The sequence below is a fragment of the Phoenix dactylifera genome, chromosome 4 (assembly GCF_009389715.1).
Source record: "Phoenix dactylifera cultivar Barhee BC4 chromosome 4, palm_55x_up_171113_PBpolish2nd_filt_p, whole genome shotgun sequence".
NCBI classification, from domain to species: Eukaryota; Viridiplantae; Streptophyta; class Magnoliopsida; order Arecales; family Arecaceae; genus Phoenix; species Phoenix dactylifera.
The window spans coordinates 12342753-12414841 of NC_052395.1; the positions used below are offsets into that span (position 1 = coordinate 12342753).

Consider the following 72089-nt stretch of genomic DNA (forward strand, 5'->3'; position numbering starts at 1 on the left):
CCATCGAAGCCATGCTCACTTGGGTTCAAATGCGGTCCACGAAACGCCCCATAGACCGCTTCATCTTCTTCCTCATTGGATGACTCTGAAAGAACTCGTTGTCGATGCCGGTGGGGTGGATCCCGTGTTAGTACCGGTGGACTGTGAGGGCGATCCTCATGGGCTTGTAAACGTTCCCGGTTGAGGTCGATCCGCATGCCTTGGAGTGCCTGTTGGATGTCACAGATGGCTCCTTCCAAGCTGCGAACCGGCTGCCCGCAAGGCTGGCATCCCTTGATCGCCATCACCGGGATGAACACTCGCCACACTATCATCTGCCATTGACCCAGGGGAATCCTCGCTCTGATACTAAATGATGCGGGAGCATGGGGAAAGAAACAATCTCCTCTGTTCCGTGGCTGGTTTCAAACAACCAAACAAGGGGAAAACAGGGGAATTCTTTGGGCTCAAAACAGAGCTTCTGCAACCTTTTCATTCATGGGAAAAACAACAATGAAGAAGAAGGAGAACGGCGACTCCTTTACATCTTTTTTATATGGCCACGACTCACCCTAAATCCCTAATCAAATCCTAATCAAAATAGACTCCTAATTAAGTCTGAATTTAGAGCTAAACAAACGTAATTTGGAAACCAATTTGAACTAAAGACCATGTTACTGCCTCTGAGATTCGAGTCGACTCCCAGACAGCTCGAGTCGACTCCAAGACAAGCTTCACGTCAAAAGGCAGAAGACCAACTTTCGGAAACTGAGAGCCGAGTCGACTCCAAGGAAGTTCGAGTCGACTCCAAGACTGGATGAGCCAAAAGACAGAGAATCGGGAGTTCGGGCTCTGAGATTCGAGTCGACTCCCAGGACAGTCGAGTCGACTCGAGTGGACAAAATTCAAATTTGGATCCACGGACTACAGAGGATGAGCCGACTCCAAAATTGCCAGGTCAGCGCCAGAAGTTGGCGAGTCGACTCCGGGTCAAGACGAGTCGACTCCCAGTCAAGACGGCAACTTTAATTCAAACTGGGAACAGTTGCCGAGTCGACTCCGGAAAAGCTCGAGTCGACTCCTGCTACAGCCGAGTCGACTCCTGATCGCGCGAGTCGACTCCAACCCACCAACGGTCACATTGTCAGGCTGCGCAGAGTGTGCAGAACGGCCAGAAAAAGCAGAGTAACGGCTAGTTTCCGAGGGGGTTGGCTTAAATAGCCACAGAAGACTGTAGCAAGGTAGAGAACACACATTCCACTCCTAGCATTCAAGTCTTCAAGCTCTCTAAGTGCTCTTCAACGAGAAAAAGGAGAGATCTGCATTTACTGCTCCACCAACATCTTCCCAGCATTCAAAGCTTCCTCCTCCTGCCTTCAAGTCGATCACTCTTTCAAGAGGAGACCGGAGTTCCAGAAGCCACACCTCTTCCCCATCTTAAAAGCGTTTGAGGGCTTCTAACTCCTTTACGATTATATTGTTTTAAATCTGCTTTTTGAGAAGCCATTTTCTGTTTTCTTCTATCTCATGTATTTACTTGATTCAATCGGGGGATTGAATCAAGGGGATTAAGGTTGGTTGGTGAGCCGGTTTAAAACCAACGAGTGTAAGGGTTTGATTGTGAGCCCGGGAAAACAATCGGGGTTGGTTCTAGTCGGTGAGCCTGGAAAAACCGACCGAGTTCGTTGTGAGCTCGTAAAACAACAAGTTCGGTTGTGAGCTTGCAAAACAACCGGCTGTAATCCAAGGGGGTTATAGTGAAATTCCCAAGTGAGACTTGGGGAGTGGACGTAGGAGCAAGGGTTAGCTCCGAACCACTATAAAACTTTGTGTTTGTAGTGCATTGTCTCTCATCTTCTTCCCCACACATTACTCACAGCACTTAGCTTTAATTAAATAACTGGCTATAGTATTTAGTTAATCATCCACAAAGTTTTAATTAGCTAAGTTAATTTAAAAACCCAATTCATCCCCCCCCCCTCTTGGGTTGTCTATCTGGGCAACAAGTGGTATCAGAGCCAAAAACTCTTCCACTCAAGAGTTAAAAGATCAAAATGACAACCCCATTTGGATCTTCTCACATTGAGGGTCAGTCCACCCAAAGACCTCCTTTCTTCAATGGATCCGACTACTCATACTGGAAGGCTAGGATGAGAATATTCGTCCAAGCCCAAGACTATGAGATGTGGACCATTGTAGTGAATGGCCCATACATCCCATCCACATATGTAGAGGGTGTTAAGGTACCCAAACTAGAAACGGATTGGGATGAACATGACATGAGGAAGGCACAACTAAACTCTAAAGCAATGAATGTGTTTTATTGTGCCTTAGACCGTAATGAATTCAATAGAGTTTCAACTTGTAATTCTGCAAAAGAAATTTGGGACAGACTTGAAGTGACCCATGAGGGCACGAATCAAGTCAAGGAATCCAAAATAAACATCTTGGTTCATAAATATGAACTATTTAAAATGGATTCAAATGAAACAATCACAAGCATGTTCACTAGGTTTACTGATATTGTCAATGGCCTAAAAAGCCTTGGCAAGAACTATACTAACAGTGAACTTGTCAGGAAAATCCTTCGGTGTCTACCAAGGTCGTGGGAAGCCAAGGTGACGGCGATCCAAGAAGCTAAAGACTTGAACAAGCTTCAACTTGAAGAGCTCCTTGGATCCCTGATGACGCATGAGCTTACCATGAAACAACACAACGAGGAAGAGTCCTCCCATAAGAAAAAGGTAATAGCTTTAAAATCTACTTCTTCTAACAAGGACCTGTCTTGCAGCAGCAGCAGTGAAGAGGAAGAAGATGAGGAAGATGGTGGTGAGGCACTTCTTGTGCGCAAGTTCAAGAAGTTTATCAACCACAAGAAGACGTATCATCAAAGGAGAGGTCCCTCAAATTCCTACCGCAGAGACAAAGGTAAGGAAAGGGAAAATGAGGGGATTGGGTGTTACGAGTGCAAGAAGCCGAGACACATAAGAGCAGAGTGCCCCTTACTGAAGAAGGGGAGTAAGTACAAGAAGAAGAAGGCACTTGTCACCACCCTATCGGACTCCGACGCATCATCTTCATCATCGGATGAAGAACAAGAAGAGAAGGCCAATTTCTGTTTCATGGCCAACGAAAATGAGGTAATTTCCGATACGCATTTTGATTTTACATTTGATGAACTTTATGATGCGTTCAATGAATTAATGATTGAGTATAAGAATATAAATGTTAAAAATAGAGAACTAAAAGTAACTAACCAAAGTTATATTCATAAGCATGATTCATTAATTAAGGATAAAGATAATCTCACCAAAGAAAATCTAGAACTTAAGACAAGCAACCAACTCCTAATTAAGAAGACTAACACCTTAACGAAAGATATTGAGAAACTAACAAAGGAATTTTCAGATCTCAAAAACCATAAACAAGTCTTAAACAAGGATCTAACTAAAGAGCTAAATGATATAAAAACCGAAAATCAGACATTAACTAAAGAACTAAACAAATACAAACCCTTAGTTGAAAAATTCACATATAGTTCTGAAAAGTTAAACATGATACTTAATAATCAACGAGCCGTATTTAATAAAGCGGGTTTAGGGTATAAACCAAGGAATAAGCAAAAACTTCTTAGTAACTTCTTTGTTAAAGCTGAGGAAACTAAAATTAAGAAAATAACTTGCTTTTGTTGTAGAATAGTAGGACATAAAGCAAATGCATGTAATTTTAGGAAAAGTAAAACTAAAAGAAAAAATAAAAGGGTATGGGTTCCAAAAGGAACCAACTTGACTAACCATGAAGGACCCAAGAAAACTTGGGTACCTAAGATGACATGATTTGCTTGTGTAGGAGTGTCTTGCAGCCAAGGTCAACAAAAACTGCTGGTATTTGGATAGTGGCTGTTCAAGGCACATGACGGGTGATAAAGATCAATTTTTCACCCTTGAAGCTAAGAAGGGAGGTGCTGTGACTTTTGGAGACAACAACCAAGGTCACATCATTGGTATTGGTAAAGTTCAAATCACCCCTTCTACCTTTATAGATAATGTTAGATATGTTGATGGTCTTAAGCATAACTTGTTAAGCATTAGTCAATTATGTGATAAAGGATATGATGTTATGTTTAAACCATCACTATGTATTATAACAAATCCTAATGATAATAGTTTAGTTTTTAAAGGGATGAGACGTGGAAATGTATATGTGGTAGATCTAGAAGACCTTACAAAACATAACCAATGTTTAGTTGTTAATGAAACTAAAGAAAATGATGCTAGTTGGTTATGGCACCGTAAGTTAGGTCATGCAAGCATGGACACAATAACTAAACTAGTTAAAAGAGACTCCGTGATAGGTTTGCCAAAATTAAAATTTGAAAAGAACAAAATATGTGAAGCATGTCAATTTGGCAAACAATCTAGAAACTCTTTTAAATCCATAAAATGTGTCTCTACTTCTAGGCCTCTAGAATTACTACACATGGACCTATTTGGTCCAACTAGAACAACAAGCCTAGGTGGAAATAAATATGGTCTAGTTATAGTAGATGATTACTCTAGGTACACATGGGTCATGTTTCTAGCGCATAAGGATCAAGCATTTTCTATGTTTAAGAAGTTCCATAAGGAAGTAACAAATGCTAGAGAGTCCTCAGTTATAGCTATTAGAAGTGACCATGGTACCGAATTCGAAAATCAATTATTTGATGAATTTTGTAGTAAAAAGGGGATAACCCATAATTTCTCAGCACCTAGGACACCACAACAAAATGGAGTTGTGGAAAGGAAAAATAGAACCCTAGAGGAAATGGCTAGAACGATGTTATGTGAAAGTAACCTCCCTAAGTACTTTTGGGGAGAAGCCATTAATACTTCTTGCCATGTATTAAATAGAGTTCTATTAAGACCCATCATAAAGAAAACACCATATGAACTGTGGAAAAACAAAAAACCAAAGGTTAACTATTTTCATGTTTTCGGATGTAGGTGTTTTGTACATAATAATGGGAAAGATAATCTAGGGAAATTTGATCCAAAATCTGATGAAGGAATATTCCTAGGTTATTCTACAACTAGTAAAGCCTATAGAATCTTTAATAAAAGAACCCTAGTTATAGAAGAATCTATACATGTTGTTTTTGATGACTCTAGTGACATCTCATCTAGTAAGAAGGTTAATTTTGATGATGATATTGAAATACTTGAAGAAAAGATAGATGAGATGGGATTACAAGATGATAATCAAAAGTTGATTGAAGGAGAATCATCAAACCAAGAGCCTATAGTGGATCATGGGCTAACTAAAGCTTGGAGGTATGCTCATGGGCATCCTAAGGAACTAATTCTAGATGATCCATCCCAACCCGTTAGGACTAGAGCATCCCTTAGAAATTTGAATAACCATCTAGCTTTTGTTTCACACTTTGAGCCCAAACATATAGAAGAAGCCGAAAATGATGTAAATTGGATAAATGCAATGCAAGAAGAACTAAACCAATTTACTAGAAACAAAGTGTGGGATCTAGTAGAGAGACCTTCTGAATATCCAATTATAGGTACAAAATGAATATATAAAAATAAGCTAGATGAAAATGGAATTGTTATAAGGAATAAGGCTAGACTAGTAGCAAAGGGTTATAATCAAGAAGAAGGTATAGACTTTGATGAAACCTTTGCTCCCGTAGCTAGACTTGAGGCTATTAGACTATTATTAGCATATGCATGCTCTAAGGACTTCAAGCTATATCAAATGGATGTAAAAAGTGCTTTTCTAAATGGGTTTATTAATGAGGAGGTATATGTGGAACAACCTCCTGGTTTTGAAAATCATCAATACCCCAATCATGTGTATAAACTGAACAAAGCACTTTATGGACTAAAACAAGCACCTAGAGCATGGTATGAGAGACTTAGTAAATTTCTATTAGAACATGAATTCTCTAGGGGAAATGTAGATACAACATTATTTCTGAAAAAGAAAAATAAGGATATGTTATTAGTACAGATTTATGTTGATGATATCATTTTCGGTGCTACTAACAATCGCCTCTGCGAGGAATTTGCTGATTTGATGCAGAGTGAGTTTGAGATGAGCATGATGGGAGAGCTGAACTACTTCCTCGGGCTTCAAATCAAACAATCTGAAGGAGGCATCTTCATCAATCAAGCCAAATATATCAAGGAGATGCTCAAGAAGTTTGATATGGAGGGAAACAAGTCAATCAGCACCCCCATGAGCTCATCATGTAAGTTAGACCAAGATGAATCAGGTAAATCTGTAGATCAAAAACTTTATAGAGGTATGATAGGTTCTTTACTGTATCTTACTGCAAGTAGGCCTGATATTATGTTTAGTGTGTGCATGTGTGCTAGATATCAGGCTAATCCTAAAGAATCACACCTAGCTGCAGTTAAGAGAATCTTTAAATACTTAATAGGAACTAAGAACATAGGGCTGTGGTACTCTAAAGAATCTAGCCTAAACTTAATAGGGTACACAGATTCAGACTTCGCTGGATGTAAGCTTGATAGAAAAAGTACCAGCGGGTCTTGTCAATTTCTAGAAAAAAACCTAATCTCATGGTTTAGCAAGAAACAAAACTCGGTTGCATTATCCACTGCAGAAGCTGAATATGTTGCAGCCGGGAGTTGTTGTGCTCAAATCTTGTGGATTAAACAACAATTAGAAGATTATGGCATTAAACAAGATAAAATCCCCATTAATTGTGATAATACAAGTGCCATAAACCTAACTAAAAATCCAATTCAACACTCAAGAACTAAACACATTGAGATAAGACATCACTTCATAAGAGATCATGTATTGAATGGTGATGTGACTCTCCAATTTGTTTGTACTGATAATCAATTAGCAGATATTTTCACAAAACTCCTAAGTGAAGAGAGGTTCAGTGTACTTAGGAGGGGATTAGGAGTGATTGACCCATCCTAGTGGGAGTTTCCACTAGATTAATTGATTTTGATGGTTAAAATGAGGTTAAAATAGAGTTTCTATTCAATGATCATCAAATCAGATCCCAACTAGGTGATTTTCCCTCATTTGGCATGGTTATAGCATGATTTTTAAGTGCGTGCCAAGGTTAGAGACGACTCGAGTAAGTTTCAGAGCCGGCTCCTAAGGGGGAGTCGACTCGCGCATTTGGAGGAGTCGACTCGCAAAGTTGGCAGCTGAGGGGGAGTCGACTCGCACATTGTCGGGAGTCGACTCGAAGTCTACAGGCGCATAAGGAGAGTCGACTCGCGCATTTTCTGGAGTCGACTCGAGGTCGAGTCGACTCGCGACTCAGGGGAGTCGACTCGCAGTCGGGATCCGACTTTTTAACCCTAGGTTTGTCGTTTCGCAAACACTTTTTCTCAAGCCGCCACTGTTCACAAAGCCCTAGAGCCGACTCCTAGGTCATCCTCGATCGTCTCCAAGCCCTTTTCCCGTCAATTCTTCGCCGGACATTGAGTTTCCGTCCGTTCCTAGGTCTTTTCAGGTCAGTCCCGAGCTTCCTCTATCGATCCTTCTTCGTTCTCTAGGTTTTCATCTCGTTTAGGTCAAGATGCCTCGCAAGGGAGTTGTTAGAAAGAGGTCCCGTCCCGTGGCCGGTCCCGAGCGGCGCTCCAAGGCGCGGCACGATCCCGCGAGGCAACCTCCTCCGGATCGTTCCCCGCCTAGGGTGGTTCATGTTAGGCCGTTGGCCGGGAAGGCCGTCACCTCCGGGAGGTATGTCACTTTCGACTATCTCTCCCGGGAAGGATTCACCATAGGCGATAGGCTTAGAGCCCAGGGTCTAGAGTACTTCCTCACCTTGGACCTTCCCACCTATCCTGGCCTAGTTCAAGAGTTCTACAGTACCGTCCATCGGGGAGATGGAGGTATTGAGGGCACGGTATTAGGTGTCCCATTGCGTGTCACAAAGGACCTCATTGCCCATATCCTCCACCTTCCATTAGTAGGGGTGGCTCCTGCACATCCTGAGGATAGATTTGAGGCCCTTACGATCGTCTTAGGGCATCCACCTCAGTCTCCCCTAGATGAGGTATCTGCTAGCTCACTTCCTATTGAAGTGAGAATCCTTTTGAGCATTTTGTCCAGATCCATCTTCCCTAAGACAGGGAGATTTGATTTTGTGAATGAGAGGGACCTAGCTATTATGTCTTACATTCTTCAGGACACCCCGGTCAACTTCCCCAAGCTCATTTATAGGTATATGTGTGAGCCCCTGGATAGACCTAGGCTCTCCCTCCCATACGGAATGATATTCACTCTTCTCTTTAGGCAGTACGAAATTTTCATTCCTGAGAAGGAACCCTCTCGTGCCTTGCGATGGACTGATCGCTTGGGTACGGGGACCATGCACAGGATGGGATTTCGGAAGAGAGAAGGGATCTGGGTTAGGAAGTCCACTCTCACCGCTCAGACCACTAGACCATCACCCAGTCCTGAGCCAGATTCTGATTACCCAGAGTCCCCAGACCATCCAGACCTTCCATCCACTCCTCCTGCTCCTACCACCTCTGCCGGACCTTCCTCCTCAGCTCCACCATCTATGGAGGTCCGTATTGATCCAGAGCAGCTCCAGGAGCTGCGGCAGGAGATCGTCCGAGATTTGAGGGACGAGCTGCTCCGGGAGCTCCGAGGTTCCGTGCCAGCTCCCACTCCTGCACCCACTCCATCCTCAGCATTGGTCCCATCCTTGACAGCCGTGACAGACATGACGGCTGAGGTGCGGCAGGAGATCTACAACATTAGGACCCTGGTGCAGGCCCAATTCCACAGCATGAGCGAGGTCACGAGCACCACGAGGAGGATGCGGGATGACATCCGCCGTGACATGCACACCACCACCGAGGGGGCCGAGCGCTTGTCGAATGTGCTCATCGACAAGCTGGACGCACTTCAGACCTCGGTGACTGGGCTTCAGACGTCGGTGACTGAGCTCTCCACTACACATAGCAGAGCCACCACGTCTATTATCACGCAGCTGGGCCATGTTACAGAGGCAGTCGCCCTCCTCATGGAGCAGAGCCGATTGAGAGGAGGAGTCACATCCTCGAGAGGAGGAGCTACATCCTCCAGAGGAGGAGATGTATCCTCGAGAGGGGGAGCCACATCCTCCAGAGGAGGAGATGTATCCTCGAGAGGGGGAGCCACATCCTCGAGGAGGTCTTAGATGATTTTGAGTTGTGTTTTGTCTTCTTTTGTATTGTTCTTGCTTTACCTATTGTATGCTCAAATGTATTCACCTTCATATCAATACAATGAGTAGACATCTTATCTTCATTTCTGTGCCATTTGATGATTGACTGTGCCATTTGTGCCATTGATTGTGTGTGATTACCTCCTTTTTGGTATGATGACAAAAAGGGAGAGAAATGTGTAAGTATAAAATGTAAAAGGGGAGAAATATTAAAAAATATGTAAAAGAAATCAATGGAAATAAATAAAACGATAAACTCTTAAAAACACACATAAATTTGTTCTAAGTGGATTCGGTACCTCGAGGCTCATTATCTCTCTTTTGGGGCTCCTAATGGAGTAATCTCCAGAATCTATTCAAGGGATATTCGGAGATTAGCTGAATCCTACTCAAGAACAAATTGACAGATTTTCCCTCTAAAAACAAAAATTTTAGTTCAAAAATTTCAAAGCATTAAAAGGAAATTCAGAAAATCAAAACATAGTTGAATGCATATGTTGAGGGGGAGAATCTGAATTTTAATCAAGCTAAATCATTAATGTTTCACTCCTTTCAAATAATTGATTGCAGAATATGAAGGCTTATATAATTCCAAATGAAAGGGGGAACTTTAACTCCGAAATTTAATGTTTCACTCCTTTCAAACTTGGATAAATTAAATTATCAGACATTTGAATTCATTTATGGAGTTTATTTCATTATTTACTGAGCAACTCATTTTACATATACTCAAAGTTTTGTCATCATCAAAAAGGGGGAGATTGTGGAGTGATCGATTAAAATCCCGTTTGATTTTGATGAGCTCAAAGCATTGGAGTATATCTTGTGATTACTAATGAATTCAATTGAGTGTTTCAGTGAAAATCCTGTCCAAGTGTCTCTAGACTTGGTTCATAGCATTTTGGATAAGTTAAGAAGTCTGCATGAACCAATGTCTGAGATACGAGTCGACTCCCGAGTTTCACGAGTCGACTCCAAGCGTATCAAGGTCACTGGCACGAGCTCGAGTCGACTCCTGATCAGTACAAGTCAACTCCGACTGAAAACAGACAGAAGGACAGAAGAGCAGTTTTTCAGGTCTGAGATTCGAGTCGACTCCAGTGGAACGCGAGTCGACTCCCAGCGATACACACAGAAAAAGTCAGAGAGCGTTTTATGGACTCTGAGATTCGAGTCGACTCCAGTGGAACGCGAGTCGACTCCCAGCGGTACACAAAGAAAAAATCAGAGAGCGTTTTATGGACTCTGAGATTCGAGTCGACTCTCGCAGTACGCGAGTCGACTCCGAGACTGTGCGACCATCGACAGACAGAAGACCATGTTACTGCCTCTGAGATTCGAGTCGACTCCCAGATAGCTCGAGTCGACTCCAAGACAAGCTTCACGTCAAAAGGCAGAAGACCAACTTTCGGAAACTGAGAGCCGAGTCGACTCCAAGGAAGTTCGAGTCGACTCCAAGACTGGATGAGCCAAAAGACAGAGAATCGGAAGTTCGGGCTCTGAGATTCGAGTCGACTCCCAGGACAGTCGAGTCGACTCGAGTGGACAAAATTCAAATTTGGATCCACGGACTACAGAGGATGAGCCGACTCCAAAATTGCCAGGTCAGCGCCAGAAGTTGGTGAGTCGACTTCGGGTCAAGACGAGTCGACTCCCAGTCAAGATGGCAACTTTAATTCAAACTGGGAACAGTTGCCGAGTCGACTCCGGAAAAGCTCGAGTCGACTCCTGCTACAGCCGAGTCGACTCCTGATCGCGCGAGTCGACTCCAACCCACCAACGGTCACATTGTCAGGCTGCGCAGAGTGTGCAGAACGGCCAGAAAAAGCAGAGTAACGGCTAGTTTCCGAGGGGGTTGGCTTAAATAGCCACAGAAGACTGTAGCAAGGTAGAGAACACACATTCCACTCCTAGCATTCAAGTCTTCAAGCTCTCTAAGTGCTCTTCAATGAGAAAAAGGGGAGATCTGCATTTACTGCTCCACCAACATCTTCCAAGCATTCAAAGCTTCCTCCTCCTGCCTTCAAGTCGATCACTCTTTCAAGAGGAGACCGGAGTTCCAGAAGCCACACCTCTTCCCCATCTTAAAAGCGTTTGAGGGCTTCTAACTCCTTTACGATTATATTGTTTTAAATCTGCTTTTTGAGAAGCCATTTTCTGTTTTCTTCTATCTCATGTATTTACTTGATTCAATCGGGGGATTGAATCAAGGGGATTAAGGTTGGTTGGTGAGCCGGTTTAAAACCAACGAGTGTAAGGGTTTGATTGTGAGCCCGGGAAAACAATCGGGGTTGGTTCTAGTCGGTGAGCCTGGGAAAACCGACCGAGTTCGTTGTGAGCTCGTAAAACAACAAGTTCGGTTGTGAGCTTGCAAAACAACCGGCTGTAATCCAAGGGGGTTATAGTGAAATTCCCAAGTGAGACTTGGGGAGTGGACGTAGGAGCAAGGGTTAGCTCCGAACCACTATAAAACTTTGTGTTTGTAGTGCATTGTCTCTCATCTTCTTCCCCACACATTACTCACAGCACTTAGCTTTAATTAAATAACTGGCTATAGTATTTAGTTAATCATCCACAAAGTTTTAATTAGCTAAGTTAATTTAAAAACCCAATTCACCCCCCCCCCTCTTGGGTTGTCTATCTAGGCAACAATCACCATGTCGCCCTTTCGATATTCCTTGTGCCCGCAATGTTTATCTGCCTTAGTTTTGTGCTAGGCATTTGTGTCCTTTAGGCGCTTCTTCACCTCCAACTATATAGCTTGAACTTCCTTTGCCAAATGTTCTGCTGCCACACTCTTCCCAAAAATTTTTGGTAGGCGCGCCAGATCCAATGCATGCTTTGGTGCCGTTGAATCAACAATAGAGAAAGGAGATCTTCCGATTCCGCTATGGATATTATTATTGTAAGCAAACTCTGCTTGGGCCAAGGCATAATCCCAATGTTTCGGAGTGCTCCCACAAATACAACGAATCAAATTACCAAGTGTCCTGTTAACCACTTTCGATTGTCCATCAGTCTGAGGATGTGCAGTGCTACTGAAATCTAATGAAGTGTCAAACATCCGCCATAAGGTAAGCCAGAAATGACTTAAAAATTTAGAATCTCAATATGATGTTAGAGATTATGGTACTCCATGCAAACGAACAATTTTTCGGAAGAACAACCTTACAATGTGGGATGCATCTGATATCTTCTTGCAAGGGATGAAATGCGTCATCTTAGAGAACCTGTCCACCACCATGAAAACTGAGTTTACACCTCTTTGCGTTCGGAGAAGATCCAACACAAAATCCATCGACAGGTCCTCCCAAATAGCATTCGGCACAGATAGAGGCATATAGAGTCCAGTGTTGTACTTAGTTTTTTTATTCTTGCTTCAATATTGCTCTTCTACCAAATATATATATATATATATATAGGTTGAAGGTGTAGTTATTAAATCAGGATTGATGACCGACACAAAACAATTGGATCATGGATCAATAGCCCGACGCTAGGGCAATTGATCAAAATAATAATATATTTTAAAAAATAAACAATAAAAATAAAAAAAACATAATATGAGAAAAATATGTATTACTATTGAAAACTATTTTTACATTTTACCACTAATTTTTAAATTTGTGGATCTAATATTCTACTCTATTCTTTAGTTGCAGCATAAATTTGTGGACTCACTTGGGAAGGGCAAAAAGGGATAGAAGATTTTTTACATTTTTTTTTGGGAGAAGAAAAGTGGATCAGAATCTGATCTTACTTGTATCCTTCGGTGGCACTCTACTTATGGAGGTGCATACATAATAGGTATGATACAAGCTATAAATTAATATGATAGTGGATAGATAAGAAATAGTATATAAATTATAATCAGCTACAGGAGGCAGCATATCAAGATAGTCACGATAAAAAATCTTCCACAAAAGACAGCTAGTCAAGATAAAGACAAAGAGGAATCAGCCATAAAAGGTGGTGTTCTCGCAAAACTGCTCTTCCAAGTGTAGGGGAATCGCACAAGTAGTATCCTCAAAAATCCGAGGTCGATTTCTCAGGGAACGATCTATATGTTATTAGCATAATTTTAGATGTAATTAAAGAAATTTTAGATTATTCAAAGAGGTATAGAGAAATTAATTAATGGATTTAATTCAATTAATTGTAGATGGCTAGGGATTTGGATTCCCCCTTGACAATGTTATTTTCAACAATTAAATTCTGCGATTCTTGATTAAGGATTAATTAGATAGAATAGTTCTAATCATGAAATATATAATTTGAAAACATGAATTCAACATCTAAGTATTTATCGTGCCGGTTACGTCTACGACAAATCAAACATCGAAACAATCCATGCATCAATATATATAAACCATACAAGATCTATCTAATAAATAAATATGCAAGAATCCAAAACATACCAATGGATATAAATTATCTAGAATAAAAGTTTAAAGTGTACTTGAAGAAAGCAACATGACAAGGGTTCATCCATCACCCTTTGCTAAGGGAGTTAGCAAGCCATTACAAACATCAACTCCTTTGACATCAACTCCTTTATTTTTTTGTTTTTTTTTCTTTTTCTTTTCAGAAACAGGGCATACCCAGTTTCTTTCTTTCTTCCCTTCTCTATTTTCTTTTCTTCTTTTCGGCTTCAACCCCCAAAGATGAGCCCCCTAACGAGAACTCCTTCTCCCTTTATATAGATCGCCCCCAGCCCGGCGATGGATCCCCTGATTCTGCATGGAGAGGAGGAGGAATGGGTGCCTGGGATTGTGCACGGGAGACTGAGAAGGCGGAAGAGGTGGACACGGAGGGGAGCTGAGAATGCATCGCGTGATCTTTTGGATTTGATCTCCAAGAGCTGGCCGTGGGATTGCTGGGCGGATCCCGAAGGAGGGGGTTGGTGGCTCCTTGATGGCGAGAAACGGGAGAGGATGATGCGGTGGGATCACTGGGAGCCTCGGTCTCGAACGGCCGCATGCTGCTGGATGCGGCGTGGGATGCTGGGATTCCGGGAGGAGAATCAAGAGGCAGGGGATGCGGGATGCTGAGAATCTGATCCGGAGGAGCTGGGATGCTGGAACAGAGGAGGCGAATGGTGCCAAGATGTTCTGATCGTTGGAATGAAGGAGAAAGCTGGGCGCTGATCATGGGACCTGCGGGAGGAGCGAACGGCCGAGAATCAAGAAGCTGGGATGCGGATCCGGAGGAGGGGGCTAGTGATCTCGGCTGGGAGGAAGGTTGAGACATGGATTGAGGCTGTGAACGGCTGGGAGGTGATCGCGGGATGATCACGGAAAGAAAGTTGGGAGGCGCAGATGAGTGTTGGGAGATTGCACGCGGGAGTCCCGGGATCGTAGATTTTCCATTGTGCATTCCATATGGATGGTCGCCAGGTGTCGCTCCAATATGGTCAGGCTTGGCTGCTGCCCATAATTATGAGTTTGATAAATGATGGGTTCGACTAGGCCATGGCGAGATTGGGTGCGCACAGCTTGGGCTATGCATCTTCCTGAACCAAACCTGTATCAAATGTGCATTTTATCTCTGATTTGCGATAAACTATGCGAAACAAAAAGTATAATTTAACTCAGCGATATTATCATCATCTGTTAATAATAAGACTAATTTAAGTGGTATGTAGATCGCACTTTTGTGCTCTCATCAAAAGGCACCATACCAAGTGAAAGAGGGGAAAGAGGAAGAGATGGAGCAGGCAACCATGGGGTTTGGAGCAGCAGAGGCGCTGTGGAGAATAGGATGGGGAGCAGTTGGCATGCTGTTACGGCTATGGGCTTGGAGAGGGTTGGAGCGGCTTTGGTGGAGACCAAGGATGCTGGAAAGAACGTATTAGATGTATGCCCTAGAAGCCAATCTGGCTGACACATTGTTAATTCTAGGAACATAATTTTGTACTTGACTATTTATTATTGAATAAATAAAAAACATCTTTTTCATTCATATTGTTTATGTGTCTATGAATCATCCAAGAATTAATAAGATGATGATGCATATTCTTAAGAGTTAAGAATTTGAGCCATGCATCATTGGTGATTAATTTCTGAATGCTCCTGATCAATGGATCATCACGAGGACGGTGATCGATCCGATCAGTGCATACATTGCTTTCCTTATGGATGGACGAGACTCGAGTCCACAGTGTGGCGACACAGAAGTAATAGTGCAGGTGCTTGTTAAGAACAAGGGTACTGAGCGTAATAAGACAAGAAGTCACTTGGATGTCTATCCACTCGTCAGTGACTTACTTGATGTTACAGTAGTGTGACTGGTCCTTTGACCTGCAGTGCTTCGGCTACTCACAGTGAGGTTATTGTAGTTTGACTGCACGTATACATGGTCTCTAGACATACGGGTCCATGCAGTGTAGATTGGCTGCAATAGGTTCACTGTAGGAGTAGGGTATGCACCTATATGGAATCTATCGATCTTGGTAGATAAGGAGAGATCCTATGTGATTTATAAGACTGAGTTCGTAAGACCTCGGCCGAGGCAGTATGCACAGTGGAGAAAGAGTTTTCCACTCTCGAACTTAAGTCGAATAAATCTTGACATATGACAGACGATGGAATTTGACGAGTTGTCCATGACCTCCGTCCTGTAGGGATCTACGGTAGAAGGACTGTATCATACGATAACTGCATCTAGAGGTTCATCATTCCATTCTGCTGGGTAGCCACTACATACTGCTAGGTATCACTGGTGGATGGTGAGACTCACAGGGATTATCTTGATGATCGATAAACCTTAATGAGTAGAATTGGAATCGTTCTAACCCATTGAAAGGAGTTTTCAATAATATTATGATAGAGATCGCAATATATCTCACTACCAGTCAGAATAGAACCTATGGGGTCACACACACTAGAAGTATTGACCGATGGTTGAAAAGTGATTATGAATCACGAGTAATCAATTCGATTGATAATCAATAGAAGAAGGAACAAAGGGGATTAATTAATTGGACTTAAATACAAATCCTACTTAAAGTAGAATTCCTGCAGTCCTAATTAGATTGGGACTGGAAGTCCTATTTGGAGTAGGACTGGGATTCCTACTTGGAGTAGGATTCCTACAATCCTAATTAGATTAGGAGTTTTGAATTAAATTTGGATTCCTACTTGGAGTAGGATTCCCAGAGTCCTAATCGGATTAGGACTTCAGATTCAAATTAGAGTCCTAATTGGATTAGGACTAAAATTAAATAAGTCCTAATTGGATTAGGATTTGTTAAGTTCTAATTAATTATTAATCTAATGAATTAACAAGACTCCTAATTGGATTAGGATTGAAGAGTTCAATTGAGTCAAAATTGATTTAAGTTCTAATTGAATTAGGACTTACCTAGATTAAACCAAAATTGGTTTACCCTTGGACTAAGCCTAATTAGATTAGGGCTTAGCCACATTAGGGCATCCCAATCCTCCTTAGAGGAGGATTAGGGCTAACCAAGAGGAAGGGGCTTGCGCCCCTCCCCTTTTTCCTCCTTGGTGCGGCAACACAAGAGGGGCCGGCGCCCCTCTTGGAAAAAGATCAAGGGCTCCTAATTTGTAAAAGCCCTTCATGCCTTTAAAAGGAGAAGTGGGAGGCACCCTAGGGCATTCATTGAAGCCCTCTTCCTCTCCAAGCCGTGGCCCCCCTTCCTCCCTTTGGTCTTCAGCCGCAAGCAAGGAAGAAAAAGAAGAAGGCCTTGGCGGCCTCCTCCCCTTCCCTTCCTTCTTCCAACGCAGGGAAAAGAAAAGGATGTGTCCAGCCTTTGGTTCTTCTCCAAAGATCCTTTCTTCTTCTTCCTCCTTCCAAGCATAATCAAGAGTTGATTAAAAGGAAAGAAATCAGCCATTAAAAGAAGTCTCTGCAAGGAAGCTAGCACCCCGGGGAGACAAGGAAGCCTTGATCGGTCCTCTACTTCGTATGGATACCCGTAGAGGCCGGATGCTTGTGCAGCTTCAAGCGAACCTTCATCCTAAACCATGAACTTCAGTTTGCGGTGATCATCCACCCGCACAAGGTGAAGATCTGATCTTCCTAATGTAGTTAAAAGTTTTTAATTCTAATCTATCTACGAACGGTTTTTGAACAACGTTCATGGGATGAACGTGTGATCCCGCGCATGCCTCTTCCGCTGCCATCTGAATTTTTTTTGATTTTCTGCAGCATGGGCGGGTTCCCAACAGTGGTATCAGAGCCTAGGCTTCGTAGTTTAAGATTAGAATTAATTGTAAACAGGTATGTTAGATTTAAAATTTAAAAGGATATGTATGTTGAAATTTTCTGCATGCAGAATTTTTAAGGGTTGCTGATTTTTGCATGCTGATTTTTATGTGATAAAATGATGATTCTATTTGCATTGTTAATGAGATTACAAAGTTTAGAATCATAATTAGCATGATCAGCAATCTATGTCATAACATAATCAATTAGGTTTCAGATCTGAAAAGTATAATTGTTGCATATGGTGATGATCATAGGATTCAAACCCTTTTGGTATCAATTATAAAGACCTGCGATGTGATCTGCAATGTCATGTAATTTTTCAGATGCTTGCATGCATCTTATTTAATATTTTGAGAGGCCTGCGTGCCTCCTAAAAGGGAATATAATTTATTATTATTATTATTTTATATCTGGTTGTATTTCTGTGATGTGATGTACGTCAACGATCAAGTCGAAGATAGTGCATGAGATGAACGGCGATCTGAGCGGTTGATGGCGATTGGATCAAGAGTTGATCAAGGATCGAATCAAGGAGGCTTAGAACCAATTCAAGAGTTGAAGACCAGTTGATCGATTGACGTGCATGTGCTTGTAATATGACCTAATTAGAATCCATGATCATCACCTATTTAAAGTTTAGCTTTATTTGATGCTGCGATTATAACTGCCTGCGATGTGCGGTTTGCATGTGATGTGAATGAGAATGGGGTAGATAGGTTTACATGTGATGTAGCAAATCCAATTGAGACCTAAATTAAAACTTCCTCAATCAAGTCGAGAGTGAACCAACATGAGCGAGTCATATTAGATTAATTGATCTAATTGGTGTCTAGGAAAGCATGAAAGGTGGTTACTTAATTAGGACCTTACTCTCTGAGTAAAGGAAGCCTCCCACCTGCTTACCTGGCCAATTGATCGATTACCTCTTATGAAGAGCTCAAGGTTGCAAACACTAAGACCTGATTAACCGATATTAAGTCCATAGGTCTTCCACCGTAGTAGAGTTGCTAAGGTCTTTCTGATGTTGATTTGTCTCGGCTGGACACAGTGGGCAAGTTGCATCGGGGGGCTGGACCTCTCTATAGATATGAGATGTTGTAGGATAAAGGTGGGGTTGGGCACCAATAACTATTAGGTGAGGACCCAATGACGACTTTATTTTTACGGTTATACGGTGGGTCTGACTTAACTAAGGAATGAGACCAATAACTGTTAGGTGAGGTCTTCATGACTTAGAGACTAAGTAGCACTGCAACATGCTTAAGAAGCATTGTACAAGATTTGTACACTCATCTATTTATGTGTCACCAATAACTGTTAGGTGAGGTGGCATGTAAATCGGTGGGATCGCAGTACCCACTAGAAACCCTAGTCGTGTAGGATTTCCGTTTTTCTACCAGGGAGTGTGAGGAATTCGTGAAAATAGTGGGAGGTACAGTTGTTCTAAAAGACCCTAGAACAGATTAGGATCAAGTATAAAAGTCTAACTAGAATTTTTACTCTCTACAGATCATGATGTCAGCCTCAAATCCTTTGACTCGTATTCTTGAGACCAACCGATTGACCGGTACCAATTATAGAGACTAGCTTAGAAATCTCAAAATTATTTTGATTTGCGAAAAAATAGGCTATGTGCTCGACAATGACATCCCCACATTACCAGTACGTCCGACTACTGATCAGCGTGCGACGCATGAAAAGTGGACAGACGATGACATTAGGGTCAAGTGCTATATCATGGCATCCATGTCCAATGAACTCCAATGCCAGCATGAGAATATGAAGACTGCTAGGGACATACTGGCACACCTGCAAGAGTTGTATGGTGAACAGAGTCGCACAGCTCGTTTTGAAGTGTCCAAGAGGCTCTTCAATGCAAAGATACGCGAGGGGCAGTCTGTCCATGATCACGGTCTGACTATGATCAAGGACCTGGAGGAGCTTAAGAAGTTCGGTATGAACATGCACAAGAAATTGCAAGTAGATCTGATCCTTCAATCCCTTCCTGATTCATTTGGACAGTTTATAGTAAACTACCACATGAATAAGATTGAATGCACTAAGACTGAACTGTTAAACATGTTGGTAACTGCTGAGGGAGCCTTGAAAGGTTCAAGGGGCAATGTCCTTGTTGTTGAGCTGACTTCTGGTTCCAAGAGAAAGTCTACTTGGAAGAAAAAGAAGCCTGCAAAGAAGCAGAAGAAAGACAAGAAGCCAAAGAAGGAAGTTCAAAAGAAAAAGGCTAATGACAAAGGAAAATATTTCCACTGCAATGTCAACAGCCACTAGAAGAGGAATTGTCCTTCATACCTCGAGAGCTTGAAGAACAAGAAGGCTGACACACCTTTAGGAGGTATAGACTTGCTCGTAATTGAAACTAATCTAACGGTTTCTTCTACTTCTAGTTGGGTTATAGATTCTGGTTCTAGTGCTCACTTGTGCACTACTATGCAGGGTCTAAAGGAAAGTAGAAGGCTGGCGGAAGGTGCGGTAACTCTTCGGGTTGGCAATAGGGCAAAAGTTGCTGCTGTGGCTGTGGGCACCTACCATCTGCGACTATCGTCTGATTTTAGTTTATTACTTAGAGACTGCTATTATGTACCTGTTGCTAGCAGAAATTTGATTTCTGTTTCATGTCTAGCATAGGAAGGTCATGTCTTTTTATTTGACAAAGACTGCTGTTCTATTTATTTCAGAAATAAAATAGTCGCATGTGGTTTTATGATTGACAGTCTCTATCATTTGCATATGGATGTATCTGTAAATGTGTCTGAGCAAGAAGTGAGTGCCAAAGGATCCAAGAGATCCAGAGATGAGATAAACCAAAAATATTTATGGCACCTCAGACTTGGCCATATTGGAGAAGACAGAATGAACAAAATGGATAAAGATGGGCTTCTCGGCTCATTGACTTCCGAGTCATATCCAGTTTGCGAGTCCTGTCTTCAAGAAAAATGGCTAGATTGCCCTTTGTAGGACATGGGGAGAGGACCACTGAAATACTTACCCTGATACACATAGATGTGTGTGGCCCATTCGATGTGCAAGCCAGGGGATGTTATTCGTACTTCATTACCTTTACCGATGATTATTCACGGTATGGGTATGTGTATCTTATGAGACACAAATCTGAATCTTTTGAAAAGTTCAAAGAGTTCAGAAATGAAGTAGAAAAACAAACTGGAAAACTCCTTAAGGCTCTTCGATCAGATCGAGGAGGAGAATACCTTAGTGGAAAATTCCGGGACTATCTCAAAGAGAATAGCATAGTCTCACAATGGACTTCTCCGGGTACACCTCAACTCAACGGGGTGTCAGAGAGGAGAAATCAGACTCTATTGGATATGGTCCGTTCCATGATGAGCTTCACTGATTTACCTATGTTTCTTTGGGGAGATGCCTTACTTACCATAATTTATCTACTGAATAGAGTTCCCTCTAAATCCGTTCCTACCACACCATATGAGATATGGTATGGTAAGAAACCAAGTCTTGGTCATCTCAAGATTTGGGGATGTCCGGCCCATGTCAAGCGACTACAGGCGGACAAACTAGAGGCTAGGACCATAAGTGCTCGTTTTATAGAATATCCTAAAGAGTCATTAGGATACAATTTTTACGTCTCAGAGGATCACAATGTGTTTGTGAGCCGTCATGCCATCTTCTTGGAAAATTAGTTTATCCTTGATAGAGGCAGTGGGAGGAAAATTGAGCTTGAAAAGAAAGTCTCTGAAAAGCAACGAGTCATGGATCCTATAGAACCCATTAATACAGAGCGAGTATACGATGTCCCTCAACCACCTCGCAGATCTAGTAGGGTCTCCCATCCTCCCGATAGATACTTAGGTATGCTAGAAGAGGATACTAAGAAAATGTTCCTCATGGAAGATAGGGATCACATACAGGATCCCAAAACCTACGACGAGGCAATATCTGATATCGATTCCGAGAAATGGTTGGAAGCTATGAAGTCAGAGTTAGACTCCATGCATTCCAACCAAGTCTGGACCTTAGTGGATCCACCAGAAGGTATTGTACCTATTTGATGCAAATGGATCTACAAAAGGAAGATAGGTTCGGATGGAAAGGTAGAGACATATAAAGCAAGGCTAGTGGCGAAAGGGTATAGTCAGCGCGAAGACATTGACTATCAGGAGACTTTTTCACCTGTAGCCATGCTGAAATCCATCCGAACATTGCTTGCCATTGCAGCATTTCATGATTATGAAATCTGGCAAATGGATGTAAAAACTGCTTTTCTGAATGGATATCTTGATGAAGATATCTATATGGAACAGCCTTTGGGTTTCACTTTCAGTGATGGAGATCACAAGGTCTGCAAGCTGCAAAGGTCCATTTATGGACTAAAGCAAGCATCTCGGAGTTGGAACACTCGTTTCGATGACGCAATCAAAATGTTTGATTTCATCAAGAATGAAGAGGAACCGTGTGTCTATAAGAAGGTTAGTGGGAGTGCTGTCGTGTTTCTCGTACTGTACGTAGACGACATCCTCCTGATAGGGAATGATATTCCCATGCTAACCTCGGTCAATGTCTGGTTGTCAAAAGAGTTCTCCATGAAAGACCTTGGAAAAGCATCCTATATTTTGGGGATAAAGGTCTATAGAGATAGATCTAAAATGATGCTTGGCCTATCACAGAAGATGTACATAGAGGAAGTGCTGAAAAGGTTCAGCATGGAAAACTCTAAAAGGGGTCTCTTACCCCTAAGGCATGGAATTCATCTCTCCAAGAAGATGTGCCCCAACACATCTGAAGAGATTCAATGCATGAGCAAGATCCCTTATGCATCGGCAATAGGGAGCCTCATGTATGCCATGCTATGTACACGAACTGATATAGCCCTAGCTGTGAGTGTCACAAGTAGATATCAGTTGAATCCAGGTGAAGAACACTGGACAACTGTGAAGAATATTCTTAAGTACTTGAGAAGAACTAAAGATTTATTCTTGGTCTTTGGAGGATCATCAGAGTTAAAGGTAGAAGGGTACATAGATTCAGACTTCATGACTGATGTCGATGATAGCAAGTCAACATCTGGATATATGTTCTTGTGCAATGGTGGTACGGTGAATTAGAAAAGTTCTAAACAACCGATCATTGCTGATTCTACTATGGAAGCTGAATACATCGCCGCCTCTGAAGCTGCTAAAGAAGGCTTCTGGTTCAAGAAATTCATTGCAAAGTTGGACGTGATGACATCAGATGCTATAACACTCTACTGCGATAATAATGGCGCCATAGCTCTTGCTAAGGAGCCAAAGGAACGAAATGCTTTCACGAAACTAATCTCCCAAGTATAGGAGAATCGTACAAGTAGTAAATTCTCGGAAGTCCGAGGTCGAATCCTCAGGAAACGAAATAGATATGAGATTATTTAGTATAATTTTAGATTAATTAATTCAATAAATTTGTGGATTAAGATGATGTTTTGCAAATAGAAAATAAATCAGTAAATAGAGAATCGAAGTTTAGATAGATTAAGATGGTGTAGGGATCCAGAATCTCCTATGATAATATCAAATTCATGCGATAAATTCTATGATTCTTTTGTTTTCTTTAAGAATTATAAGCAGATAAAATTTAATTATGAAGTATGTTCTTGATAACACGAATTCTCTTTCTAAGTATTCAACGTGCCTTATAACGTCAACGATGAATCAAATAATCGAGGAAGACATGTATCAATTAGCATAAATCATAAAAGAATTTTCAACATATAAGAATCATGACATAATCAAAAGATAAATCGTATAAAGCAAAGGATTAGAATTTACATCATGAACTCGGTACATCAAAGGATCTTCCTCCACCCATCACCTAGGATTTTAGCCTTCCATTAAAAACATTATCCTCCCTCTCATCATTTCTTTCTTTTCTTTTTCTTTTCAGAAAAACAGGGGATGCCCTGTTTCTTCCTCCCTTTTTATTTTCTTTCAAAATGGCTGAAACTCTCCTCTGTTTTTTCGAATGAAAACGAGATCCCCCGTTCTAGCTGAGAAAACTCCTCTATATGCTGCGATGGATCCCTGATTTCTCGCAGTGGAGATCAACGGATGGATGCTAATCCGGAAGAAAATCAATCAGGATGCTGTGGATCGCATGCAATTAGCTGGGAGTGCGTGAGATGGATGTTCGGGATGAGATGTCTTCACGCGGCATTCTGTTTCCTTTCTTTTGAACTAGAGAATCTCCCACACGCTGATCCTTGGAATTGATGGCCGACTGGGATGAATCTGGATGCATCGTGGACGGCTGGGAATAGGCTAAGACGTGCTGGGATGTGGAGAGAAGTTGGAAAAGCTCCTGAAATTTGGGATGTGAATCATGGGATAAAGCTAGGAATACCAAGAAGCTGAAATGGATGGCTGGATGCGGCTGGAAATTCTGCTGGGAGATTACACGCGAGTGGATCCAACGTGGAAGAGGCAGATGGATTGGAAGGGAGGAGCGTGGATGCTGTGATGAAGTCGGGACTTGCTGGAAAATCGCTGGGAAGCAAGTTGCTCGGGAGATTGTGAACGCTTGGCATGCATCTTGGGCTCCGCAAGCATCGTGGATGGTATCTGAAGAGGCTGGGACTCGGATGGATGAAATCTGGAGATACTTGCAGACGGCTGCAACGCTTCACAGGTCCTGGGATCACGATTGGATGCTTGAAGGAAGCAGGGATGCGGTGTAATCGCGCGGATGAAGCGGACGTGAAGGACTGGGAGGTTGCACGGACACGGGATGAGGGGTCGCACGCTGGGACGCTCGGGAGAAGCAGACGTGGAGGATGCTTCGCGATTCTTCCACGCGGGCGGATGGGCTGGACGCGGCTCAGATGCTTGGGCTCACACAGAAGACTGAAGCTGCGATGAAGTGGACGGCTGAACTTGACCTCCTTCTAGTGTGCAACTAGGGTTGACACATGCGGTTGGCTGGTCACCTGCAGTGATGCATATTTTTGGACCCAATGTGCATTTTAGCTTTGATTTCCGATCACCTGCACCCCACAAAAATATAATATTAATACAGCACTTTTATCATTATTTGTTAGCAATAATACTAATTTAAGTGATGTGTAGATCACACTTTTGTGCTCTCATCACACTCCCCAACTAGCTTATTGCTAGTCTCTAGCAATTAACGAGCAAATAATAAAATGAGAGTGCAAAATGTGTGGTTTAACCTCTGGCTTTTTATTGAAGCTAATGACATAAAACTAAAATATGTACTCACTTTCGTAGGAATCACGATTGCACTTAGCACGTGCAACAAGCCATTAAATCCTTTGGTTACCCTAGTGGACGAGTGTTGTCTCGTGAGGATTTTCAGGGATGTTACCCACAAACATCATGAATTATATGACATGAGATTCTAAAAAAAAATATGAAATAAATCTTAAGCTAATACACATGTAATTAATTGATATATATATTTTCAAGCATGGCAACTGTCAAAGCAAGGAAATATAAAAGTGTAGTGTGCATCAAATCGCATGACTTTCTCAGAGTACTAATACCTCCACCACAACAGGGCACTGCCTGAGTTTTTGGTGCACTACTCAAGTCCACAAGTGTTTTCTATAATTTATTAGAACCTGATCCATCAAATTTTCAGAATATCACATGTTGTCTAAATTTGTCAAGAATGGTTCGTATGTAAAGAAAGAGCTATTAATCCCAACTAAACAACCCGGGTACACAGAGGTCCAATACAATGGAGTCAAACCAGCCATTACCACATGTCACTAGGTTCAGCCTAACCAACTCATTCATGCTTATTTTTATTTCTTTTTTTTTTTAAATACATATGACAACTACAGCTATCCAACCCCATTAGGCTCTTGTAAGGTCCATGTAGCGAGCTTTCAGCCAATGACCCCCGATCTAGTTGGCTCAAGACATTAGGTGAAACACCCCTTGGACTTAATTACTCGAACCAGACTATGCCACGAGGCCAGACTTGTCATCATAAGTTTTTTTTTTAATAATAATTCTGCAAGAAAAGAGAAGGCAGACTGAACCATATAGATAGTTTTATTATATATGTGACTGCATCGTGACTATAGGTCAACCAAGGTTGGATCATAAGGTACCTAAGTAATTTAGCTAGGATATTCAACCTCTATGTTTATGTGAAAACCAAATCATGAACCTAATGGTACGAACAAGGATACTCGTACTTCTTTTACGGATAAGGTTAACAAAAATGCAGTTAACAAATATGAACTCCTGAGGCCTTCCTATTGTCATTAAGTACATGTGTGGGGATCTAATAATAGGTCTCTGATCAGTCATAGTATGCATGTGTTCCTTGCCTTAATAATTACACAAACTCAATATGAAAATAAGTTTTTTTTTTTTTTGCAAAATATTTCCCTCCCCCTAACTTAAACATTACATTGTCCTCAATGTAAAAGATGCAAGAAAACTATATATGAGAGACAATAGAGAAAATAATATTGGAGAGAAGAATAATACCTTGAGCTGTTGATATCCAGAAAAGAAGACCTACAAAATAAGAAGAAAAATAAAAAAAAATAATTTAACAAATATACACATACCTTTATCGTCAAGTCAGTCATAAGAAGGCTCCCTCAAGGGAAAGGAGTCCTCTTCATCTGCAAAATTCTCAGAAAAAAGTTTTAATATGTGTCCATTTACCTTAAAAATTTTGCCATCCTATGGATTCTCAATCTCAACTATCTCATGTGGAAAAATAGTTTTTACAATGAAAGGACCTGTCCATCTTGATCTTAACTTTCCAGAAAATAGATGTAAGCGAGAGTCATAACAAAGAACTTTTTGTGCAGGTTCAAAAGATTTTCTTAGAATTGATTTATCATGCCTAATTTTCATTCGTTCTTTACAAAGTCTAGCATTGTCATACGCATCCCGACGAATTTCATTCAACTCACTAAGTTGTAATTTTCTAGCTAAACTAGCATCTGACAATTCAAAGTTTAATTTTCTAATGGCCCAATAAGATTTATGCTCTATTTCAACAGGTAGATGACATGCTTTTCCATAGACTAGCCGATACGGGGACATACCAAGAATAGTTTTATAAGCAGTACGGTAAGCCCACAATGCGTCAGAAAGTTTTAAAGACCAATCTTTGCGTGATGGATTCACCGTTTTCTCTAAAATTCGTTTAATCTTCCGATTGGCTAACTCTACTTGGCCACTAGTCTGCTGGTGATAAGGGGTTGCAATTCTATGGGTGATACCGTACTTTCATAACAGGATCTCAAAAGGTTTATTACAAAAATGTTTTTCCCCATCACTAATTATAACCTTGGGCATCCCAAACCTAGAAAATATATTTTCTTTAAGAAATTTTAAAATTGGTTTGTGGTCATTTGTTTGACAAGACACAGCTTCTACCCATTTGGACACATACTCAACACCAACTAAAATGTACTCATATCCAAAAGACGGTGGGAATGGGCCCATGAAATCGATGCCCCACATGTCAAAAATTTTAATAGCAGTAATGGGCTGAAGAGGTATCATTTGCCTACGAGTTAGACTCCCAACACGTTGACATTGGTCATATGTCCTACAGAACTCGTGGGCATTTTTAAATAGTGTAGGCCAATAAAAATCACATTGCAACACCTTAGCTGCCATTTTCTTAGATGCAAAGTGTCCTCCGCAAGCACTGACATGATAAAAAGAGAGTATACTTTGCATCTCATGTTCCGGTATGCATCTTCTAAAGATTTGATCATTGCAATACTTGAACAAATAGGGGGCATCATAATAATAACTCCTTACTTCACGCAAAAAATTATTCTTATCATTCGATCCCCAATGCTCCGGCATCCGGTTCGTGACAAAAAAGTTTACAATATCAGCATACCATGGCATAGTAGAAAGTGCCAACAATTGCTCTTCAGGGAATGAGTCCTTGATGGAAAACTGTGGTAGCGAATCATTTAAAACTAGCCATGATAAATGGTCAGCAACTACATTCTCTACTCCCTTTTTATCTTTAATTGTGATGTCAAATTTTTGGAGTAGAAGTATCCATCGTATTAAGCATGGTTTGGCCTCTTTCTTATCCAGCAAATATTTTAGCGCTGCATGGTCCGTAAAAATAACAATAGGAGCACCAAGGATATAAGAGCGAAATTTGTCTAATGCAAATACTACTGCAAGCAATTCCTTCTCGATGGTGGTGTAATTTATTTGGGCATCGTTTAAGATTTTGCTTGCATAGTAAATGACATATGGCTTATTATCCTTGCGTTGTTCCAGAACAGCTCCTATCGCATAGTCACTAGCATCGCACATGATCTCAAAAGGTAATGACCAATCAGGTGGTCGCACGATGGGTGCAATGCTAAGCATAGACTTCAACTTTTCGAATGCCTCTTGACAGGTTTCAGTCCAATTGAACGGTGTATCAAGGGATAGGAGGTTACATAATGGTCGAGCTATGACACTAAAGTCCTTAATGAACCTCCTATAAAATCCTGCATGACCCAAAAATGATCTAACATATCTAACCGTCTTGGGTGCAGGTAGCTTGGCGATTAAGTCAATCTTGGCTCTATCAACTTTCATGCCCTTCGATGAAACTATATGTCCTAGGACAATTTTCTTTGGCACCATAAAGTGGCATTTCTCCCAATTCAGTATTAGATTCTTTTCCATGCATTGAGCTAAGACTGCTTGTAAATGTGACAGGCAATCATCAAATGAGTCACCAAAAATAGAGAAATCATCTATAAATACTTCTAAAAATTTCTCGTTCATATCTTCAAAAATGCTGGGCATGCATCTTTGGAATGTCGCAGGTGCATTACACAACCCGAATGGCATCCGATGGAAAGCAAATGTGCCAAAAGGACAAGTGAAGATAGTCTTCTCTTGATCTTCTGGTGAAATCTCGATTTGGTAGTATCCGGAATAGCCATCGAGAAAACAATAAAAATCGTGTCCTGCAACTCTTTCCAAAACTTGGTCTAGGAAGGGTATGAAAAAGTGATCCTTCCTTGTGACCAAATTCAGCTTTCGGTAGTCGACACACATGCGCCAACTCGTCGGGACACGAGTTGGAACTAGTTCACCTTGTTCATTTTCTACTACCGTCAAATCCGACTTCTTAGGAACGACTTAAGTAGGACTTACCCACTTGCTGTCGGAAATTGGGTAAATAATACCCACGTCAAGCAACTTGAGGACTTCTGCTTTAACCACATCTCTCATCGTAGGATTCAACCTGCGTTGCATTTGCCTTGTGGTTTTGGCATTGTCCTCCAAATATATCCGGTGCGTGCAAATTAAAGGGCTGATCCCTTTCAAGTCGGCAATAGACCACCCTAAAGCTCCTTTATGATTCTTTAGAACACCAAGTAATTTTCTTTCTTGGGCATGATCAAGATCAGATGAGATGATTATAGGGAAAGTGTCCTCGGGTCCAAGAAAGGCATACTTGAGTTCCTTCGGTAAAGGTTTCAACTCGAGCTTAGGTGCTTGTTTATGGGATGGTACTATCTTTGCTTCTCGAGGTGGCAACTATTCAAATTCTTCTATTCTCGGTCTCCACCCATTGACCATCATGACATCCGAATTATCTAAAATAGGTGGGACCACATCATCAGCAGTACCTTCAGAACACCAATCTATTAAACTATTGTCGGCCGATTCAGTAAATGTTTCTTTTAACAGATATTCTTCCGCAATGGTTTCAACCCATTCAACTTCTTTACTTTCTTCATGATCACTGGGTTGTTTGCCTATACTAAAAACGTTCAGTTCTAAGGTCATATTGCCAAAAGAAAGCTTCATGACACCATTCCTACAATTGATCAATGCATTAGAAGTTGCAAGGAATAGACGTCCTAAGATGACCGGAATCTAAGATGGTGAATTGGAAGCCGGATGTGTGTCCAGTACGATAAAATCAATAGAAAAATAGAACTTGTCTACTTGGACCAACACATCTTCGATAATCTCTCTAGGAACCTTCACTGACCTGTCAGCTAATTATAAGGTGATAGTTGTTGGCTTCAACTCACCCAAACCGAGTTGCTCATATATCGTATATGGCAACAAGTTCACACTCGCTCCCAAATCTAGCAATGCTCGCTCAATCCTAAAATTACCAATGATGCACGAGATAGTTGGGCAACCTGGATCCTTATATTTAGGGAGAATGTTATGCTGTAAAATCGCACTCACATTTTCAGCCCGAAATGCCTTCTTCTTGACATTTAATCGACGTTTGACAGTGCACAAATCCTTCAAAAATTTTGCATATGAAGGCACTTGTTTGATTGCATCAAGAAGAGGTACATTGATTTTTACTTGCTTAAAAAGCTCAAGAATTTCAGAGTTTGGTTCAAGCTTTTGCAAGGGCTTTAATCTTTGTGGAAATGGTGCTGGAAAAGGACATTTGATTTTTTCAGTAGATGTTGGTGCTTCAGTTTCTTCGTTATCCTTTTCTTTTGTCTTTAGAGGGTCAGAATCAGGTATGACTTGTGTTTGTTCTGGGACTGGTCGGTCAATAACCTTTCCACTTCGCAAAGTTATTATACTCTTCGCTCGTTCTTTATGCGAAGTTGAAGATGATGCATTGCTACCGCCGTAGACTTGAGGGTTAGGTTGTGGTTGAGCTGGTAGCTTACCCTTCTCTTGAGCACTTAAAGCAGTGGTCAGCGTTGTCAGTTGATTTCTTATTTCATCATTGATTTTGCTTGACCTTGCATGAAAGATTGCAAAGTTTCTTTGAGACTGGGTTTTTGAGGGGGTGCGTGTGCATAATGAGGTTGCAGAGATGGAGGAGTTGGGTTATATACTTGTTGAGGTTGGTCATTCCTCCACTTGAAATTTGGATGGTTCTTCCATCCAGGATTGTAAGTACCCGAAAAAGGATTATTGAAAGATTTTTGATATGTATTCATAACATTGGCCTGATCGTGCAAGACTTCCTTGAATGCGGGTATTGTGGGGTAATCAGTGGTGAGATGGCCGGGCATCTCACAAATCCTACAACACTCGCTGTTATGTTCTATAGTCTTGACGGGTTCAATCCTTCTAAGTTCAATTTCCTCTATCTTCCTAGTAAGGGCTGCCATTTTAGCCTGAATATCATCTTGAGTACTAAGGTTGTAAATGCCCCCGTGTCCAATGCTAGTAGGCTTAGGCAAAGGTTTATTCACTCTATCCCCTATATCCCATAATTGTGCAGTCTCTGTGAGAGAGTCTAAATAGTCCCATGCCTCATCGGGTTGCTTTTCCAAAAATAGACCATTGCACATGGTCTCTATAAATTGTTTTAACTGTAGAGATAACCCTTCGTAAAAGAAACTAATGGTTCTCCATGTTTCAAACCCGTGACGAGGACAAGAAAGAAGCAAATCTTTAAATCTCTCCCAACATTCATAAAATGTTTCATGGTCTTTTTGTTGGAAATTGCTAATGTGCCTTTTCAAAAAGTTAGTCCTTTGTGCGGGAAAGAATTTTTTTCAAGAATTCTCTTTGCATATCATGCCATGTTCCTAGCGATCTAGGTCTCAAGGAGTTCAGCCATGTTTTGGCTTTATCCTTTAAGGAAAAAGGAAACAATGTCAATTTAAGGACGTCTTCCGATACATTTGGCACTCTAAATGTGATGCTAATTTCCTCAAAATCCTTAAGGTGAAGATAAGGGTTCTTGGATTCCATCCCATGATACTTTGGCAGCAATTGAATTACTCCTAGTTTGATTTCAAAGTGTCCTACATTTTCAGGAATAATCATGCATGAAGGTTGACTAGTCCTAGTAGGGTGTAAGTATTGTCGAAGTGTCATAACTGGGGGTCTATCTTCATCACCATTGTGACTTCCTACATCGTCATCAGCCATCTTACCAGATCTGAGATTTTGCGAAAGATTTTCAATAATATGATCTAAGGAATTGTCAAAAGTTTTTCGATTCAAACGCCCAGTGTTGTCCCTATTCCAACCTAGCATACAAAATTTAATTTAATTTTATTTTATTTATTTATTTGTTTTCTTTTAAATGATCACCCTTGATCTTTTCTTAAAGTTTTTTATCAATTTTTAATTAGCAACAAGGGTTAATGAGATATGATAACAATAAAATTCTGAATCTAAAAAAAAAATTTAAACGCAGAAAATTCAAAACAGACAGCAGCAAGGTTTCAGATTAATATAATGGTCTTACAAGTATCAGAATGTCAATCATACCGGTCAGATGAACAAGATCCTCGTCATGCACCAGACGACCAAATTTGAGTCCAATCAGACAGTGAATTACTCAGATATCAGAGTTTGATGCAGACTGTGCAGGGAATAAAAACAGCAGAAAAGATTTTTTTTCAGTTTTAGTTTACTGTAAGGTTCAATCTAACTAATAAGGTACTAATTACATCTAAAATTATACTAATAACTAAGCCGTTCCCCAGTAACGGCACCAAAAACTTGATGCGTCACAGAAATGCTTTCGCGAAACTAATCTCCCAAGTATAGGAGAATCGTACAAGTAGTAAATTTTTGGGAGTCCGAGGTCGAATCCTCAGGAAACGAAATATATATGAGATTATTTAGTATAATTTTAGATTAATTAATTCAATAAATTTATGGATTAAGATGATGTTTTGCAAATAGAAAATAAATCAGTAAATAGAGAATCGAAGTTTGGATAGATTAAGATGGTGTAGGGATCCAGAATCTCCTTTAATAATATCAAATTCATGCGATAAATTCTATGATTCTTTTATTTTCTTTAAGAATTATAAGCAGATAAAATTTAATTATGGAGTATGTTCTTGATAACACGAATTCTCTTTCTAAGTATTCAACGTGCCTTATAACGTCAACGATGAATCAAATAATCGAGGAAGACATGTATCAATTAGCATAAATCATAAAAGAATTTTCAACATATAAGAATCATGATATAATCAAAAGATAAATCGTATAAAGCAAAGGATTAGAATTTACATCATGAACTCGGTACATCAAAGGATCTTCCTTCACCCATCACCTAGGATTTTAGCCTTCCATTAAAAACATTATCCTCCCTCTCATCATTTCTTTCTTTTCTTTTTCTTTTCAGAAAAACAGGGGGTGCCCTGTTTCTTCCTCCCTTTTTATTTTCTTTCAAAACGGCTGAAACTCTCCTCTGTTTTTTCGAATGAAAACGAGAGCCCCCGTTCCAGCTGAGAAAACTCCTCTATATCCTGCGATGGATCCCTGATTTCTCGCAGTGGAGATCAACGGATGGATGCTAATCCGGAAGAAAATCAATCAGGATGCTGTGGATCGCACGCAATTAGCTGGGAGTGCGTGAGATGGATGTTCGGGATGAGATGTCTTCACGCGGCATTCTGTTTCCTTTCTTTTGAACTAGAGAATCTCCCACACGCTGATCCTTGGAATTGATGGCCGACTGGGATGAATCTGGATGCATCGTGGACGGCTGGGAATAGGCTAAGACGTGCTGGGATGTGGAGAGAAGTTGGAAAAGCTCCTGAAATTTGGGATGTGAATCATGGGATAAAGCTAGGAATGCCAAGAAGCTGAAACGGATGGCTGGATGCGGCTGGAAATTCTGCTGGGAGATTACACGCGAGTGGATCCAACGTGGAAGAGGCAGATGGATCGGAAGGGAGGAGCGTGGACGCTGGGATGAAGTCGGGACTTGCTGGAAAATCGCTGGGAAGCGAGTTGCTCGGGAGATTGTGAACGCTTGGCATGCATCGTGGGCTCCGCAAGCATCGTGGATGGTATCTGAAGAGGCTGGGACTCGGATGGATGAAATCTGGAGATACTTGCAGACGGCTGCAACGCTACATGGGTCCTGGGATCATGGTTGGATGCTTGAAGGAAGCTGGGACGCGGTGTAATCTCGCGGATGAAGCAGATGCGAAGGACTGGGAGGTTGCACGCACACGGGATGAGGGGTCGCACGCTGGGACGCTCGGGAGAAGCAGACGTGGAGGATGCTTCGCGATTCTTCCACGCGGGCGGATGGACTGCACGCGGCTCAGATGCTTGGGCTCACACAGAAGACTGAAGCTGCGATGAAGTGGACGGCTGAACTTGACCTCCTTTTAGTGTGCAACTATGGTTGACACATGCGGTTGGCTGGTCACCTGCAGTGATGCATATTTTTGGACCCAATGTGCATTTTAGCTTTGATTTCCGATCACCTGCACCCCACAAAAATATAATATTAATACATCACTTTTATCATTATTTGTTAGCAATAATACTAATTTAAGTGATGTGTAGATCACACTTTTGTGCTCTCATCACACCCCCCAACTAGCTTATTGCTAGTCTCTAGCAATTAACGAGCAAATAATAAAATGAGAGTGCAAAATGTGTTGTTTAACCTCTGGCTTTTTATTGAAGCTAATGACATAAAACTAAGATATGTACTCACTTTCGTAGGAATCACGATTGCACTTAGCACGTGCAACAAGCCATTAAATCCCTTGGTTACCCTAGTGGACGAGTGTTGTCTCGTGAGGATTTTCAGGGATGTTACCCACAAACATCATGAATTATATGACATGAGATTCTAAAAAAAAATATGAAATAAATCTTAAGCTAATACACATGTAATTAATTGATATATATTTTCAAGCATGGCAACTGTCAAAGCAAGGAAATATAAAAGTATAGTGTGCATCAAATCGCATGACTTTCTCAGAGTACTAATACCTCCACCACAATAGGGCACTGCCTGAGTTTTTGGTGCACTACTCAAGTCCACAAGTGTTTTCTATAATTTATTAGAACCTGATCCATCAAATTTTCAGAATATCACATGTTGTCTAAATTTGTCAAGAATGGTTCGTATGTAAAGAAAGAGCTATTAATCCCAACTAAACAACCCGGGTACACAGAGGTCCAATACAATGGAGTCAAACCAGCCATTACCACATGTCACTAGGTTCAGCCTAACCAACTCATTCATGCTTATTTTTATTTCTTTTTTTTTTAAATACATATGACAACTACAGCTATCCAACCCCATTAGGCTCTTGTAAGGTCCATGTAGCGAGCTTTCAGCCAATGAACCCCGATCCAGTTGGCTCAAGACATTAGGTGAAACACCCCTCGGACTTAATTACTCGAACCAGACTATGCCACGAAGCAAGTATTCTATATTAATGACATTGCAGAGAGACGTGGCAATTGGAAAGTTGTCCAAAGATTCAAGCATCGAGGTATATGGGATGTGCCACAGATGAGTGATTTAGAACCCAATGATGTTGAAGAAACCATTGTTCTCAATCATGCGTTCCAACAAGATGAAACCAATGACGTTGAACCAATTTCCATTGAAGAGTCAACCACAATGGATTTGCGCAGATATGATATTGATGCTGAAATTATTCAAGAGGAGGTCATTTTGCAGTGCCGTGGGCGAGATCAAGCCGGGGGGAGTGTCGATGAAGTAATGGAGGAGCCTAGCGATGAAGAAGAAGACATTGATAGTGACAGTGATACATATCTAGATTTAGAGCCATGATATATTTCTCTAATGATCTATCTATAGAAAAGTTGAACATTTTTATCTTACATGCTTCTATTTTTTATGTTAATGAAAATCATCCATTTTTATCTTACATGCTTCTATTTTTTATGGAGAGTGTGATTTACTTTTTACTTCATATTTCTTTATGGTTGAATGTAATGTATCTATCTGGTTTTTATTGTGAAAGATGCACAAAGTAGGTAAAAAATTTGTGAAGCCTAGGTGCTTGTCCCAGAAGCTGACGGGATACGAAAGGCAAAGGCAAAAAAGGATTGAAATGAACTCAATGAGATTAGAGGCTCTTGGCATACCGGGCATGTCCAAGGCATTGTTTGGTTCAAATCAGAATGGTAATGAAGGACCGAACAAGATTAGCAATGGCGATGATGATGAAGAGTATCTGCCATCTGATAATGAAGGATTGAATTCTTCTAGAGATGCTGAACTTGTGCCCGTGATGGCTGCCCAACCTACTCTGCTCCCCACCTTTTCTACCCAACAAACCCACGAGCTTTCAAGTCCACCTATTATTGCCAACAGCGTGGGTGAGAAAACTCATCTTTCTGAATCTTGTTATTGCTAAGATATTTGTGTTTTTTTTTTGCGTTCTCTTTGTCTATCACTAGCAGGTTTGTCTTATGGCCTAAAGTATTTAAGTATTTTAGCAGGTTCATCATCAAAGCGCATACGGGGTAAGACAGTTGGAAAAGGAATTGATAAGCTCATTGCCCAGAATAGTGGAGAAAAGCTCTCTGTTCCAGTACTTGATGAGTGGATGCTTTATGTGGTATTAATGCCCCAAAGGTAGCCAATCTGTTGGGGGTGTATATTAGAAGAATGTATCCAATTAAGGGCATACCGACGTGGCAGCATGTAGACGAGGCTACTCAATCTGCTATCATACAATCTGTCCTTGTAATTATTTATTGCACAATATTTTTTTAGGTACTTGTAATAGTTGCATTGATCATACTACATAATGATTTTACTTATGTTTTTAGGACAAGTTCAAAATCTCGGATGATTATCATGGCAATCTAGTAGCTCAGCAAGCTGTCCACAGAAAATGCTACAATATTCATAGAAATTGGAGGCACAATATGAAATTGCATTACAAGCATCTTAAGAACGTCTTACATGTGGATCCTTATAGTCATCCATACGAACAAGTGACTCAAGAGGATTGGCGCCACTTAATTGACGATGTGTGGAAAAGCAAAGAACACAAGGTAACTTACATATTTAGTGCTTCAGAGTTTATAAGTAAAATATTTGATCATAATGTTTTCTTTAGATTTTTAATTTGTATTTTTTTGAAGGTGAGATCAAAAGCTGGCAAAAAGAATAGGAAAAAGCTTGAGTACAATCATTGTTCAGGATCTCGGTCATTTGTTGCAACAATGACTATACAGGTAATATGTTTTATTCTAGTTTGCTGCAACTATATTTTTGGAATCCTTTTATGCAAGTAGATCTGTCAGTTATTTTAGTTTTCTTATTATGTAGTGGCTATATGCTAATCTAAATTACACTTTGCAGCCGGAGTTTAATGGTTATGAAAATCTTGAATTTTTAGAATTCTATAAGAAAACTGTTGCCCAGATAGACAACCCAAGAGGGGGGGTGAATTGGGTTTTAAATTAATTTAGATATTTAAAACTTTAAGGATGATTAATTAAAAACTATTGCAAGTTATTTAATTAATGCTAAGTGCTGTGAGTGATGTGAGAGGAAGAAGAGAAGAGACAATCCAATGCAAACACAGAGTTTTATAGTGGTTCGGAGCTAGCCCTTGCTCCTACGTCCACTCCCCAAGTCTCTCTTGGGAATTCACTATAACCCCCTTGGATTACAGCTGGTTGTTTTGCAAGCTCACAACCAAACTTGTTGTTTTACGAGCTCACAACGAACTCAGTCGGTTTTCCCAGGCTCACCGACTAGAACCAACCCCGATTGTTTTCCCGGGCTCACAATCAAACCCTTACACACGTTGGTTTTAACTTGGCTCACCAACCAACCTTAATCCCCTTGATTCAATCCCCCGATTGAACCAAGTAAATACAAGTTATAGAAAGAAAGGAGAATAAGCTTCTCAAAAGTAGATGTAAAACAATATAATCAAAAGAGGAGATTAGAAGCCCTCAAACGCTTTTAAGCTGAAGTAGAGGAATGGCTTCTTGAACTCCGGTCTCCTCTCGAATGTGTAGTCGACTTGAATGCTGGAGGAGAAGGCTTTTAATTGCTGGGAAGATGTAGGTGGAGCTGTAAATGCAGATCTTCCCTTTTTCGTTGAAGAGCACGTTGCAGAGCTTGAATCCTTGATTAGTTGGAGTGGAATGAATGTTCTCTGCCTTGCTACAGTCTTCTGTGGCTATTTAAGCCAACCCCCACAGAAACTAGCCGTTACACTGCTTTTTCTGCCCGTTCTGCATACTCTGCGCAGCCTGACAATATGACCGTTGGTGGGTTGGAGTCGACTCGCGCGATCAGGAGTCGACTCGGCTGTAGCGGGAGTCGACTCAAGCTTTTCCGGAGTCGACTCGGCAACTGTTCCAAATTTGAATTAAAGTTGCCGTCATGACTGGGAGTCGACTCGTCTTGACCCGGAGTCGACTCGCCAACTTCTGGAGCTGACCTGGCAATTTTGGAGTCGGCTCATCCACTGAAGTCCGTGGATCCAATTTTGAATTTTGTCCACTCGAGTCGACTCGACTGTCCTTGGAGTCGACTCGAATCTCAGAGCCCGAACTTCCGATTCTGTCTTTTGGCTCATCCAGTCTTGGAGTCGACTCGAACTTCCTTGGAGTCGACTCGGCTCTCAGTTTCCGAAAGTTGGTCTTCTGCCTTTTGACGTGAAGCTTGTCTTGGAGTCGACTCGAGCTGTCTGGGAGTCGACTCGAATCTCAGACTCGAAAACTGCTCTCTGACTTTTCTTTGTGTACCTCTTGGAGTCGACTCTTTCTACCCTGGAGTCGACTCGTTGATCATTGGAGTCGACTCGCGCACTTCAGAAGTCGACTCGTTGACAGGTTCTGAGATGAGGCTTTTTGTTCTTCTTTCTGTTCTCAGTCGGAGTCGACTCGTACTAGTCTGGAGTCGACTCGAGCTCGTGCCAGTGAACTTGATACGCTTGGAGTCGACTCGTGATACTCGGGAGTCGACTCGAGTCTCAGACTTTGGTTCAGCAGACTTCTTAACTTATCCAAAATACTATGAACCAATTCTAGAGACACTTGGACAGGATTTTCACTGAAACACTCAATTGAATTCATTAGTAATCACAAGATATACTCAAATGCTTTGAGCTTATCAAAATCAAATGGGGTTTTAATCAATCACTCCACAATCTCCCCCTTTTTGATGATGACAAAACTTTGAGTATATATAAAATGACTTGCTCAATAAATAATGAAACAAAAACCATAAATGAATTCAAATGTCTGATAATTTAATTTATCCAAGTTTGAAAGGAGTGAAACAACAAATTTCGGAGTTAAAGCTCCCCCTTTCATTTGGAATTATATAAGCCTTCATATTATGCAATCAATTGTTTGGCTTATATGTCATTAATGATTTAGCTTGATTAAAATTCAGATTCTCCCCCTCAACATATGCATTCAACTATGTTTTGATTCTCTGAATTTCCTTTTAATGCTTTGAAGTTTTTGAACTGAATTTTTTGTTTTTAGAGGGAAAATCTGTCAATTTGTTCTTGAGTAGGATTCAGCTAATCTCCGAATATCCCTTGAATAGATTCTGGAGATTACTCCATTAGGAGCCCCAAAAGAGAGATAATGAGCCTCGAGGTACCGAATCCACTTAGAACAAATTTGTGTGTCTTTTTATTGATTTCCATTGATTTCTTTTACATATTTCATCCATATTTCTCCCCTTTTACATATTGTATACATATTTCTCCCCCTTTTTGTCATCATATCAAAAAGGAGGTAATCACACACAATCAATGGCACAACCAATCATCAAATGGCACAGAAATGAAGATAAGATATCTACTCATTGTATTGATATGAATGTGAATAAATTTGAGCATACAATACGTAAAGCAAAGCAATACAAAACAAAGCAAAAAGAACATCTATGGTCTCCTCGAGGATGAAGATCCCCCCCTCGAGGATGTATCTCCCCCTCTCGATGATGCATCTCCTCCTCTGGAGGATGTGGCTCCTCCTCTCGAGGATGTGGCTCCTCCTCTCGAGGATGGTGCTCCTCCTCTCAATCGGCTCTGCTCCATGAGGAGGGTGACTGCATCTGTGACATGGCCAAGCTGTGTGATGATAGACGTGGTGGCTCTGCTATGTGTAGTGGAGAGCTCTGTCACCGACGCCTGAAGCCCAGTCACTGATGTCTGAAGTGCGTCCAGCTTGTCGATGAGTACATTCGCCAAGCGCTCGGCCCCCTCGGTGGTGGTGTGCATGTCACGACCTATCTCCTCTCGCATCTGTCGAGTGGAGCTCGTGACCTCACTCATGCTGTAGAACTGGGCCTGGACCAAACTCCGGACATTGTAGATCTCTTCCCGTACATGAGCCGTCATGTCAGTCACGGCTGTCAAGGAAGGGACCAACTGAGAAGATACGGGTGCAGGAGTGGGAGCAGGCACCGCACCTCGGAGCTCCCGAAGCAGCTCATCCCTCACCTCTCTGACTATCTCCTGTCGCAGCTCCCGGAGCTGCTCAGGATCAATCCGGACCGTCATAGAGGGTGGTGCCGAGGAGGAAGGTCCGGCGGAGGTGGTAGGAGCAGGAGGAGTGGATGGAAGGTCTGGATGGTCTGGAAGGTCTGGGTAGTCTGAATCGGGCTCAGGACTGGGTGAAGGTCTGGTGGTCTGAGCGGTGAGGGTAGACTTCCTAACCCATACCCCCTCTCTCTTCCGAAACCCCATCCTGTGCATGGTCCCCGTACACAAGCGATCTGTCCATCGCAATGCACGAGAGGGTTCCCTCTCAGGAATGGGAATCTCGTACTCCCTAAAGAGAAGAGTAAAAATCATGCCGTATGGGAGGGTGAGCCTAGGTCTATCTAGGGGCTCACACATATACCGATATATGAGTTTGGGGAAGTTGACCGGGGTGTCCTGAAGAATGTAAGACATAATAGCTAGGTCCCTCTCATTTACAAAATCAAATCTTCCTGTCTTAGGGAAGACAGACCTGGACAGAATACTCAAAAGGATTCTCACTTCAACAGGAAGTGAGCTAGCAGATACCTCGTCTAGGGGGGACTGAGGTGGATGCCCTAAGACGACCGTAAGGGCCTCAACTCTATCCTCAGGGTGTGCGGGAGCCACCCCAACTAGTGGAAGGTGGAGGATGTGGCCAATAAGATCCTCCGTGACAAACACAGGGACACCGGCTACTGTGCCCTCGATACCCCCATCTCCCCGATGGACGGTACCGTAAAACTCTCTAACGAGCCCTGGATATGTGGGGAGATCCAATGTAAGGAAGAACTCTAAGCCCTGGACCCTAAGTCTTTCACCTATGGTGAACCCTTCCCGGGAGAGGAAGTCGAAATCGACATACCTCCCGGTGGAGACGACCTTCCCGGCCAATGGCCTCGCGGGAACCGCCCTAGGCGGGGAACGAGCCGGAGGTGGTTGCCTCGCGGGATCGTGCCGCGCCTTGGAGCGCCGCTCGGGACCGGCCTCGGGACGGGACCTCTTCCTAACCACGGTCTTACGAGGCATCTTGACCTAAACAGGAAGAAACACCTAGAGGACGGAGAAAGGTCGACGGAGGAGACTCGGGACGGACCGGAGACGATCTAGGAACGGACGAAAACCCTAAGAACCGGTGAAAAATCGACCGAACAGAGGTTGGAGACGATTGGGGAAGACCTAGGAGTCGGCTCTAGGGCTTTTTGAACAGTGGCGGCTTGAAAGAAAAGTGTTTGCGAAACGACAAACCTAGGGTTAAAAAGTCGGATCCCGACTGCGAGTCGACTTCCCTGAGTCGCGAGTCGACACGACCTCGAGTCGACTCCAGAATATGCGCGAGTCGACTCTCCTTATGCGCCTGTAGACTTCGAGTCGACTCCCGACAATGTGCGAGTCGACTCCCCCTCAGCTGCCATCTTTGCGAGTCGACTCCCGCAAATGCGCGAGTCGACTCCCCCTTAGGAGCCGGCTCTGAAACTTACTCGAGTCGTCTCTAACCTTGGCACGCACCTAAAAGTCATGCTATAACCGTGCCAAATGAGGGAAAATCACCTAATTGGGATCTGATTTGATGATCATTGAATGTAAACTCTATTTTAACCGCATATTAATCATCAAAATCAATTAATCTAGTGGAAACTCCCACTAGGATGGATCAATCACTCCTAATCCCCTCCTAAGCACGCTAAACCTCTCTTCACTTAGGGGTTTTGTAAAAATATCTGCTAATTGATTATTAGTACAAACAAATTGGAGTGTCACATCACCATTCAATACATGATCTCTTATGAAGTGATGTCTTATCTCAATGTGTTTAGTTCTTGAATGTTGAATTGGATTTTTAGTTAGATTTATGGCACTTGTATTATCACAATTAATGGAAATTTTATCTTGTTTAATGCCATAATCTTCTAATTGTTGTTTAATCCACAAGATTTGAGCACAACAACTCCCGGCTGCCACATATTCAGCTTCAGCAGTGGATAATGCAACCGAGTTTTGTTTCTTGCTAAACCATGAGATTAGGTTTTCTCCTAGAAACTGACACGACCCGCTGGTACTTTTTCTATCAAGCTTACATCCAGCAAAGTCTGAATCTGTGTACCCTATTAAGTTTAGGCTAGATTCTTTAGAGTACCATAGCCCAATGTTCTTAGTTCCTATTAAGTATTTAAAAATTCTCTTAACTGTAGCTAGGTGTGATTCTTTAGGATTAGCCTGATATCTAGCACACATGCAAACACTAAACATAATATCAGGTCTACTTGCAGTAAGATATAGTAAAGATCCTATCATACCTCTATAAAGTTTTTGATCTACAGATTTACCTGATTCATCTTGATCTAATTTGCATGATGAGCTCATGGGGGTGCTGATTGATTTGTTTCCTTCCATATCAAACTTCTTGAGCATCTCCTTGACATATTTTGCTTGATTGATGAAGATGCCTCCTTCAGATTATTTGATTTGAAGCCCGAGGAAGTAGTTCAGCTCTCCCATCATGCTCATCTCAAACTCACTCTGCATCAAATCAGCAAACTCTTCGCAGAGGCGATTGTTAGTAACACCGAAAATGATATCATCAACATAAATCTGTACTAATAACATATCTTTGTTTTGCATTTTCAAAAATAATGTTGTGTCTACATTTCCCCTAGAGAATTCATGTTCTAATAGGAATTTACTAAGTCTCTCATACCATGCTCTAGGTGCTTGTTTTAATCCATAAAGTGCTTTGTTCAGTTTATACACATGATTAGGGTATTGATGATTTTCAAAACCAGGAGGTTGTTCTACATACACTTCCTCATTTATATACCCATTTAAAAATGCACTTTTTACATCCATTTGAAATAGTTTGAAATCCTTAGAGCATGCATATGCTAATAATAGTCTAATAGCCTCAAGTCTAGCTACGGGAGCAAAGGTTTCATCAAAATCTATGCCTTCTTCTTGATTATAACCCTTTGCCACTAGTCTAGCCTTATTCCTTATAACAATTTCATTTTCATCTAGCTTATTTTTATATATCCATTTTGTACCTATAATTGGATATTCAGAAGGCCTCTCTACTAGATCCCACACTTTGTTTCTAGTAAATTGGTTTAGTTCTTCTTGCATTGCATTTATCCAATTTACATCATTTTCGGCTTCTTCTATATGTTTGGGCTCAAAGTGTGAAACAAAAGCTAGATGGTTATTTAGATTTCTTAGTGAAGCTCTAGTCCTAACCGGTTGAGATGGATCATCTAGAATGAGTTCCTTAGGATGCCCGTGAGCATACCTCCAAGCTTTTGTTAGCCCATGATCCACAATAGCCTCTTGGCTTGATGATTCTCCTTCAATCAACTTTTGATTATCATCTTGTAATCCCATCTCATCTATCTTTTCCTCAAGTATTTCAACATCATCATCAAAATTAACTTTCTTACTAGAGGAGATGTCACTAGAGTCATCAAATACTACATGTATAGATTCTTCTATGACTAAGGTTCTTTTATTAAATACTCTATAGGCTTTACTAGTTGTAGAATAACCTAAGAATATTCCTTCATCAGATTTAGGGTCAAATTTCCCTAGATTGTCTTTCCCATTATTATGCACAAAACACCTACATCCAAAAACATGAATATAATTAACCTTTGGTTTTCTGTTTTTCCACAGTTCATAAGGTGTTTTCTTTATAATGGGTCTCAATAGAACTCTATTTAATATGTGACAAGAGGTATTAATGGCTTCTCCCCAAAAGTACTTAGGGAGGTTACTTTCACATAACATATTTCTAGCCATTTTCTCTAGTGTTCTATTCTTCCTTTCCACAACTCCATTTTGTTGTGGTGTCCTAGGTGCTGAGAAATTATGGGTTATCCCCTTTTTACTACAAAATTCATCAAATGATTGATTTTCGAATTCGGTACCATGGTCACTTCTAATGGCTATGACTGAAGACTCTCTAGCATTTGTTACTTCCTTATGGAACTTCTTAAAAACAGAAAATGCTTGATCCTTATGTGCTAGGAACATGACCCATGTGTACCTAGAGTAATCATCTACTATAACTAGACCATATTTATTTCCACCTAGGCTTGTTGTTCTAGTTGGACCAAATAGGTCCATGTGTAATAATTCTAGAGGCCTAGAGGTAGAGACACATTTTATGGATTTAAAAGAGTTCCTAGATTGTTTGCCAAATTGACATGCTTCACATATTTTGTTCTTTTCAAATTTCAATTTTGGCAAACCTATCACGGAGTCTCTTTTAACTAGTTTAGTTATTGTGTCCATGCTTGCATGACCTAACTTACGGTGCCATAACCAACTAGCATCATTTTCTTTAGTTTCATTAACAACTAAACATTGGTTATGTTTTGCAAGATCATCTAGGTCTACAACATATACATTACCACGTCTAATCCCTTTAAAAACTAAACTATTATCATTAGGATTTGTTATAATACATAGTGATGGTTTAAACATAACATCATATCCTATATCACATAATTGACTAATGCTTAACAAGTTATGCTTAAGACCATCAACATATCTAACATTATCTATAAAAGTAGAAGGGGTGATTTGAACTTTACCAATACCAATGATATGACCTTGGTTGTTGTCTCCAAAAGTCACAGCACCTCCCTTCTTAGCTTCAAGGATGAAAAATTGATCTTTATCACCCGTCATGTGCCTTGAGCAGCCACTATCCAAATACCAGCGGTTTTTGTTGACCTTGGCTGCAAGACACTCCTACACAAGCAAATCATGTCATCTTAGGTACCCAAGTTTTCTTGGGTCCTTCATGGTTAGTCAAGTTGGTTCCTTTTGGAATCCATACCCTTTTAATTTTCCTTTTTGTTTTACTTTTCCTATAGTCACATGCATTTGCCTTATGTCCTATAGTTCCACAACAAAAGCAGGTTATTTTCTTAGTTTTAGTTTCTCCAGCTTTAACAAAGAAGTTACTAAGAAGTTTTTGTTTATTTCTTGGTTTATACCCTAAACCCGCTTTATTAAATACTGCTCGTTGACTATTTAGTATCATATTTAATTTTTCAGAACTATATGTAAATTTTTCAACTAAGGATTTGTATTTGTTAAGTTCTTTAGTTAGTGTTTGATTTTCTGCTTTTAGATCATTAAGTTCTTTTGTAAGATCCTTATCTAAGGTTTGTTTATGTTTTTTAAGTTCTGAAAATTCCTTAGTTAGTTTTTCATTATCTTTAGTTAAGGTGTTAGTCTTTTGAGTTAAAAGTTGGTTGCTTGTTTTAAGTTCAATATTTTCTTTGGTGATTAAGTCCTTATCCTTAACTAATTTATCGTATTTATGTAGGTATGATTGATTAGCTATTTTCAGTTCTTTATTCTTAAGATTTATAGCCTTATATTCTACCATTAACTCATTAAATGCATCATAAAGTTCATCAAAAGAAAAATCAAGATGCGTATCGGAAGTTACCTCGTTTTCGTTGGCCATGAAGCAGAAATTGGCCTTCTCTTCTTATTCATCATCTGATGAGGAGGATGATGAGTCGGAGTCGGATAGTGTAGTGACAAGAGCCTTCTTCTTCTTGTACTTACTCCCCTTCTTCAGTAAGGGGCACTCTGCTCTTATGTGACCCGGCTTCTTGCACTCGTAACACCCAATCCCCTCGTTTTCCCTTTCCTTACCTTTGTCCTTGCGGTAGAAATTTGAGGGGCCTCTCCTTTGATGATAGGACTTCTTGTGGTTGATGAATCTCTTGAACTTGCGCACAAGAAGAGCCTCACCATCATCTTCCTCATGTTCTTCTTCTTCACTGCTGCTACTGCAGGACAAGTCCTTGTTAGATGAAGTAGATTTAAGTGCTATTACCTTTTTCTTATGGGAGGACTCTTCTTCGCTGTGTTGCTTCATGGTTAGCTCGTGAGTCATTAGGGATCCAAGGAGCTCTTCGAGTGGAAGCTTGTTCAAGTCTTTAGCTTCTTGGATTGCCGTCACCTTGGCTTCCCATGACCTTGGTAGACAGCGAAGTATTTTCCTGACAAGATCACTGTTAGTATAGCTCTTGCCAAGGCTTTTTAGGCCATTGACAATGTCAGTAAACCTAGTGAACATGCTAGTGATTGTCTCATTAGAATCCATTTTAAATAGTTCATACTTATGAACCAATATATTAATTTTGGACTCTTTAACTTGATTCGTGCCCTCATGGGTCACTTCAAGTCTATCCCAGATCTCTTTTGCAGAGTTGCAAGTAGAGACCCTATTGAATTCATTTCTATCTAAGGCACAATAAAACACATTCATAGCTTTAGAGTTTAATTGTGCCTTCCTCATGTCATGTTCATCCCAATCCTTTTCTAATTTGGGTACCTTAACACCCTCTACATATGTAGATGGGATGTATGGGCCATTCACTACAATGGTCCACATCTCATAGTCTTGGGCTTGGACGAATATTCTCATCCTAGCCTTCCAGTATGAGTAGTCGGATCCATTGAAGAAAGGGGGTCTTTGGGTGGACTGACCCTCAATGTGAGAAGATCCAAATGGGGTTGTCATTTTGATCTTTTAACTCTTGAGTGGAAGAGTTTTTGGCTCTGATACCACTTATTGCCCAGATAGACAACCCAAGGGGGGGTGAATTGGGTTTTAAATTAATTTAGATATTTAAAACTTTAAGGATGATTAATTAAAAACTATTGCAAGTTATTTAATTAATGCTAAGTGCTGTGAGTGATGTGAGAGGAAGAAGAGAAGAGACAATCCAATGCAAACACAGAGTTTTATAGTGGTTCGGAGCTACCCCTTGCTCCTACGTCCACTCCCCAAGTCTCTCTTGGGAATTCACTATAACCCCCTTGGATTACAGCTGGTTGTTTTGCAAGCTCACAACCAAACTTGTTGTTTTACGAGTTCACAACGAACTCAGTCGGTTTTCCCAGGCTCACCGACTAGAACCAACCCCGATTGTTTTCTCGGGCTCACAATCAAACCCTTACACACGTTGGTTTTAACTTGGCTCACCAACCAACCTTAATCCCCTTGATTCAATCCCCCGATTGAACCAAGTAAATACAAGTTATAGAAAGAAAGGAGAATAAGCTTCTCAAAAGCAGATGTAAAACAATATAATCAAAAGAGGAGTTTAGAAGCCCTCAAACGCTTTTAAGCTGAAGTAGAGGAATGGCTTCTTGAACTCCGGTCTCCTCTCGAATGTGTAGTCGACTTGAATGCTGGAGGAGAAGGCTTTTAATTGCTGGGAAGATGTAGGTGGAGCTGTAAATGCAGATCTTCCCTTTTTCGTTGAAGAGCACGTTGCAGAGCTTGAATCCTTGATTAGTTGGAGTGGAATGAATGTTCTCTGCCTTGTTACAGTCTTCTGTGGCTATTTAAGCCAACCCCCACGGAAACTAGCCGTTACACTGCTTTTTCTGCCCGTTCTGCACACTCTGCGCAGCCTGACAATATAACCGTTGGTGGGTTGGAGTCGACTCGCGCGATCAGGAGTCGACTCGGCTGTAGCGGGAGTCGACTCAAGCTTTTCCGGAGTCGACTCGGCAACTGTTCCAAATTTGAATTAAAGTTGCCGTCACGACTGGGAGTCGACTCGTCTTGACCCGGAGTCGACTCGCCAACTTCTGGAGCTGACCTGGCAATTTTGGAGTCGGCTCATCCACTGAAGTCCGTGGATCCAATTTTGAATTTTGTCCACTCGAGTCGACTCGACTGTCCTTGGAGTCGACTCGAATCTCAGAGCCCGAACTCCCGATTCTGTCTTTTGGCTCATCCAGTCTTGGAGTCGACTCGAACTTCCTTGGAGTCGACTCGGCTCTCAGTTTCCGAAAGTTGGTCTTCTGCCTTTTGACGTGAAGCTTGTCTTGGAGTCGACTCGAGCTGTCTGGGAGTCGACTCGAATCTCAGACTCGAAAACTGCTCTCTGACTTTTCTTTGTGTACCTCTTGGAGTCGACTCTTTCTACCCTGGAGTCGACTCGTTGATCATTGGAGTCGACTCGCGCACTTCAGGAGTCGACTCGTTGACAGGTTCTGAGATGAGGCTTTCTGTTCTTCTTTCTGTTCTCAGTCGGAGTCGACTCGTACTAGTCTGGAGTCGACTCGAGCTCGTGCCAGTGAACTTGATACGCTTGGAGTCGACTCGTGATACTCGGGAGTCGACTCGAGTCTCAGACTTTGGTTCAGCAGACTTCTTAACTTATCCAAAATACTATGAACCAATTCTAGAGACACTTGGACAGGATTTTCACTGAAACACTCAATTGAATTCATTAGTAATCACAAGATATACTCAAATGCTTTGAGCTCATCAAAATCAAATGGGGTTTTAATCAATCACTCCACAAAAACGCATACCAAGAAGAACAAAGAGTGGATTGATCCTATTTGCGCCATGAAACATGTAGGTATCTAAAATCTCAATAATCATTTAAATCAGTTTCTGCCCGTGCCAAATTTTATATACATTTAATTCTGTTGTTACCTTTGCATTGACAGTCAAAGATGTTAAGTTTGCGAGAAGAATCTTCCCAGTCCGGTGTGCAATTAACATCAGAGGAGATGTCTAGGCAGACACTTGGAAAAAGAAAGAGATACATTCTTGGATTTGGGGATGGGCCGAAGCCCTCTTCATCTTCTTCCACACCTAGTCGTGTGTCACAAGACCATGTTGGGGAGTTGCAGAAACTTAAAGCTGAGATGGAAGAGATGAAGACGGAGCATGAGATAGAGCGTGAGGAGTTGCGGAGGCAATTGGAGCAGGAGAGGAGAGAGCGTGAGGAGGAAAAGAAAGAGCGAGAGGAAGAACAGAAGCAAATTGCACATCTTACAAGTTTGGTGACAGAGTTCTTAAAGGGAAAGACTCAAACGCACAAGTCATCTATCCATCATGATGGAGCCATGTATTCAACTGGTGGTACAAATACTCGTTGGTATGTATTCTCATTTATATTACGTAGGTTATTTAGAGATTTGGACCAAATTAAATGAAATGTCATTGTGAACTTATACTTGAATTTTAGTTTATTATTATTCACATGTGGTTATTGATTGTGTATTCTTTTTTGCTTTCTCAGATACATGGTGGAGTTATGAGCATGTGAAATCTAGTTTCTGGTACATGGATAGCTTTTGTTCAGATGATCATGGTAGAGTTGTCTACAAGCAGAATCTAGTTTTTAGTATAAGAATATTTTTGTCTACATGATGGTTGTTTGGATGAATAGCAACATCAGATTTTTTAGAATTTTTAATTTACATTTTGATGTGTTTGGTGATGATTATCACCTTAACATATGGTATGGATGAAACATTTTGATGTATAGTTAATAGGTATGCTTGACTTTAGACTTATAGATGATGATATTTATAATGAATGATTATGGATTCTCCAACATTGTGTATACTTCTATTTGGATGAGCAAATGTATTGTGCAATATGGATATTGGATAGGCTGTATTGTTTGTACAGGATTTGGAGTGAGCCTAAAAATAAATATTACGCTTATAATTTGAATTATTAATTAAATACAGGTTAATACTTTCTACCACCAAAAAATGTTTGTTGCCAATGCATTCCAATACATTATGCGACCAAACTATTGGTGGGGGAAGATAGACATTCAGTGACCATTTTTTTGGTAGCGGAAGACAAACCTTCCACGACCAACTATTTGGTCGGCGTTGAAATTAGCGACAATAGATTTGGTCGCTGATAATTTTCTTCAGCAACCAAACGTTGGTCATTGTTGGTGTACCTTAGGTGACCACACAATATTGGTCGCCAAAACCTTTCAGTGACTAGGGTTCGGCGACGAAGGGTATGCTAGTCGCGAAAAGGTTTCGGCGACCAAATATGGTTATTCGGCGACTAGAATCTTAGTCGCTGAAAGTGTATTTTCTTGTAGTATGTAGGCAAGAGGCTCGGTTACTTAGTGAAGACAAACTGTATTATTTCTCTCTTTTTTTTTCTTTTTTTTTTTAACGTGACTGTATTGTGACTATAGGTCAACCAAGGTCAGAACATAAAGCACCCAGGTGATCTAGCTGGAAATTTCAAACTCTATCTTTATGTGAAAACCAAATCATGAATTTTAGGATAAGGACACTCGTACTTCTCTTGCGAATAAGGTCAACAAACATATAGGTAACACAAGTGAACTCCTGAGGCTTTCCTATTGTCGTTGAATACTTGTGTGGGGATCTAATAATAGGTCTCTAATAAGTCATAATGTGCTCCTTACCTTAATAGCTGCACATGTTTATTTGCTTAGAAAAATTAAAGTGGTAATTAAATGCAACAAAATATATGTTTGTTATTATTATTATTACCATTATTATTATTATTCTATATATATATTATTTTTATTTTATTTTATTTTATTTATTTATTTATTTTTATTTTTTTCAAAGATATGACAATTGGTATGATATATAGAAAAAATACAGTAATCTCTTCCCCCAACTTAAATTCAACATTGTTCCTAATGTTGCAACATGAATGCATGAAATATGGCATTAATGATTGTATGAAGGATAATAAGGCTGAAGGTTAGAATTTACCTGATAGAATGACTGTACACTGTTGTTGCTCACCAATTGTCATATCAACAGAAAATGAAAAAGAGACAAATTATGATACAAACAGAGGATCTTTAGCAGATATAGAGATCAATCCTAAAAAATAGGATCTTCCAGATTGGTCAATTCAACCTCTGGGGTAAAGTTGTCCAAAAATAACTTCAAACGTTGGCCATTTACTTTAAAAATATTATCGGTGTTTGGATTCTCTATCTCAACGGTTCCATATGGATAAACAGTTTTAACTATAAACGGGCCGGTCCACCTAGATCTCAATTTTTCTGAAAATAAATGAAGTCTTGAATTATACAATAGAACTTTCTAGGAAAGCTCAAATGTTTTCCATATAATATTTCTATCATGAAAGACTTTCATTTTGTTCTTATAAATTCGAGCATTCTCATATGCTTCATTCCTGATTTCCTCTAGTTCATTAAGTTGAAGTTTGCGTAGTGAACTAGCCTTATCCATATCAAAATTAAATCTCTTAATAGCCCAGTAGGCCCTATGCTCCAATTCCACAGGCAAGTGACACAGTTTGCCAAAAATAAGACGGTACGGAGACATACCAATCGGACTTTTAAAAGCAGTACGATAAGCCCAAAGTGTATCAGTTAAACACAAAGACCAGTCTTTGCGATTTGGGTTAACCATTTTTTCCAGAATATTCTTAATTGATCGATTGGATACTTCAACTTGTCCACTTGTTTGTGGATGATAAGGGGTGGCGACTTTATGGGTGATCCCATATTTTCGCATTAAAGCCTCAAAAGGCTTATTACAGAAATGTGAACCCCCATCACTGATGATGGCTCGAGGCATTCCAAATTTAGAAAGAATATTTTCTTTTAAAAAATTTAAAACAGTTTTATGGTCATTATTCTTGCAAGAAATTGCCTCTATCCATTTGGAGACATAATCTACAGCTACTAAGATGTACAAATTTCCAAATGAAGGAGGAAATGGATCTATAAAATCTATTCTCCAACAATCAAATATTTCGATAATTAAAATTGGGTTGAGGGGCATCATATTCCTACGAGTTATCCCACCTAACTTTTGATTGCAAAAGTTATGGAAATCTTTGAACAAGGTGGGCCAATAAAAACCGCACTGCAAGGTGGGCCAATGCTTGATAAGTACCAAACGTGTGGCGCCTCCAATAATTATCAAAATATTGGACCCATTATCACCCAACTTAATGGGAGGCTATGACCTAGTTATCCCCATAACCAGTTCATTTTAAGGACCTAATAATTTTAGGGGATTTCATAATTAGGATAGATGAGAAGATCCGATTAGTCTACTTTCTCCCACTGACTTCACCAAATCAGATTAGACTGAAACCGGTTAAGGAGACACCTAAATCAGTCATACTGATTTTTCTTAAGGCATGGGCTAACTCGAATCATTAAGTGATCAAAATGTGATGGACCATGTCGGCCAGGTAAGTGAGATCGGTGGAAGGGATATGCCATTAACTCGACAAAGACAAATCAGTGCGAGTAGCTCCCAATTAAAAACCACCGGTCGAGTCTGCCAAACTTACCTTAGACACCGACTAGTTAATCAATTTTGATTTGATTACTCAAATGACTCGGGCTACACCACTGAGCATAAATCAAGTTTCATCTTGGTCTAATCAAAGACATGGACTTGATCCATCTATAACTATTGTAAATTGACCTAGAATTTTTTTGACCTAATCTAGTTACTACTTAATTAGATTTGATCAATTAATTCTATTAGTCCATGTATGATTCTAACCTTAGGTCTAACCCAATCCTAAGAACTTGATTCAAGGTAACCCATATGCCCAAAGAATTATGCAATGTCAAGTAATTGAGTTACAATTCTATTTCATAATACTTAATTCTTAATTAAGTTTAGACTTATGAAAGTTTTGATCATTGCATATTTCTTTTTAATTACATATTAATTTTAATCTTTCAGTTCTTAAAACATATTTTCAGATCTGAGTTTTTGTAATTAATCACATGTAATCAGATTTAATTCATGTTTAAGTCATTATGTTTTATGTTCATGCATCACATATACATAACAACATGCATTAATACAAACAACATACATCTTATGTATTTATTTTTTCACTTTTATTTTTAATCTGATTTATTCATTAAAATCAGAGATCATATGAATCATAAACTTTATTTAGATCTAATCTAAATAATATTATGATTTCAAATTTATTTATGTTACTAATCCTAACACAAACATGCATCATATGCATCCAAAATTTCAGATCTACTTAATCATGCATAATCAGCAATTAAATCAATCATAAAAAGCACTTTAGATCTAATCTAAACATGTTAATTATTTCAGATTAATTGCAAGAATTAAAACATAAAAGTTTAAACATAAACTTGGCTCTGATACCACTGAAAGTGCATCCTAGGTTCTTCGGTGTTTAGCATGCTGATTTTTTTTTTCGAAAACTATGGCTGAACCTGATCGGGTTGCCTATATACCCCTTCACAAGAGGGATCAAGCCATATGTAGTTCTTTTTAAGTTTCAAAAATGCAGCGAAAAAATGAATCAAACAATTTAATTCATGCATGCTTACAAGATCAAATCTAGAAACCAGCACATTAAGAACACATAGGATTATGCCGGAATCGTTTAAACAATTATGCTAAAACTTTTATGCATGATTAACTATCAGATCTGAAAATTAAGAACTCTATTCCAATTAATCTCCGAATATCCATCGAATGGATTTTGGAGATATCTCCGTGAGGAGCCCCAAAAGAGGGTAAAATCTCGGGGAATCAGATCTAGACCTTGACACCATAATAAATGATTAATGCTAGATTAATACCTTTTATGATGGATGAAAGTTATGGATCTGATCCTTGACTTCACAGCCACGCACACGAATGGCCTCTACGAGAAGTACATGCGAAGCCCTGAAGGATCTTCTTCCGCAACAGTGCTAGCAGCTACAGAACACTTGAAAGCTGAAATCTGCTTGCCGGGATTCAATCAACTCTTGATCAATTGTCTTGAAGCAGATGGAGATGAGGTTTGTAAGGAAAGTAGAGGACTCAGATATGATCTTGAATCTTCTAAATATTTACTTGAAAACCCTATCTAAAATGGAGAAAAAGAGGAGGAGGAGGAGTGTGAGGAAGAAGGCTGCAATGGATGTGTTTTCGGTGCCCATGTTTGATCCCTTTTAATGGACTCCGAATTTTTATTTAAAATTCGAAATTTATCTTCAAAAAACCTCCTTTAGTTAGTGCAGGCAAAAGAATAGGAACAACCCAAATCAGATCTCAACCAAATCTGATTTAAATTCAAATTTTAAACACATGTGCAAGAGGGGAGGAATTTGAAATCCATGCAGCAGAATTTTCCTTCTTCTTGTCGCATATATTTCATTTGAAATTCAAATTTAAATGATTCAGAGGTTCACACGCCAGCTAGGGAAGTTATTTGATGTATGAAATTATTTAATATATTGCTTAATGTTTGAATTCAAATTCAAACAACAAACAATGTCGCCATGTGTCAAGCAATGGGTCCATGCGCCATGCAATAATTTTGGCTTATTTAAAATTCATGAAATCCAATTCCATGTCACCACTAGTTGCCACATCATCTAAGCCTAATCCTTTTGGGTTGCACCTAATCAAATTTGGTCAAACCCGGATTAAAATAAAGCAATTTGGTTGAACTCATTCTAATAAGGTCAGACCCTGATTGAGCTCAAATTGAATCCAATTCAATTTTTGGCTCATCCAAACTCAATCAAATTGAATTAATTACTTTGTGTTGGACCTAATCCAATTAGGTAAATCCCTAATTAAGCGCAAATTAATTTAAAATTAATTTGATCAGCTTAAGTTCTTTTTGGTTCCGACCTAATCCAATCAGGTCAAAACCCTGATTGAGCCCAAAGTTGAATCCAATTTAATTTGGCTCATCCTTAGCACAATTACTCAATCAAATTGAGTTTATTAGTAATTTAATTAATAATTAATCCTTCAATAATTACTTTAATTATTTTATAAGATAATTTGCCAATCAAATTGACCAAATTACCCCTAAATGATTCTTAATCATTCATCAGCCTTCTGGATCAATCAGGAATCTTCTATACATGTGACCTCATAGGTTTGAACCTAGGCCGGTAGTATAGGAACGACTTCCTACACTAATCGATGTGACCATCTAGCAATGGTACGCGACGTCCGGATAGGCCGAATATATGCGAAGCAAATATTCTGAAATTCTGGACTATGGTTACTGTATAATTCAATCCCTTTGACTCCTAATATCAGGATGACTTAGAGCTCACTGTAAATCCTATAATTAGTACATCCATTATGTGATTTGCTGAGTTACGCCCCGTTCGATGCGACGTTCGCAGCAGAATTCGAACGGAACGTCGTTCATCGCGTGAACGCGCCTCGGATCGTAGAATTCAAAAATTTTTCTGGATCCAAATCCAAAAGATCTTTGAATTCATTAGGAATGAGAGATTAGGATATGAGGAAGGTTGATTAAGATTCATAAAACTGAAACTAAAATCAGAAGAAATTAATTTGAAGATCTCATCTTTAAAAATTCTGCAAGTGAAGAACACCGCAGCCTAATGATCTATCTAGGTTCCTATTTGAGCCACACAATTATCCGGCCTCTACAGGTATCCACACGAGGATCTAATCATCTGAGATAGGATCTTACCGGAGTGCTAGCTCCTTGCAAAGACCTCTCATGACTATCATATAGATTAGAAGATAAAAATCTGCAACATACCTCCTTAAAGAAGAACCCTTTCTTCTTCAATCTTGCTCGCGATGGAGGAAGAGGAAGGAGGAACCTTGCACGTGGATCTTCCTTGCCTTGCTACCGTGGAAGAAGAGGAGGATGAAGACCCCTTGCTGCCGTGGAGAAGGAGGAAGAAAGAAGAGGAGGCGTGGAGAGGAAGAGGAGAGAATTCATTCATAACTTCTCCCTTGCTACCCTTTTATAGATTGGGTTTAGGGCTCCTCCAAATCTTATTAGGAGTATGGGACTATAACCCATCCTTGGATTAATGCCAAGTGTCCAATCCTTGTGCTCATAGATGCATGACATGTGTCTATTTAATCAATTGATTAATAATCTAATCACATTATGATTCCTAATCTCATTAGGAGAATTAATTGATTTGGGAGCATGCATCCTACGACGCCATGTGGACTTTAAAGTCCGCATAGTGTGAACATGACTTAAGTCATATTCATCCTATGACGACATATGGTCTTTAAAATCCGCACAAACCTTGGTTTAATCAAATTGACCCAATCGTGAACCCAAATCAATTTGGGTCGAACCCAATTTGATTTGGCTCATTAAATCAGCCCAATTGCAATCCAATTACAATCCCATTGCAATCAATTCCACTTAATTCTTCTTTCATTAACTCACTAACACTTAGTGGGTTAATTCAATCACTAATCATATTGATGATTGATTTCTATTATAATTTCAAATTACAATTATGATAGTCTGACTAATTAAATCCCCGTGTGTGACCCCGTAGGTTCTATTCTGACTGGTAGTGAGAAATATTGAGATCTCCATCTTAATATCACTGAAACTCCTTTCAGTAGACTGAAACGATTTCAGTTCTACTCTTAGGGTTCACTGATCACCAAGTGAATGCCTTCGAGTCTCACAATCCACTAGTGACACCTAGCAGTATGTGGTGGCAATCCAGCAGAATAGAATATCTAAACATCTTGGTGCAGTTAGCATATGATACAGTCCCTCTATCATGAATCCTGATGTGACAGAGGTTATGGATATCTCATCAAATTCCATCGTCTGTCATATGTCAAATTTATACGACTTCCAGTTCGAGATATGGAAAACTCTTTTTCCAAAATACCTGGCCAGAAATTTATCGAACTTAGTCTCATAAATCATATAGGATCACTCCTAATCTATCAAGGTCGATACATCCCATCTAGATGCAATCCTATTCTAAAATGAACCTACTACAGCCAATCCGCACTACAAGGACCCGAATGACTAGGGCCCAAGTTCACATGCTCATCAAACTACAGCAACCTCACAGTGAATAACTGAGGCATTGCAGGTCAAAGGACAGTTATACAATTGCAGTATAAGTAGTCACTGACGAGTGGATAGACATCCATGTGACTACTATCTTTGGTCATGCTCAGTATCTTGTTCTCTAACAAGTACTCACATAATCACTCCAGTGTCTCTACACTGTGGACTCGAGACTCGTCCATCTGACTAAGTGATCTATGCACTAATCTCAGCGGATCGATCACCGTCCCTCGTGATGGATCCATCGATCAGGAGCATTCAGAAATTAATCCCTAATGACACTGCCTCAAATTCTCAACTCCTTAAAAATATGTGTCATCATCTATTAATTTCTTGGATGATTCATGGACACATACAAACATGAATGAAAAATAAATTATCCAATCTTATTTATTAATAAGTGTCAAATTACAAATTTAATCTTCAGATTACAAATATGCGTCAGCCACATTGGCTTCTAGGGCATACTTCTAACAATCTCCCACTTACACTAAAGCCAATCAGACATATATTTACGTCCCATTTTTTCAAGATGGACTTCTAATTTTTTCTGACTCAGCTGCTTAGTGAATGGGTCCGCCACGTTATCAGTGGAGTCTACTCTCTGCACCTCTACATATTTCTTTTCGAGGTAGTCACGAATTAGATGAAATCGCCGCTCTATGTGCTTGAACTTCTGGTGAGACCTCGGCTCCTTAGCCAGTGTTATGGCGCCGCTGTTGTCGTAGAAAAGGGTTATGGCATCTGATGACATGACTCCTAGCTCTTCGCAGCATTGCATAAGAACGCTTCCTTCGCAGCATCCGATGCAGCAATATACTCTGTTTCTATGGTAGAATCTGCAATAATCAGTTGCTTGGAACTCTTCTAATTTACCGATCCTGCATTGCATAAGAATACATATCCTGATGTAGACTTTCTATCATCAGGGTCAGTCATGAAGTCTGAATCGATATATCCTTCTACCTTTAACTCTGTGCCTCCCCCAAAAATCAAAACTATATCCTTAGTCCTTCTCAAGTACTTAAGGATATTTTTCACAGCTATCCAGTGCTCCTCGCCTGGATTTGATTGATATCTGCTCATGAAACTCACAGCATGTGCTATATCAGGTCGAGTACATAGCATGGCATACATGAGGCTCCCTATTGCCGATGCATAAGGGATCCTACTCATGCGCTGAATCTCTTCAGATGTTTTGGGGCACATCCTTTTGGAGAGATTTATCCCATGCCTTAGGGGTAACAATCCCCTCTTAAAGTTTTCCATGCTGAACCTCTTCAGCACTTCCTCTATGTACATTTTCTGTGATAGGCCAAGCATCCTCTTAGATCTATCTCTATAGACCTTAATCCCCAAAATATAAGATGCTTCACCTAGATCTTTTATGGAGAACTTCTTAGACAGCCATAACTTGAGTGTGGGAATATCATTCCCAATTAGGAGTATATCATCCACGTACAATACGAGGAATACTATAGCCCTCCCACTGACCCTTTTGTACACACATGGTTCCTCTTCATTCTTGATGACATCAAACGATTTGATCACATCATCGAAACGAGTGTTCCAACTCCGAGATGCTTGCTTTAGTTCAAAAATGGATCTTTGCAGCTTGCAGTCCTTGTGATCACCATCACTAGAAGTGAAACCCTGAGGCTGTTCCATATAGATATCTTCCTCAAGATATCTGATGAGAGCACAAAAGTGCAATCGTCAGGCCATTTTAATTAGTATTTTAGCTAATCATTTAAAATAAAATTAACTAATTAATGTTTTATTTGTGCAAGCATCCCACATTCCATGTCCAGGTTCAACCGAGCCCAACTGCATCTGACTTGTCTTAATTCCCACGGCCACATCTTTCCAAGCTTCATCCCAGCGTATCACCTATTTTCTATCGCACCCATGCATGCATGGGAAGCCCACTTCCCAACACAACAGATCCATTCCGGCAGCCCGAGCTCAAGCCCAGCCAGCCATTCCGGATATTCTGCCATCAGCAGAGTCCCACCATTTCAGCCCACATGCATTGAGATTCAGTCAGCGATGCAGCCAAGCATCCCACATTCCATGCATGTAACTTCCATCTCAGCATGCCAGCCCGTTTCAAACGCAGCTCGGCCTTCCATTTTTGCCAGGAGAAATTGCCGATTCAGCTCTTTGCCAAGGATCTCGCGATCAGCCCAGAAGCAACCATCCATCCGTGCCTTCCTTCCGTGCACCCTCGGATCAGCCCCTCCTCCCCATTGATCTCCTTCCTTGCGCGATCAAAATCCCAGCGGCCAACCCCTCTTCCGTGATCCCAGCGCCCCGTATCCATCTTCCACGGCGTCCTCCAAGTCACCCCGTGCGAAGAACAGGGGAGAAGAGGGAATCCCTCGCCCGTCCGCCTCTTGCGCGTCCCCACCTTCCGCTTCCGTGCTAGCACCGCGTCCGTGAATGGCGTCCTCCATGCGTTCCCCTCTTCCCAATCCGCAGTGCCCCAGCTGTTCACTGTCCGTGATCTTCTTCTTCAGCATGCCAGCAATGATCGCATCCCAGGGATCTCGCGATCAGCCCAAACGCGTCTTCAGCGCGTCCCCATTGCATCTCATCCCGCCTCTGCATCCACCTCTTCCACATCAGAAGGAGGAGCAACAGTCCCCACGGATCCACGTCCTCCGATTCCAGCCAAGCTCTTCCGCGCTCATCATCCACGGATCATCGCCTCCTCCCAGCGAAGATTTTGCAATGCCCGAAGAAGGAAGTCCGCGCCTTCCTTCCGCGACCCGCCCAGCCAATCCCTACATCCGCGCCGGATCTTCACCCATGATCAGCTCCCATCGATCTCGCATCCTCTCCACATGCTTGCTGATAGGATCTATATAAGAGAGGAGAAGAACAAGAAGAGGGGTGTGCTCGGTTGCTGGTGGAGGCCTAGAACCAGGGAAGAGGGAGGCCATCGGTTGGGGTGGAAGCCAAGAGAGGAGAGTGCTCTATTTGTGAGAGAAGAAAGAGGGGAAGAGTAATGCTCTGTTTTCAGATTTGAAAACAGAGCATCACGTTTCCTTAGTATTTTTTATTGTTTTAGTTGTTTACTTTTTTTAGAAGTTATGTTTTTAATTTGTGTATTAGTGATTTTGGGCATTATGTTGTTCCTATTTCTTTAGTTTAATTGAGAGCAATGTTTTAATTTTTTTAGTAGGAGTTTTATTTTGAAACATGTTGTTTTGGAATTTTTAGATTTAGTTTAATAAAGAGTTGTATTTATGCTAAAGTTTTTAATTTATGTTGTTTTTAATTTCCGTTCCTCAGATTCTGTAATCTTTCTTTAATACATTAAAATTTTTTTCATGAAATCGATGTTCTAGTCTTCAATCTCCCTAAGCACTGTTTTCATCCATTTTAATTTTATGCCAGAGCTTTATTTTTCATTAAAAATGCTTTTTGTATCTAAGTACATGTCTTATAGTTAATTTCAATTAAAAAGTATTCTCCGGTAGACTAGAGAATCCATCAACATCCTCAAAATAATGTTTTTCTTTTATCATTCAAAAATCGATTTCAAATCCGAGTGAACGTTCTAATTTTTATGCAACTCCAATCGCCTCCCTGTGGATCGACCTCTTACAACCACTATTCTTCGAGTAGGAAAGGTAAGAGTAGAATTAAATTTAACTTTTGTTCGTCGGTTCTAACAACGATCTGTTTAGCATATTTTTAGTTAGACAGTAACGGACGAACAGAATTTTGGCGCCGTTGCCGGGGAGGCAAATCGAGAAGCAAGAACGATCACGAAGATCAAATCGAATTTTGGATGCCCGGAGTGAACGCACTCCGGTAGTAAGTTTTTATTTTTATTAATTTTTCTTATTTTGATTATTTTTAGTTAGTAATTTCGTAGTTATTATTAGTTATTATAAGTTTTTTATTAGTTATTCTGAAATTTGAAATTTGAAATTTAAAGTTTTCTAAAAAAGTAAAAAAAAAATTGAAAAATTTCCAAAATTCAAAAAAAAAATTCAAAAAATTTAAATTCAAAATTTGAATTCTGTGATTCGAAATTTGAAATTTAAAAAAAAAATTAAAAAAAAAGTTAATTAAATTTAAAAAAAATTTCAAAAAAAATATTATTTTTGCTAGTAATTGATAGGGTGCAATCCTCCGAGGTGATCATACCTCTATTGGGACTCCTCACGGAGTAATCTCTAGAGCTTATTCAATGGGCATTCGGAGATTGACTGACGCATAAGGATTAGTTTTAGTTTACATTCAAGTTATTCCTATATTAGAAATTTAAAAAAAAACAACATAAAATTAAAAAAAATTTTAAGAAAAATAAAAAAAAAATTGCTTGCTCATTTAATCAGTACAACCTAATGACATTGCATAAACTTTAAAAAAAATATTGATTATTTGCTGCATTTAGTATTAAGCATTTTCATAAAGTAATTAAGGGCAAAATCCATTAAAAAGATAAGGTCGGAAAGTCATTACCTGTCCTTAGCCCAAAAATCACCACCTTGCATACTTATCCTAAGCCAAATTAAATTAAAATCAAATTAGACGTTGGCCTTAGGATTTTCGAGCTCAATTAGGCTCTTGGAAAGAAGCAGCTGAAAGCCACTCCAGTGAGAATTTAGTAATTGGTGATGTCTAGGAAAGTTTTACAACAGTGAGAACTGTTACGGGTATTGTGGTATCGGTGTATCCCTTCTGGCACCACCACACACCCCGGGACTTTCCTGGTCACTGATTACTGGATTGCTTAACTGGTAAGCTCAAGCTTAATCTGAAAGGGAGATTAGGAGCTGTCTAATCTAGGAGAGAATTTCAGGAACTTTTTAACCTGATACATCTCTGTGCAACTAGATTTAAGAGGCTACTAAACCTCACTTAGTTCTAAGACTAATAGGGTCAATTTATTGTGTGGTGTTGGTTGTGGTCATCTGTGTCTAGCCCTTCTCTTCTTTTAGGATTTCGTTCATTGTAGGAGTCGAATCTAATTAAGTTGTGGAAAATGTATGCATGGTAGAAGGTCATTAAGGGATAAGTTAACCCCATTTGATCCTGAGATTGAAAGAACTTTTCATCACAACCTGCGAACTGTAAACCAACCGTCGATCTCTACAATGGGTGAACATATTAGAACCCTAAATGAATTGTTTGCACCCGCATCCGCTAGCCCCCCTACTTGCATAGTATTACCAATTAATAATGCAGCCCAATTCGAGATTCGGGCTGCAACAATAAACATGTTACCCAAGTTTCATGGGTTCGAGAGTGAACAACCCTACATTCATCTAAACAAATTTTTGACAATCTGTCAAACGTTTAGAAATCAAAATTTAGATGAAGAGGGTATTAAATTAAGGTTATTTCCCATGACTTTAGAGGATCGTGCTGCTGCATGGCTGTATTCCCTAGCTTCAAATTCCATCACATCATAGGAACAACTATCTAGGAAGTTCATGGCTAAGTTCTATCCCATGGTAAAAACTGAAAAAATTAAGGATGCAATCAGAACTTTTAGAGAAAAATCTGAGGAGGAATTTTCCCAACTATGGGAAAGATTCCATGATCTTTTGATCAAGTGCCCCCACCATGGGCTTGACAAGGCTGACCTAGTACATTTCTTTTACAAAGGACTACCTCCGGCACATAGAAACATGATTGAGTCCATGCACAAGGGTAGGTTCATGGACCAAACCCCGGATCAAGCCTATGAATTTCTTGTTGACTTAGCCGAGAACGCCCAAAATTGAAGTAGCTATGGTGAGGAAGTAAATAGAGATGAGTTCGGGTCTAGAAAACCAGGTAATTATGAAATGAAAGCAGACCCAGAACTCAAAAATGTCATGTCCAATCTGGTGACTGGAATGAATAACTTAAGCAAAAAGTTTGATGCTTTCACTGTTTCCACTAGCTCGAGTTCATATAAAGAGTTAAATCCCATCATGAAAGTGGATCACGAGTCACATAGTTTATGTATCCTGTGTAACAGTTCTGAGCATCTAGTGGAGTGTTGTCCTAGTTTACCCAACATTAAGGCTGAGCAGGCAAATGCTCTAAACTCATATAGTGCCTTCAAGAAGCCCACTCCCAATTCATTCAGCCCAGTCTACCACCCTGATAATAGGTTCCACCCAAATTTCTCATACAAGCAAAATGAACCTATTCAGCATCAAGGTGGTCCACCAGGTTTTCAGAAAAATTTTCCCAGGATAGGTCCATCACAAATAAACCAATCATTGGCTCCACCTATTCCTACATATAGTGCCCCTATCCCTCAGCAAACTACATCATTGGAAGCCATGATGGCTAACATGATGAAGCAGCAACAAGACTTCATCCAACAGCAACAACAGACCAATACAGCCCAAGCCCAGACTAACCAATTCCATGCACAAGCAATTGCAAAACTTGAGGTTAGTCTGAGCCAAATAGCTAACTCTCTAGGGGATAGGAAGAAAGGTGAACTACCTAGTCAACCAGTGCCTAACCCTAGTAGACAACAAAATCAAGGTCAGATAGGTCAGTATCAAATCAATTCTAATGGAAATCCGACCTATGAAGTCCAAGCAATTACCACTTTAAGGTCTGGCAAGCAAGTGGACAATAAAGTCCAACTTCCTGAAAATGAAAAAGAAAATAAAACTGAATCCGATAAAAACCCTATTCAGAAGAGGGGTCAAGAACAGGACAAACCGAAAAAAAGGGAAGAACCCATAGAAACATACAAACCCAAGGTTCCCTTTCCCAGTAGACTTCAGGACTCCAAGAAACAATCTAATTTTGATGAAATCATGGAAGTCTTTAAAACTGTTCAAATAAATATACCTTTTCTCGATGCCATAAGACAAATTCCCTCCTATACAAAATTCTTGAAAGACCTCACCACGGTCAAAAGAAAAACAAGTATTCCTAGGCAAGCTGTTATGGCTGCACAAGCCTCATCTCTCATTCAACAACAGATTGCCCCGAAATTCAAAGACCCTGGTTGCCCAACTATTGAAATAAAAATAGGAGAGACGATCATCCAAAGAGCTCTATTAGATTTAGGAGCCAGTGTAAACCTACTTCCCTACTATGTGTACCAAAAATTAGGTTTGGGGGAATTAAAGCCTACAAATATTACCCTTTTCTTAGCAGATAGGACAGTGAAGTACCCCAAGGGGATTGTAGAGGATGTAATAGTGAAAGTAAATGAGTTTTACTATCCTGTGGACTTCGTTATCCTAGAGACTGAACCTGCAATACATCCAGACAGTCACACACCTATAATTTTAGGTAGACCTTTCTTAGCCACAGCAAATGCTGTGATCAACTGTCGAAATAGGATGCTGAAGTTATCTTTTGGCAATATGAAAGTCGAGCTTAATGTCTTCAACATAAGTAAACAACCACCAGACGACAAAGAAATCAATGAAGTTGACATGATTGAAAGTCTGGTTCAGGAGACTTTCTTACAAACTTATAATAAGGATCCTTTAGAAGCTTACCTTGCCCATTCCGAGGAAGGGGTCAAGAATGCGCCCCTTAGTTCTGTTCCCCTTATGAGCATAGATCGTCATCAGCCGACTGTTCTTCATCGGACTCTTTCAAAACCATTCTTAGATAATGGTTGAAAAACAAAGGAGGATTTATATTTTGTCCGGCTGAAGACATAAAACTTAGCGCTCTTGGGAGGCAACCCAACATGTAAGTTTCTTTTATGAAAAAAAAAAAACATCAATAAATTACTAACATGCAGGTTTGGGGGATTTTGCCCCAACTTTCAATTCACCCACCCATATCAGGTACTTCTCCTATGTCCTCTTACTGCTTTAAATTTTCTTTAACATTGAGGACAATGTTAGATTTAGGTTTGGGGGTATTTTTACGCATTTGAAATTTTCTAAAAAAAAAAGACTTTTTAGTTAAAATTTTTGAAAAAAAATATATATATATATATATATATATATATACAACACACAAGGTATATAAAATCTAAGAGCCCAATGACTAGTTGGAAGTAGTGCAAAGTGAGTTCTTTTTATTAAGTTCCTTTTAGTGAGTTGTAAGCTAATTAGTGCTTTGAATTTCACAACACATCTGGCCTACATTTTCTAAGGTATAGGTTCGACATTGTGTTGAGAATATGGTAGCAACCTCGAATCCTGATGAACCATCTTTTTCTGATCCAAAAAAAAAATGGTGGATTTAGTCAGGTACATCGAAAAGGGCTACCTATTGTCAAAGGTCAGCGGGCTTGCGATGAGGAACCCGAGCATAGGTCCGTAGGGGAGTCTTGATGTCCGACACCTCATGCCAACTGGTGTGAGAATTGTCGACTAATTGCTCGCTACATGGAGGAATCATCACAGGAGTAAAAGTGCACAATATATACATTATCATTTCTCTTTCAAAAAAAAAAAGAAAAAGAAAAAAAAGAAAAAAAAGAGAGAAGAAAAAAAAATGAAAAACAAAAAAATGTATATTGACCTTAAAAAAGACAATAGTGTGAAAGCCGTCGTTGTAAAAATTCGAGTAAACTGGAATATTACATATAAAGCCCATGAGGTATTAAAGTAAACATCCACAGCTCTCGAAATCCTGCAGAAAAGATGATTTTGAATCAGCAAATAGGTCTTGTCCGACCAATTCTTGGAAACTACTAATATTAGCGATATTTTGGAGATCCAAAACCTTAGCTTGTGCATGGTCCAAACTTCACTGAGCACTCAAGTATAAATAAGTCTTACAACTTCCTAACGGAAAACTTAATAACTTCAACTTAAATTGCATACTAACCTAGAAATTGGGCTACTTAGTAATTAAAACCTTGTGTGCTTTTGAAATTCTTATCAGTTATGTACTTGAAATAAGACTTTCATTTCACAAACCAAATTTTATTTTGGGATTGAAGTTTGTGGGTAACTTCACTGCAAACCCTCACGAGACAACACTCGTCCACTAGGGTAACCTAGGGGTTTAAAGGCTTGTTGCACGTGCTAAGTGCAATCGTAATGCTCTACGAAAATGAGTATTTATCTTACTATTTTTTTTTAATAAATTACACTTTTGCACTCTCATTTTATCATTTTCGCACTGAATTGCTAGAGACTAGCAATAAGCTGGTTGGGGGGTGTGATGAGAGCACAAAAGTGCAATCGTCAGGCCATTTTAATTAGTATTTTAGCTAATCATTTAAAATAAAATTAACTAATTAATGTTTTATTTGTGCAAGCATCCCACATTCCATGTCCAGGTTCAACCGAGCCCAACTGCATCTGACTTGTCTTAATTCCCACGGCCACATCTTTCCAAGCTTCATCCCAGCGTATCACCTATTTTCTATCGCACCCATGCATGCATGGGAAGCCCACTTCCCAACACAACAGATCCATTCCGGCAGCCCGAGCTCAAGCCCAGCCAGCCATTCCGGATATTCTGCCATCAGCAGAGTCCCACCATTTCAGCCCACATGCATTGAGATTCAGTCAGCGATGCAGCCAAGCATCCCACATTCCATGCATGTAACTTCCATCTCAGCATGCCAGCCCGTTTCAAACGCAGCTCGGCCTTCCATTTTCGCCAGGAGAAATTGCCGATTCAGCTCTTTGCCAAGGATCTCGCGATCAGCCCAGAAGCAACCATCCATCCGTGCCTTCCTTCCGTGCACCCTCGGATCAGCCCCTCCTCCGCATTGATCTCCTTCCTTACGCGATCAAAATCCCAGCGGCCAACCCCTCTTCCGTGATCCCAACGCCCCGTATCCATCTTCCACGGCGTCCTCCAAGTCACCCCGTGCGAAGAACAGGGGAGAAGAGGGAATACCTCGCCCGTCCGTCTCTTGCGCGTCCCCACGTTCCGCTTCCGTGCTAGCACCGCGTCCGTGAATGGCGTCCTCCATGCGTTCCCCTCTTCCCAATCCGCAGTGCCCCAGCTGTTCACCGTCCGTGATCTTCTTCTTCAGCGTGCCAGCAATGATCGCATCCCAGGGATCTCGCGATCAGCCCAAACGCGTCTTCAGCGCGTCCCCATTGCATCTCATCCCGCCTCTGCATCCACCTCTTCCACATCAGAAGGAGAAGCAACGGTCCCCACGGATCCACGTCCTCCGATTCCAGCCAAGTTCTTCCACGCTCATCATCCACGGATCATCGCCTCCTCCCAGCGAAGATTTTGCAATGCCCGAAGAAGGAAGTCCGCGCCTTCCTTCCGCGACCCGCCCAGCCAATCCCTACATCCGCGCCGGATCTTCACCCATGATCAGCTCCCATCGATCTCGCATCCTCTCCACATGCTTGCTGATGGGATCTATATAAGAGAGGAGAAGAACAAGAAGAGGGGTGTGCTCGGTTGCTGGTGGAGGCCTAGAACCAGGGAAGAGGAAGGCCATCGGTTGGGGTGGAGAGTGCTCTGTTTGTGAGAGAAGAAAGAGGGGAAGCCAAGAGAGGAGAGTGCTCTGTTTGTGAGAGAAGAAAGAGGGGAAGAGTAATGCTCTGTTTTCAGATTTGAAAACAGAGCATCACGTTTCCTTAGTATTTTTTATTGTTTTAGTTGTTTACTTTTTTTAGAAGTTATGTTTTTAATTTGTGTATTAGTGATTTTGGGCATTATGTTGTTCCTATTTCTTTAGTTTAATTGAGAGCAATGTTTTAATTTTTTTAGTAGGAGTTTTATTTTGAAACATGTTGTTTTGGGATTTTTAGATTTAGTTTAATAAAGAGTTGTATTTATGCTAAAGTTTTTAATTTATGTTGTTTTTAATTTCCGTTCCTCAGATTCTGTAATCTTTCTTTAATACATTAAAATTTTTTTCATGAAATCGATGTTCTAGTCTTCAATCTCCCTAAGCACTGTTTTCATCCATTTTAATTTTATGCCAGAGCTTTATTTTTCATTAAAAATACTTTTTGAATCTAAGTACATGTCTTATAGTTAATTTCAATTAAAAAATATTCTCCGGTAGACTAGAGAATCCATCAACATCCTCAAAATAATGTTTTTCTTTTATCATTCAAAAATCGATTTCAAATCCGAGTGAACGTTCTAATTTTTATGCAACTCCAATCGCCTTCCTGTGGATCGACCTCTTACAACCACTATTCTTCGAGTAGGAAAGGTAAGAGTAGAATTAAATTTAACTTTTGTTCGTCGGTTCTAACAACGATCTGTTTAGCATATTTTTAGTTAGACAGGAATGGACGAACAATATCCATTAAGAAAAGCAGTTTTCACATCCACCAGCCATATCTCATAATCATGATAAGTTGCAATGGCAAGCAACGTTCGAATGGACTTCAGCATGGCTACCGGTGAAAAGGTATCTTGATAATCAATGCCTTCGCGCTGACTATAACCTTTTGCCACCAACCTTGCCTTATAGGTCTCTACCTTGCCATTCGAATCCATTTTTCTTTAGTAGATCCATTTACACCCAATAGGTACTATACCTTCAGGCAGATCTACTAAGGTTCATACTTGGTTGGAATGCATGGAGTCTATTTCTGAATTCATCGCATCCATCCATTTTTCGGAGTCGATGTCTAACATCGATTCGTTGTAGGTCTTGGGATCATTACTATGATCTCTTTCTCCCATGAGGAACTCTTCCTCTATTTTCTCTGAAGCATACCTAAGTATCTTTCAGGAGGATGGGAGATCCTACTGGATCTAGGAAGTGGACGAGGTTCTTCAAGTATTGGCTCAATGTGAATAGGTTCACTAGGCTCAATTGCTCGTTGCTCTTCAGAGACTTCCTCTTCGAGCTCAATTTTTCTCCCACTGCCTCTATCAAGGATAAACTGTTTTTCAAGAAGATGGCATGTCGGCTCACAAACACTTTATGATCTTCTGGGATGTAAAAATTGTATCCTAACGACTCTTCAGGATATCCAATAAAACGAGCACCAATTGTCCTAGACTCTAACTTGTCCGCCTGTTGTCGCTTGACTTGGGCTGGACATTCCCAAATCTTGAGATAACCAAGACTTAGTTTCTTACCATGCCATATCTCATACGGTGTGGTAGGAACGGACTTAGTGGGAACTCTATTCAATATATAGATAGCTATAAGTAGGGCATCTTTCCACAAGAATAAGGGTAAGTCAATGAAACTCATCATGGACCTGACCATATCCAATAGGGTCCGATTCCTCCTTTCAGATACTCCATTAAGTTGAGGTGTTCCAGGAGGTGTCCATTGTGAAACTATACCATTTTGTTTGAGATAATCGCGAAACTCTCCACTAAGGTATTCTCCTTCTCGATCTGATCGAAGAACCTTAATGAGTTTTCCTGTCTGTTTTTCTACTTCAAATCTGAATTCTTTGAACCTTTCAAATGCTTTAGATTTATATCTCATAAGATAGACATAACCATACCATGAGAAATCATCGGTAAAAGTAATAAAGTAGAAAAATTGACCCCTAGCCTACACATCGAATGGGCCACACACATCAGTGTGTACTAGGGCAAGTATTTCAGTGGACCTCTCCTCCACTACAACAAAATCTTGTTTTAACGACTCTTTTTTGCCGACGCTTTATCCAAGCGTCGGCGATTTTCCGACTCGCGCCCAAATCTGCCGACGCTTTTAAAAAGCGTCGGCCATAGACGACGCTAATTAGCGTCGTCGTATACTGTTTCCTACGACGACGCTTATAAGCGTCGGCAGAAGTAAAATTGGCATCAAAACCTAGCGGCTGTTCCCCTCCTCCTCATTCTGCATCCCGATCAAGGCTAGCCCCTCCTACCTCCTCTCCGACGACGAGCGGCCGACCCTTGTCGTCTCCGGTGCCGAGCGGCGTCCGACGGCAAGCTCCTCTCCTCCTCCCTCCTCTCCGACGACGAGCGGCCGATCCTTGTCCACTCCGGCGCCGAGCGACGTCCGACGGCGAGCTCCTCTCCTCCTCCCTCCTCTCCGGCATTTAATAGCAGGTGAGTTTTTTCCCCAACCCTCTCCGGCATTTCAAACCCTCTTCTTTTATTTGTTGATCTGGTTCTTGCTATAAGGCAATCGACATCTCGTTTTATTGACTAATAAATAATAGGGTTCTTGGAGATTTTAGAAATGACTCAATGAGCAACAAGGGATTTTCTTAGGAAGTCTATCTACAACCTTCTGTGGGTTTATAAAGCCAAACTTGTTAAGAAAAAAATTTGGGCATGTTGGTACCTCTGGCGCATCATTTGATCTTTATTTTGTCGTTCTCATGTATCGATTAGATAAGGCAGTTAAGTCATGATGTATGTTTTTGCGCTGCTTGTTCATTAGATATATTCAACATAGTGATTTCAGGAACATAATTAAGCTGCTGGGTTAGGGGTTGGGGGGTTCGGGATGATTACTTCTTAATTGCATACATTCGTACTCTTCTGCCTTTTAGTATTCAAGGGTTTTGCATACAGCAAGTTCCCCCTAAGAATGACTGGCTAATAGCTCTACTTGGTAATAAAATCAGTAGTCTTCAGGATCAACAAGCAATATCAGCAACTAAAATTGCAAGCTCTTTGGAAGAAAATAATAGATACATAAGCATTTCGATCTGTTTACAGAGAAAGGGCAAAATCTAGAACAATCATCTGAAAGCATGGCTGTAGTCATTGAAATAGAAATTCTTGTAGATGAAGTGAGACAGCCACCTGGATGCGAGGAAGCACAGTACCGCTGCTGAGACAACAGCAGTCCTGGTGATGGTCGACATCAAACCCTGCTTGGAAGCTGCAACAATTCCAATGGAGGCTATTGAAATAACTTGCAGAAAAACCTCCAGTGTTCTCAGGCCTTTTAAAGCCACACGACAGCTGCTGCACTGCACAACATGGGACCAGTATCTGAAAGCAAACAGATGAATAAGTCTGAGTTAAGTTCTGCCGATAATATCAAATAAGATACTTGAATCCCATGGATAATTAAATAGAATATCAGAAACCAGACACCTAATTAGATTAGTTGAAAGTAATCCCATCTCATGGAGCAAATGAATGCAATTTATTACCAAGAAAAGAGAAGTGCTTCAATTTATTACCAAGTTGTTATGTGGTGAATTCAAAGTTGCAGAATTGTATACCAGGGCACTTGACCTTTTTTAGTCATGCTGATAAAAATTTCAATGCCATATTCCCCCATGTCTGAACATTGTCTTGTATCTCATGTGTAAGTTCAGCAAGTATTTCCCTACGTTCAAACAAAGGAGTTAACAGTCACTTCACTAGAGATCCTCAGCATGATGTGAAAGGAAAGGAAAGCAACACAAAGCCATGAAGTATTAATAAGACATTTAAGGGGTTAACAGTCAGATGGTTGATGCAGGATATGCACCCAAAGAAGTTAATTTGCATTATGAATAAAAGAAGAGCTAATCAGTAGCATATATTAAGTTTCTGAATAGAACAGGATTTACCTCATTAAATTTGAGAATGTGACAGAGAGCAGATGAAACAGTTTATTCTGCAAGATACATCAATTATCAGGGATCCTCAATGCGGTCGCTACTATATGGTGCAAAAAGTATGATCTTTCAGTTGCTTCTCCATGCAAGGTGAACTGCCTTTTGGTCTCACTTACTGAGGTAAAAATGATTGAATTCTGCATTTTAAGCCAGGAGAAACTCCAGCATTTAACATGTGGCATAATCATCTTGAGGTAATAACAGAGAATGACTGTCTTTCTCTGTACAGGTTGATATATTGCTTCTTTTTGTGCATACTAGGTAACAACATATTTCATCTATGTTACAGCGATTTCTTCCTCCTCAGGTAAATAACTATATGTATTTGATGACTTTACATAATTATCACTTATTTTGCATGAGTTAATGATTTTCATATTTCTAACTTCTAAAGTTTCTCTTCTTTTTTTTGTAGATTCCTGATACTTCAACAGCTCGTAGAGATGATGATGGTGCTGAATCCGGTCCCTGATACTTTTTAGACTGTTATTTAAGGAGTTTTATATGTATCTTTCTTATATTTTTCAAAGTACAATGTAATTCTAAAGCTTATTAATCATGTATGACAATATGAATGTTTTGAATGACCTGAATATTTGTGTTGATATAAATGTAATGCAGGTTTATATTGATGTAAATGTTGATTTATGATATGCATATGTTATCTAATATTCTTTTTTTAAAAAAAAATAATCATCTCCCGACGCTTTAAAGCGTCGTTAAAACGCAGTAACTGGCAGGCTTTCGCCGACGCTTATAAGCGTCGGCCAAAACACCGCCAGGTCCAGCTTGTAGTTTGTTTATGCCGACGCTTTTTTACGTCGGAAATAGCTCCTACATCGACGCTTTCCTTGGCGTCGGGAAATCCCAGGTTTTACCGATGCTTTTGTTTAGCGTCGGCGAAAACCTTTCCCACTCCGGTATCACCAACGCTTTTACGACGCTTGGTTTGGCGTTGGGTGGGTTTTTGCCGACGCTTATTAGCGTCGGGAAAGGCCATAAAAAACGTCGGTAAAACTTATAATTCCTGTAGTGCTCATGTCCTACAAAGGATAATTTGGCCATTTTTCCTCAAAGGCAGGATTCACAAATCGGATATGACTCAGAAGTCAATGAACTCAAAAGCCCATGTTTCTCCAATTTGTTAATTATGTCTTCTCCTATATGACCAAGTCTGAGGTGCCATAAATACTTTTGATTTATTTCATCTCTAGATCTTTTAGATCCTATGGTACTCACTGTATGCTCAGATACGTTCACAGATACATCCATATGTAAGTGATAGAGACCGTCAATCATAAAACCATGTCTAAACAATTTATTTCGCAAATAAATGGAAACGTAGTCTTTATTGAAATTGAATTCATAATGTTCCTATGCTAGACAAGATAT

General features: G+C 40.4%; 2 protein-coding genes across 2 annotated transcripts; both read left to right on the forward strand.

The window, feature by feature from the left end:
* The first annotated feature begins 35854 nt into the window (after positions 1-35854).
* LOC113463291 lies at positions 35855-48037 on the forward strand. Its single transcript, XM_039126198.1, has 4 exons — positions 35855-36159; positions 36250-36342; positions 36470-36523; positions 48011-48037. Exons 1-4 carry the CDS (start codon positions 36031-36033, stop codon positions 48035-48037), a joined length of 303 nt encoding a protein of 100 aa, XP_038982126.1. The 5' UTR covers positions 35855-36030.
* Positions 48038-48138: 101 nt separating this feature from the next.
* Positions 48139-48999, forward strand: LOC103698543 (chromatin assembly factor 1 subunit A-like). Its single transcript, XM_039125190.1, has 2 exons — positions 48139-48535; positions 48680-48999. Coding segments are annotated over exons 1-2 (372 nt in total). The 5' UTR covers positions 48139-48164; the 3' UTR covers positions 48681-48999.
* Positions 49000-72089: the final 23090 nt, after the last annotated feature.

Coding starts and splice junctions, on each gene's coding strand:
- LOC113463291 (XM_039126198.1), top strand. CDS start 36,031: ATGAAATTGCATTACAAGCATCTTAAGAACGTCTTACATGTGGATCCT. Junction 36,160..36,249: donor GGAAAAGCAAAGAACACAAG/GTAACTTACATA, acceptor ATTTTTTTGAAG/GTGAGATCAAAAGCTGGCAA. Junction 36,524..48,010: donor TAGAATTCTATAAGAAAACT/GTTGCCCAGATA, acceptor TGAAACATGTAG/GTATCTAAAATCTCAATAAT.
- LOC103698543 (XM_039125190.1), top strand. CDS start 48,165: ATGTCTAGGCAGACACTTGGAAAAAGAAAGAGATACATTCTTGGATTT.